This window comes from Cetorhinus maximus, unplaced genomic scaffold, assembly GCF_964194155.1.
Source record: "Cetorhinus maximus unplaced genomic scaffold, sCetMax3.hap1.1 HAP1_SCAFFOLD_125, whole genome shotgun sequence".
Classification (NCBI taxonomy): Eukaryota; Metazoa; Chordata; class Chondrichthyes; order Lamniformes; family Cetorhinidae; genus Cetorhinus; species Cetorhinus maximus.
Window position 1 is genome coordinate 693726 of NW_027596127.1, and position 67482 is coordinate 761207.

The following is a 67482-nucleotide window of genomic DNA, read 5'->3' on the forward strand; positions in this document are numbered from 1 at the left end:
GGGTGTGGTTTTACAGTGTGTGTGTGTGAGGGTGTGGTTTTACAGTGTGTGTGAGTGAGGGTGTGGTTTTACAGTGTGTGTGTGTGAGGGTGTGGTTTTACAGCGTGTGTGAGTGAGGGTGTGGTTCTACAGTGTGTGAGTAAGGGTGTGGTTTTACAGTGTGTGAGTGTGGGTGTGGTTTTACAGTGTGTGTGAGTGAGGGTGTGGTTTTACAGTGTGTGAGTGTGAGGGTGTGGTTTTACAGTGTGTGAGTGAGGGTGTGCTTTACAGTGTGTGTGAGGGTGTGGTTTTACAGTGTGTGTGAGTGAGGGTGTGGTTTTACAGTGTGTGTGTGAGGGTGTGGTTTTACAGTATGTGTGTGAGGGTGTGGTTTTACAGTGTGTGTGTGTGGGTGTGGTTTTACAGTGTGTGAGTGAGGGTGTGGTTTTACAGTGTGTGAGTGAGGGTGTGGTTTTACAGTGTGTGTGAGTGAGGGTGTGGTTTTACAGTGTGTGTGAGTGAGGGTGTGGTTTTACAGTGTGTGTGTGTGAGGGTGTGGTTTTACAGTGTGTTTGAGTGAGGGTGCGGTTTTACAGTGTGTGTGTGAGTGTGTGGTTTTACATTGTGTGAGTGAGGGTGTGGTTTTACAGTGTGTGAGTGAGCGTGTGGTTTTACAGTGTGTGTTAGTGAGGGTGTGGTTGCACAGTGTTTGAGTGAGGGTGTGGTTTTACAGTCTGTGTGTGAGGGTGTGGTTTTACAGTGTGTGTGTGAGGGTGTGGTTTTACAGTGTGTGAGAGTGAGGATGTGGTTTTACAGTGTGTGTGAGTGAGGATGTGGTTTTACAGTGTGTGTGAGTGAGGATGTGGTTTTACAGTGTCTGTGTGAGGGTGTGGTTTTACAGTGTCTGTGTGAAGGTGTGGTTTTACAGTGTGTGAGTGAGAGTGTGGTTTTGCAGTGTGTGTGAGTGAGGGTGTGGTTTTACAGTGTGTGTGAGGGTGTGGTTTTACATTGTGTGAGTGAGGATGTGGTTTTAATGTGTCTGTGTGAGGGTGTGGTTTTACAGTGTGAGTGAGGGTGTGGTTTTACAGTGTGTGAGTGATGATGTGGTTTTACAGTGTGTGTGAGTGAGGGTGTGGTTTTACAGTGAGTGAGTGAGGGTGTGGTTTTACAGTGTGTGAGTGAGGATGTGGTTTTACAGTGTGTGAGTGAGGGTGTGGTTTTACAGTGTGTGAGTGAGGGTGTGGTTTTACAGTGTGTGAGTGAGGGTGTGTTTTTACAGTGTGTGAGTGAGGGTGTGGTTTTACAGTGTGTGAGTGAGGATGTGGTTTTACAGTGTGTGTGAGGGTGTGGTTTTACAATGTTTGAGTGAGGGTGTGGTTTTACAGTGTGTGTGAGGGTGTGGTTTTACAGTGTGTGTGTGAGGGTGTGGTTTTACAGTGTGTGAGTGAGGGTGTGGTTTTACAGTGTGTGTGAGGGTGTGGTTTTACAATGTGTGAGTGAGGCTGTAGTTTTGCAGTGTTTGTGTGTGAGGGTTTGGTTTTACAGTGTGTGCGTGAGGGCGTGGTATTACAGTGTGTGTGTGATGGTGTGGTTTTACAGTGTGTGTGTGTGAGGGTGTGGTTTTACAGTGTGTGTGAGGGTGTGGTTTTACAGTGTGTGTGTGAGTCTGTGGTTTTACAGTGTTTGAGTGAGGGTGTGGTTTTACAGTGTGTGTGAGGGTGTGGTTTTTCCAGTGTGGGAGTGAGGGTGTTGTTTTACAGTGTGTGTCAGGGTGTGGTTTTACAGTGTGTGTGAGGGTGTGGTTTTACAGTGTGTGTGAGTGAAGGTGTGGTTTTACAGTGTGTGTGTGTGAAGGTGTGGTTTTACAGTGTGTGTGTGAGGGTGTGGTTTTACAGTGTGAGTGTGAGGATGAGGTTTTACAGTGTGTGTGTGAGGGTGTGGTTTTACAGTGTGTGTGTGTGAGGGTGCGGTTTTACAGTATGTGAGTGAGGATGTGGTTTTACAGTGTGTGTGTGAGGGTGTGGTTTTACAATGTGTGTGTGTGAGGGTGTTGTTTTACAGTGTGTGAGTGAGGGTGTGGTTTTACAGTGTTTGTGAATGAGGGTGTGGTTTTACAATGTGTGAGGGTGTGATTTTACAGTGTGTGTGAGTGAGGGTGTGGTTTTACAGTGTGTGTGTGAGGGTGTGGTTTTACAGTGTGTGTGAATGAGGGTGTGGTTTTACAGTGTGTGAGGGTGTTGGTGTGATTATACAGTGTGTGTGTGTGAGGGTGTGGTTTTACAGTGTGTGTGAGTGAGGGTGTGGTTTTACAGTGTGTGTGAGTGAGGGTGTGGTTTTACAGTTTGTGATTGAGGGTGTGGTTTTGCAGTGTGTGAGGGTGACCGTGTGGTTTTACAGTGTGTGAGTGAGGGTGTGGTTTTACAGTGTGTGTGAGTGAGGGTGTGGTTTTACAGTGTGTGAGTGAGGGTGTGGTTTTCCAGTGTGTGTGAGTGAGGGTGTGGTTTTACAGTGTCTGAGTGAGGGTGTGGAATTACAGTGTGTGTGTGTGAGGGTGTGGTTTTACAGTGTGTGAGTGAGGGTGTGGTTTTACAGTGTGTGTGTGTGATGGTGTGGTTTTACAGTGTGTGAGTGAGGGTGTGGTTTTACAGTGCGTGTGAGTGAGGGTGTGGTTTTACAGTGTGTGTGTGAGGGTGTGGTTTTACAGTGTGTGTGAGGGTGTGGTTTTACAGTGTGTGTGATGGTGTGGTTTTACAGTGTGTGAGAGTGAGGGTGTGGTTTTACAGTGTGTGAGTGAGAGTGTGGTTTTACAGTGTGTGTGAGTGAGGGTGTGGTTTTACAGTGTGTGTGAGTGAGGGTGTGGTTTTACAGTGTGTGTGTGTGAGGGTGTGGTTTTACAGTGTGTTTGAGTGAGGGTGCGGTTTTACAGTGTGTGTGTGAGAGTGTGGTTTTACAGTGTGTGAGTGAGGGTGTGGTTTTACAGTGTATGAGTGAGGGTGTGGTTTTACAGTGTGTGTTAGTGAGGGTGTGGTTGCGCAGTGTTTGAGTGAGGGTGTGGTTTTACTGTCTGTGTGTGAGGGTGTGGTTTTACAGTGTGTGAGAGTGAGGATGTGGTTTTACAGTCTGTGTGAGTGAGGATGTGGTTTTACAGTGTGTGTGAGTGAGGATGTGGTTTTACAGTGTCTGTGTGAGGGTGTGGTTTTACAGTGTCTGTGTGAAGGTGTGGTTTTACAGTGTGTGAGTGAGAGTGTGGTTTTGCAGTGTGTGTGAGTGAGGGTGTGGTTTTACAGTGTGTGAGTGAGGATGTGGTTTTAATGTGTCTGTGTGAGGATGTGGTTTTACAGTGTGAGTGAGGGTGTGGTTTTACAGTGTGTGAGTGAAGATGTGGTTTTACAGTGTGTGTGAGTGAGGGTGTGGTTTTACAGTGTGTGAGTGAGGATGTGGTTTTACAGTGTGTGAGTGAGGGTGTGGTTTTACAGTGTGTGTGTGAGGGTGTGATTTTACAGTTTGTGTGTGTGGGTGTGGTTTTACAGTGTTTGTGTGAAGGTGTGGTTTTACAGTGTGTGTGAGGGTGTGGTTTTACAGTGTGTGTCTGAGGGTGTGGTTTTACAGTGTGTGTGTGAGGGTGTGGTTTTACAGTGTGTGTGTGAGGGTGTGGTTTTACAGTGTGTGAGTGAGGGTGTGGTTTTACAGTGTGTGTGAGTGAGGGTGTGGTTTTACAGTGTGTGAGTGAGGATGTGGTTTTACAGTGTGTGTGTGAGGGTGTGGTTTTACAGTGTATGTGAGGGTGTGGTTTTACAGTGTGTGTGTGAGGGTGTGGTTTTACAGTGTGTGTGAGTGAGGGTGTGGTTTTACAGTGTGTGTGAGTGAGGGTGTGGTTTTACAGTGTGTGTGAGGGTGTGGTTTTACAGTGTGTTGAGGGTGTGGTTTTACAGTGTGTGTGTCTGAAGTTGTGGTTTTACAGTGTGTGTGTGAGGGTGAGGGTGTGGTTTTACAGTGTGTGTGTCTGAAGTTGTGGTTTTACAGTGTGTGTGTGTGTGTGAGGGTGAGGGTGTGGTTTTACAGTGTGTGTATGAGGATGTGGTTTTACAGTGTGTGTGAGTAAGGGTGTGGTTTTACAGTGTGTGAGTGAGGGTGTGGTTTTACAGTGTGTGTGATGGTGTGGTTTTACAGTGTGTGTGAGTGAGGGTGTGGTTTTACAGTGTGTGAGGGTGTGGTTTTACAGTGTGTGTGTGTGAGGGTGTGGTTTTACAGTGTGTGTGAGTGAGGGTGTGGTTTTACAGTGTGTGTGTGTGAGGGTGTGGTTTTACAGTGTGTTTGAGTGAGGGTGCGGTTTTACAGTGTGTGTGTGAGAGTGTGGTTTTACAGTGTGTGAGTGAGGGTGTGGTTTTACAGTGTGTGAGTGAGGGTGTGGTTTTACAGTGTGTGTTAGTGAGGGTGTGGTTGCGCAGTGTTTGAGTGAGGGTGTGGTTTTACTGTCTGTGTGTGAGGGTGTGGTTTTACAGTGTGTGTGTGGGGGTGTGGTTTTACAGTGTGTGAGAGTGAGGATGTGGTTTTACAGTCTGTGTGAGTGAGGATGTGGTTTTACAGTGTGTGTGAGTGAGGATGTGGTTTTACAGTGTCTGTGTGAGGGTGTGGTTTTACAGTGTCTGTGTGAAGGTGTGGTTTTACAGTGTGTGAGTGAGAGTGTGGTTTTGCAGTGTGTGTGAGTGAGGGTGTGGTTTTACAGTGTGTGAGTGAGGATGTGGTTTTAATGTGTCTGTGTGAGGATGTGGTTTTACAGTGTGAGTGAGGGTGTGGTTTTACAGTGTGTGAGTGAAGATGTGGTTTTACAGTGTGTGTGAGTGAGGGTGTGGTTTTACAGTGTGTGAGTGAGGATGTGGTTTTACAGTGTGTGAGTGAGGGTGTGGTTTTACAGTGTGTGTGTGAGGGTGTGATTTTACAGTTTGTGTGTGTGGGTGTGGTTTTACAGTGTTTGTGTGAAGGTGTGGTTTTACAGTGTGTGTGAGGGTGTGGTTTTACAGTGTGTGTCTGAGGGTGTGGTTTTACAGTGTGTGTGTGAGGGTGTGGTTTTACAGTGTGTGTGTGAGGGTGTGGTTTTACAGTGTGTGAGTGAGGGTGTGGTTTTACAGTGTGTGTGTGAGGGTGTGGTTTTACAGTGTGTGAGTGAGGATGTGGTTTTACAGTGTGTGTGTGAGGGTGTGGTTTTACAGTGTATGTGAGGGTGTGGTTTTACAGTGTGTGTGTGAGGGTGTGGTTTTACAGTGTGTGAGTGAGGATGTGGTTTTACAGTGTGTGAGTGAGGGTGTGGTTTTACAGTGTGTGTGAGTGAGGGTGTGGTTTTACAGTGTGTGTGAGGGTGTGGTTTTACAGTGTGTGTGAGGGTGTGGTTTTACAGTGTGTGTGTCTGAAGTTGTGGTTTTACAGTGTGTGTGTGAGGGTGAGGGTGTGGTTTTACAGTGTGTGTGTCTGAAGTAGTGGTTTTACAGTGTGTGTGTGTGTGTGAGGGTGAGGGTGTGGTTTTACAGTGTGTGTATGAGGATGTGGTTTTACAGTGTGTGTGAGTAAGGGTGTGGTTTTACAGTGTGTGAGTGAGGGTGTGGTTTTACAGTGTGTGTGATGGTGTGGTTTTACAGTGTGTGTGAGTGAGGGTGTGGTTTTACAGTGTGTGAGGGTGTGGTTTTACAGTGTGTGTGTGTGAGGGTGTGGTTTTACAGTGTGTGTGAGTGAGGGTGTGGTTTTACAGTGTGTGTGTGTGAGGGTGTGGTTTTACAGCGTGTATGAGTGAGGGTGTGGTTCTACAGTGTGTGAGTAAGGGTGTGGTTTTACAGTGTGTGAGTGCGGGTGTGGTTTTACAGTGTGTGTGAGTGAGGGTGTGGTTTTACAGTGTGTGAGTGTGAGGGTGTGGTTTTACAGTGTGTGAGTGAGGGTGTGCTTTACAGTGTGTGTGAGGGTGTGGTTTTACAGTGTGTGTGAGTGAGGGTGTGGTTTTACAGTGTGTGTGAGGGTGTGGTTTTACAGTATGTGTGTGAGGGTGTGGTTTTACAGTGTGTGTGTGTGGGTGTGGTTTTACAGTGTGTGAGTGAGGGTGTGGTTTTACAGTGTGTGAGTGAGGGTGTGGTTTTACAGTGTGTGTGAGTGAGGGTGTGGTTTTACAGTGTGTGTGAGTGAGGGTGTGGTTTTACAGTGTGTGTGTGTGAGGGTGTGGTTTTACAGTGTGTTTGAGTGAGGGTGCGGTTTTACAGTGTGTGTGTGAGTGTGTGGTTTTACATTGTGTGAGTGAGGGTGTGGTTTTACAGTGTGTGAGTGAGCGTGTGGTTTTACAGTGTGTGTTAGTGAGGGTGTGGTTGCACAGTGTTTGAGTGAGGGTGTGGTTTTACAGTCTGTGTGTGAGGGTGTGGTTTTACAGTGTGTGTGTGAGGGTGTGGTTTTACAGTGTGTGAGAGTGAGGATGTGGTTTTACAGTGTGTGTGAGTGAGGATGTGGTTTTACAGTGTGTGTGAGTGAGGATGTAGTTTTACAGTGTCTGTGTGAGGGTGTGGTTTTACAGTGTCTGTGTGAAGGTGTGGTTTTACAGTGTGTGAGTGAGAGTGTGGTTTTGCAGTGTGTGTGAGTGAGGGTGTGGTTTTACAGTGTGTGTGAGGGTGTGGTTTTACATTGTGTGAGTGAGGATGTGGTTTTAATGTGTCTGTGTGAGGGTGTGGTTTTACAGTGTGAGTGAGGGTGTGGTTTTACAGTGTGTGAGTGATGATGTGGTTTTACAGTGTGTGTGAGTGAGGGTGTGGTTTTACAGTGTGTGAGTGAGGGTGTGGTTTTACAGTGTGTGAGTGAGGATGTGGTTTTACAGTGTGTGAGTGAGGGTGTGGTTTTACAGTGTGTGAGTGAGGGTGTGGTTTTACAGTGTGTGAGTGAGGGTGTGTTTTTACAGTGTGTGAGTGAGGGTGTGGTTTTACAGTGTGTGAGTGAGGATGTGGTTTTACAGTGTGTGTGAGGGTGTGGTTTTACAATGTTTGAGTGAGGGTGTGGTTTTACAGTGTGTGTGAGGGTGTGTTTTTACAGTGTGTGTGTGAGGGTGTGGTTTTACAGTGTGTGAGTGAGGGTGTGGTTTTACAGTGTGTGTGAGGGTGTGGTTTTACAATGTGTGAGTGAGGCTGTAGTTTTGCAGTGTGTGTGTGTGAGGGTTTGGTTTTACAGTGTGTGCGTGAGGGCGTGGTATTACAGTGTGTGTGTGATGGTGTGGTTTTACAGTGTGTGTGTGTGAGGGTGTGGTTTTACAGTGTGTGTGAGGGTGTGGTTTTACAGTGTGTGTGTGAGTCTGTGGTTTTACAGTGTTTGAGTGAGGGTGTGGTTTTACAGTGTGTGTGAGGGTGTGGTTTTTCCAGTGTGGGAGTGAGGGTGTTGTTTTACAGTGTGTGTCAGGGTGTGGTTTTACAGTGTGTGTGAGGATGTGGTTTTACAGTGTGTGTGAGTGAAGGTGTGGTTTTACAGTGTGTGTGTGTGAAGGTGTGGTTTTACAGTGTGTGTGTGAGGGTGTGGTTTTACAGTGTGAGTGTGAGGATGAGGTTTTACAGTGTGTGTGTGAGGGTGTGGTTTTACAGTGTGTGTGTGTGAGGGTGCGGTTTTACAGTATGTGAGTGAGGATGTGGTTTTACAGTGTGTGTGTGAGGGTGTGGTTTTACAATGTGTGTGTGTGAGGGTGTTGTTTTACAGTGTGTGAGTGAGGGTGTGGTTTTACAGTGTTTGTAAATGAGGGTGTGGTTTTACAATGTGTGAGGGTGTGATTTTACAGTGTGTGTGAGTGAGGGTGTGGTTTTACAGTGTGTGTGTGAGGGTGTGGTTTTACAGTGTGTGTGAATGAGGGTGTGGTTTTACAGTGTGTGAGGGTGTTGGTGTGATTATACAGTGTGTGTGTGTGAGGGTGTGGTTTTACAGTGTGTGTGAGTGAGGGTGTGGTTTTACAGTGTGTGTGAGTGAGGGTGTGGTTTTACAGTTTGTGAATGAGGGTGTGGTTTTGCAGTGTGTGAGGGTGACCGTGTGGTTTTACAGTGTGTGAGTGAGGGTGTGGTTTTACAGTGTGTGTGAGTGAGGGTGTGGTTTTACAGTGTGTGAGTGAGGGTGTGGTTTTACAGTGTGTGTGAGTGAAGGTGTGGTTTTACAGTGTCTGAGTGAGGGTGTGGAATTACAGTGTGTGTGTGTGAGGGTGTGGTTTTACAGTGTGTGAGTGAGGGTGTGGTTTTACAGTGTGTGTGTGTGATGGTGTGGTTTTACAGTGTGTGAGTGAGGGTGTGGTTTTACAGTGCGTGTGAGTGAGGGTGTGGTTTTACAGTGTGTGTGTGAGGGTGTGGTTTTACAGTGTGTGTGAGGGTGTGGTTTTACAGTGTGTGTGATGGTGTGGTTTTACAGTGTGTGAGAGTGAGGGTGTGGTTTTACAGTGTGTGAGTGAGGGTGTGGTTTTACAGTGTGTGTGAGTGAGGGTGTGGTTTTACAGTGTGTGTGAGTGAGGGTGTGGTTTTACAGTGTGTGTGTGTGAGGGTGTGGTTTTACAGTGTGTTTGAGTGAGGGTGAGGTTTTACAGTGTGTGTGTGAGAGTGTGGTTTTACAGTGTGTGAGTGAGGGTGTGGTTTTACAGTGTGTGAGTGAGGGTGTGGTTTTACAGTGTGTGTTAGTGAGGGTGTGGTTGCGCAGTGTTTGAGTGAGGGTGTGGTTTTACTGTCTGTGTGTGAGGGTGTGGTTTACAGTGTGTGAGAGTGAGGATGTGGTTTTACAGTCTGTGTGAGTGAGGATGTGGTTTTACAGTGTGTGTGAGTGAGGATGTGGTTTTACAGTGTCTGTGTGAGGGTGTGGTTTTACAGTGTCTGTGTGAAGGTGTGGTTTTACAGTGTGTGAGTGAGAGTGTGGTTTTGCAGTGTGTGTGAGGGAGGGTGTGGTTTTACAGTGTGTGAGTGAGGATGTGGTTTTAATGTGTTTGTGTGAGGATGTGGTTTTACAGTGTGAGTGAGGGTGTGGTTTTACAGTGTGTGAGTGAAGATGTGGTTTTACAGTGTGTGTGAGTGAGGGTGTGGTTTTACAGTGTGTGAGTGAGGATGTGGTTTTACAGTGTGTGAGTGAGGGTGTGGTTTTACAGTGTGTGTGTGAGGGTGTGATTTTACAGTTTGTGTGTGTGGGTGTGGTTTTACAGTGTTTGTGTGAAGGTGTGGTTTTACAGTGTGTGTGAGGGTGTGGTTTTACAGTGTGTGTCTGAGGGTGTGGTTTTACAGTGTGTGTGTGAGGGTGTGGTTTTACAGTGTGTGTGTGAGGGTGTGGTTTTACAGTGTGTGAGTGAGGGTGTGGTTTTACAGTGTGTGTGTGAGGGTGTGGTTTTACAGTGTGTGAGTGAGGATGTGGTTTTACAGTGTGTGTGTGAGGGTGTGGTTTTACAGTGTATGTGAGGGTGTGGTTTTACAGTGTGTGTGTGAGGGTGTGGTTTTACAGTGTGTGTGAGTGAGGGTGTGGTTTTACAGTGTGTGTGAGTGAGGGTGTGGTTTTACAGTGTGTGTGAGGGTGTGGTTTTACAGTGTGTGTGAGGGTGTGGTTTTACAGTGTGTGTGTCTGAAGTTGTGGTTTTACAGTGTGTGTGTGAGGGTGAGGGTGTGGTTTTACAGTGTGTGTGTCTGAAGTAGTGGTTTTACAGTGTGTGTGTGTGTGTGAGGGTGAGGGTGTGGTTTTACAGTGTGTGTATGAGGATGTGGTTTTACAGTGTGTGTGAGTAAGGGTGTGGTTTTACAGTGTGTGAGTGAGGGTGTGGTTTTACAGTGTGTGTGATGGTGTGGTTTTACAGTGTGTGTGAGTGAGGGTGTGGTTTTACAGTGTGTGAGGGTGTGGTTTTACAGTGTGTGTGTGTGAGGGTGTGGTTTTACAGTGTGTGTGAGTGAGGGTGTGGTTTTACAGTGTGTGTGTGTGAGGGTGTGGTTTTACAGCGTGTGTGAGTGAGGGTGTGGTTCTACAGTGGGTGAGTAAGGGTGTGGTTTTACAGTGAGTGAGTGCGGGTGTGGTTTTACAGTGTGTGTGAGTGAGGGTGTGGTTTTACAGTGTGTGAGTGTGAGGGTGTGGTTTTACAGTGTGTGTGATGGTGTGGTTTTACAGTGTGTGTGAGTGAGGGTGTGGTTTTACAGTGTGTGAGGGTGTGGTTTTACAGTGTGTGTGTGTGAGGGTGTGGTTTTACAGTGTGTGTGAGTGAGGGTGTGGTTTTACAGTGTGTGTGTGTGAGGGTGTGGTTTTACAGCGTGTATGAGTGAGGGTGTGGTTCTACAGTGTGTGAGTAAGGGTGTGGTTTTACAGTGTGTGAGTGCGGGTGTGGTTTTACAGTGTGTGTGAGTGAGGGTGTGGTTTTACAGTGTGTGAGTGTGAGGGTGTGGTTTTACAGTGTGTGAGTGAGGGTGTGCTTTACAGTGTGTGTGAGGGTGTGGTTTTACAGTGTGTGTGAGTGAGGGTGTGGTTTTACAGTGTGTGTGTGAGGGTGTGGTTTTACAGTATGTGTGTGAGGGTGTGGTTTTACAGTGTGTGTGTGTGGGTGTGGTTTTACAGTGTGTGAGTGAGGGTGTGGTTTTACAGTGTGTGAGTGAGGGTGTGGTTTTACAGTGTGTGTGAGTGAGGGTGTGGTTTTACAGTGTGTGTGAGTGAGGGTGTGGTTTTACAGTGTGTGTGTGTGAGGGTGTGGTTTTACAGTGTGTTTGAGTGAGGGTGCGGTTTTACAGTGTGTGTGTGAGTGTGTGGTTTTACATTGTGTGAGTGAGGGTGTGGTTTTACAGTGTGTGAGTGAGCGTGTGGTTTTACAGTGTGTGTTAGTGAGGGTGTGGTTGCACAGTGTTTGAGTGAGGGTGTGGTTTTACAGTCTGTGTGTGAGGGTGTGGTTTTACAGTGTGTGTGTGAGGGTGTGGTTTTACAGTGTGTGAGAGTGAGGATGTGGTTTTACAGTGTGTGTGAGTGAGGATGTGGTTTTACAGTGTGTGTGAGTGAGGATGTAGTTTTACAGTGTCTGTGTGAGGGTGTGGTTTTACAGTGTCTGTGTGAAGGTGTGGTTTTACAGTGTGTGAGTGAGAGTGTGGTTTTGCAGTGTGTGTGAGTGAGGGTGTGGTTTTACAGTGTGTGTGAGGGTGTGGTTTTACATTGTGTGAGTGAGGATGTGGTTTTAATGTGTCTGTGTGAGGGTGTGGTTTTACAGTGTGAGTGAGGGTGTGGTTTTACAGTGTGTGAGTGATGATGTGGTTTTACAGTGTGTGTGAGTGAGGGTGTGGTTTTACAGTGTGTGAGTGAGGGTGTGGTTTTACAGTGTGTGAGTGAGGATGTGGTTTTACAGTGTGTGAGTGAGGGTGTGGTTTTACAGTGTGTGAGTGAGGGTGTGGTTTTACAGTGTGTGAGTGAGGGTGTGTTTTTACAGTGTGTGAGTGAGGGTGTGGTTTTACAGTGTGTGAGTGAGGATGTGGTTTTACAGTGTGTGTGAGGGTGTGGTTTTACAATGTTTGAGTGAGGGTGTGGTTTTACAGTGTGTGTGAGGGTGTGTTTTTACAGTGTGTGTGTGAGGGTGTGGTTTTACAGTGTGTGAGTGAGGGTGTGGTTTTACAGTGTGTGTGAGGGTGTGGTTTTACAATGTGTGAGTGAGGCTGTAGTTTTGCAGTGTGTGTGTGTGAGGGTTTGGTTTTACAGTGTGTGCGTGAGGGCGTGGTATTACAGTGTGTGTGTGATGGTGTGGTTTTACAGTGTGTGTGTGTGAGGGTGTGGTTTTACAGTGTGTGTGAGGGTGTGGTTTTACAGTGTGTGTGTGAGTCTGTGGTTTTACAGTGTTTGAGTGAGGGTGTGGTTTTACAGTGTGTGTGAGGGTGTGGTTTTTCCAGTGTGGGAGTGAGGGTGTTGTTTTACAGTGTGTGTCAGGGTGTGGTTTTACAGTGTGTGTGAGGATGTGGTTTTACAGTGTGTGTGAGTGAAGGTGTGGTTTTACAGTGTGTGTGTGTGAAGGTGTGGTTTTACAGTGTGTGTGTGAGGGTGTGGTTTTACAGTGTGAGTGTGAGGATGAGGTTTTACAGTGTGTGTGTGAGGGTGTGGTTTTACAGTGTGTGTGTGTGAGGGTGCGGTTTTACAGTATGTGAGTGAGGATGTGGTTTTACAGTGTGTGTGTGAGGGTGTGGTTTTACAATGTGTGTGTGTGAGGGTGTTGTTTTACAGTGTGTGAGTGAGGGTGTGGTTTTACAGTGTTTGTGAATGAGGGTGTGGTTTTACAATGTGTGAGGGTGTGATTTTACAGTGTGTGTGAGTGAGGGTGTGGTTTTACAGTGTGTGTGTGAGGGTGTGGTTTTACAGTGTGTGTGAATGAGGGTGTGGTTTTACAGTGTGTGAGGGTGTTGGTGTGATTATACAGTGTGTGTGTGTGAGGGTGTGGTTTTACAGTGTGTGTGAGTGAGGGTGTGGTTTTACAGTGTGTGTGAGTGAGGGTGTGGTTTTACAGTTTGTGAATGAGGGTGTGGTTTTGCAGTGTGTGAGGGTGACCGTGTGGTTTTACAGTGTGTGAGTGAGGGTGTGGTTTTACAGTGTGTGTGAGTGAGGGTGTGGTTTTACAGTGTGTGAGTGAGGGTGTGGTTTTACAGTGTGTGTGAGTGAGGGTGTGGTTTTACAGTGTCTGAGTGAGGGTGTGGAATTACAGTGTGTGTGTGTGAGGGTGTGGTTTTACAGTGTGTGAGTGAGGGTGTGGTTTTACAGTGTGTGTGTGTGATGGTGTGGTTTTACAGTGTGTGAGTGAGGGTGTGGTTTTACAGTGCGTGTGAGTGAGGGTGTGGTTTTACAGTGTGTGTGTGAGGGTGTGGTTTTACAGTGTGTGTGAGGGTGTGGTTTTACAGTGTGTGTGATGGTGTGGTTTTACAGTGTGTGAGAGTGAGGGTGTGGTTTTACAGTGTGTGAGTGAGGGTGTGGTTTTACAGTGTGTGTGAGTGAGGGTGTGGTTTTACAGTGTGTGTGAGTGAGGGTGTGGTTTTACAGTGTGTGTGTGTGAGGGTGTGGTTTTACAGTGTGTTTGAGTGAGGGTGCGGTTTTACAGTGTGTGTGTGAGAGTGTGGTTTTACAGTGTGTGAGTGAGGGTGTGGTTTTACAGTGTGTGAGTGAGGGTGTGGTTTTACAGTGTGTGTTAGTGAGGGTGTGGTTGCGCAGTGTTTGAGTGAGGGTGTGGTTTTACTGTCTGTGTGTGAGGGTGTGGTTTACAGTGTGTGAGAGTGAGGATGTGGTTTTACAGTCTGTGTGAGTGAGGATGTGGTTTTACAGTGTGTGTGAGTGAGGATGTGGTTTTACAGTGTCTGTGTGAGGGTGTGGTTTTACAGTGTCTGTGTGAAGGTGTGGTTTTACAGTGTGTGAGTGAGAGTGTGGTTTTGCAGTGTGTGTGAGGGAGGGTGTGGTTTTACAGTGTGTGAGTGAGGATGTGGTTTTAATGTGTCTGTGTGAGGATGTGGTTTTACAGTGTGAGTGAGGGTGTGGTTTTACAGTGTGTGAGTGAAGATGTGGTTTTACAGTGTGTGTGAGTGAGGGTGTGGTTTTACAGTGTGTGAGTGAGGATGTGGTTTTACAGTGTGTGAGTGAGGGTGTGGTTTTACAGTGTGTGTGTGAGGGTGTGATTTTACAGTTTGTGTGTGTGGGTGTGGTTTTACAGTGTTTGTGTGAAGGTGTGGTTTTACAGTGTGTGTGAGGGTGTGGTTTTACAGTGTGTGTCTGAGGGTGTGGTTTTACAGTGTGTGTGTGAGGGTGTGGTTTTACAGTGTGTGTGTGAGGGTGTGGTTTTACAGTGTGTGAGTGAGGGTGTGGTTTTACAGTGTGTGTGTGAGGGTGTGGTTTTACAGTGTGTGAGTGAGGATGTGGTTTTACAGTGTGTGTGTGAGGGTGTGGTTTTACAGTGTATGTGAGGGTGTGGTTTTACAGTGTGTGTGTGAGGGTGTGGTTTTACAGTGTGTGTGAGTGAGGGTGTGGTTTTACAGTGTGTGTGAGTGAGGGTGTGGTTTTACAGTGTGTGTGAGGGTGTGGTTTTACAGTGTGTGTGAGGGTGTGGTTTTACAGTGTGTGTGTCTGAAGTTGTGGTTTTACAGTGTGTGTGTGAGGGTGAGGGTGTGGTTTTACAGTGTGTGTGTCTGAAGTAGTGGTTTTACAGTGTGTGTGTGTGTGTGAGGGTGAGGGTGTGGTTTTACAGTGTGTGTATGAGGATGTGGTTTTACAGTGTGTGTGAGTAAGGGTGTGGTTTTACAGTGTGTGAGTGAGGGTGTGGTTTTACAGTGTGTGTGATGGTGTGGTTTTACAGTGTGTGTGAGTGAGGGTGTGGTTTTACAGTGTGTGAGGGTGTGGTTTTACAGTGTGTGTGTGTGAGGGTGTGGTTTTACAGTGTGTGTGAGTGAGGGTGTGGTTTTACAGTGTGTGTGTGTGAGGGTGTGGTTTTACAGCGTGTGTGAGTGAGGGTGTGGTTCTACAGTGGGTGAGTAAGGGTGTGGTTTTACAGTGAGTGAGTGCGGGTGTGGTTTTACAGTGTGTGTGAGTGAGGGTGTGGTTTTACAGTGTGTGAGTGTGAGGGTGTGGTTTTACAGTGTGTGAGTGAGGGTGTGCTTTACAGTGTGTGTGAGGGTGTGGTTTTACAGTGTGTGTGAGTGAGGGTGTGGTTTTACAGTGTGTGTGTGAGGGTGTGGTTTTACAGTATGTGTGTGAGGGTGTGGTTTTACAGTGTGTGTGAGGGTGTGGTTTTACAGTGTGTATGAGGATGTGGTTTTACAGTGTGTGTGAGTAAGGGTGTGGTTTAACAGTGTGTGAGTGAGGGTGTGGTTTACAGTGCGTGTGATGGTGTGGTTTTACAGTGTGTGAAGTGAGTGTGTGGTTTTACATTGTGTGATTGAGGGTGTGGTTTTACAGTGTGTGTGAGTGAGGGTGTGGTTTTACAGTGTGTGTGAGTGAGGGTGTGGTTTTACAGTGTGTGTGTGTGTGAGGGTGTGGTTTTACAGTGTGTGTGAGTGAGGGTGCGGTTTTACAGTGTGTTTGTGAGAGTGTGGTTTTACAGTGTGTGAGTGAGGGTGTGTTTTTACAGTGTGTGAGTGAGGGTGTGGTTTTACAGTGTGTGTGAGTGAGGGTGTGGTTGCACAGTGTGTGTGAGTGAGGGTGTGGTTGCACAGTGTGTGAGTGAGGGTGTGGTTTTACAGTGTGTGTGTGAGGGTGTGGTTTTACAGTGTGTGTGAGTGAGGATGTCGTTTTACAGTGTGTGTGAGTGAGGGTGTGCTTTTACAGTGTGTGTGTGAGGGTGTGGTTTTCCAGTCTGTGTGTGAGGGTGTGGTTTCACAGTGTGTGGGTGAGGGTGTGGTTTTACAGTGTGTGTGATGGTGTGGTTTTACAGTGTGTGAGAGTGAGGGTGTGGTTTTACAGTGTGTGTGAGGGTGTGGTTTTACAGTGTGTGTGAGTAAGGGTGTGGATTTACAGTGTGTGAGTGAGGGTGTGGTTTTACAGTGTGTGAGTGAGGGTGTGGTTTTACAGTGTGTGTGAGTGAGGGTGTGGTTTTACAGTGTGTGTGAGGGTGTGGTTTTACAGTGTGTGAGTGAAGGTGTGGTTTTACAGTGTGTGTGTGTGAGGGTTTGGTTTTACAGTGTGTGAGTGAGGATGTGGTTTTACAGTGTGTGAGTGAGGGTGTGGTTTTACAGTGTGTGTGAGTGAGGGTGTGGTTTTACAGTGTGTGTGTGAGGGTGTGGTTTTATAGTGTGTGTATGAGGATGTGGTTTTACAGTGTGTGTGAGTAAGGGTGCGGTTTTACAGTGTGTGAGTGAGGGTGTGGTTTTACACTGTGTGTGATGGTTTGGTTTTACAGTGTGTGAGAGTGAGGTTGTGGTTTTACAGTGTGTGTGAGGGTGTGGTTTTACAGTGTGTGTGAGTAAGTGTGTGGTTTTACAGTGTGTGAGTGAGGATGTAGTTTTACAGTGTCTGTGTGATGGTGTGGTTTTACAGTGTCTGTGTGAAGGTGTGGTTTTACAGTGTGTGAGTGAGAGTGTGGTTTTACAGTGTGTGTGAGTGAGGGTGTGGTTTTACAGTGTGTGAGTGAGGATGTGGTTTTACTGTGTGTGTGAGGGGGTGTGGTTTTACAGTGTGTGTGAGGGTGTGGTTTTACAGTGTGTGAGTGAAGATGTGGTTTTACAGTGTGTGTGAGTGAGGGTGTGGTTTTACAGTGAGTGAGTGAGGATGTGGTTTTACAGTGTGTGAGTGAGGGTGTGGTTTTACAGTGTGTGTGTGAGGGTGTGGTTTTACAGTGTGTGTGTGAGGGTGTGGTTTTACAGTGTGTGTGAGTGTGCGGTTTTACAGTGTGTGAGTGAGGATGTGGTTTTACAGTTTCTGAGTGAGGGTGTGGTTTTACAGTGTGTGTGTGAGGGTGTGGTTTTACAATGTGTGTGTGAGGGTGTGGTTTTACAGTGTATGTGTGTGAGGGTGTGGTTTTACAGTGTGTGAGTGAGGGTGTGGTTTTACAGTGTGTGTGTGAGGGTGTGTTTTTACAGTGTGTGTGTGAGGGTGTGGTTTTACAGTGTGTGAGTGAGGGTGTGGTTTTACAGTGTGTGAGTGAGGATGTGGTTTTACAGTGTGTGAGTGAGGGTGTGGTTTTACAGTGTGTGTGTGAGGGTGTGGTTTTACAGTGTGTGTGTGAGGGTGTGGTTTTACAGTGTGTGTGTGTGAGGGTGTGGTTTTACAGTGTGTGAGTGAGGGTGTGGTTTTACAGTGTGCGTGTGAGGGTGTGTTTTTACAGTGTGTGTGTGAGGGTGTGGTTTTACAGTGTGTGTGAGGGTGTGGTTTTACAATGTGTGTGTGAGGGTGTGGTTTTACAGTGTGTGTAAGGCTGTGGTTTTACAGTTTGTGTGAGTGAAGGTTTGGTTTTACAGTGTGTGTCTGAAGGTGCGGTTTTACAGTGTGTGAGTGAGGGTGTGGTTTTACAGTGTGTGAGTGAGGGTGTGGTTTTACAGTGTGTGTGAGTGAGGATGTGATTTTACAGTGTGTGTGTGAGGGTGTGGTTTTACAGGGTGTTTGTGTGACGGTGTGGTTTTACAGTGTGTGAGTGAGGGTGTGGTTTTACAGTGTGTGTGAGTGAAGGTGTGGTTTTACAGTGTGTGCTTGAGGGTGTGGTTTTACAGTGTGTGTGAGTGAGGGTGTGGTTTTACAGTTTGTGTGAGGGTGTGGTTTTACAGTGTGTGAGTGTGAAGGTGTGGTTTTACAGTTTGTGAGTGAGGGTGTGCTTTACAGTTTGTGTGAGGGTGTGGTTTTACAGTGTGTGTGAGTGAGGGTGTGCTTTTACAGTGTGTGTGGGTGAGTGTGTGGTTTTACAGTGTGTGTGAGTGAGGGTGTGGTTTTACAGTGTGTGTGTGAGGGTGTGGTTTTACAGTGTGTGTGATGGTGTGGTTTTACAGTGTGTGTGAGTGAGGGTGTGGTTTTACAGTGTGTGTGTGAGGGTGTGGTTTTACAGTGTTTGTGTGAGGGTGTGGTTTTACAGTGTGTGTTAGTGAGGGTGTCGTTTTACAGTGTGAGTGACGTTGTGCTTTTACAGTGTGTGTGAGTGAGGGTGTGGTTTTACAGTGTGCGTGAGGGTGTGTTTTTACAGTGTGTGTGAGTGAGGATGTGGTTTTACAGTGTGTGTGAGTGAGGATGTGGTTTTACAGTGTCTGTGATTGAGGGTGTTGTTTTACAGTGTGTGTGTGAGGTTGTGGTTTTACAGTGTGTGAGTGAGGATGTGGTTTTACAGTGTGTGTGAGTGAGGGTGTGGTTTTACAGTGTGTGTGTGAGGGTGTGGTTTTACAGTGTGTGAGGGTGTGGTTTTACAGAGTGTATGAGTGAGGGTGTTGTTGTACAGTGTGTGTGAGTGAGGGTGTGGTTTTACAGTGTGTGTGTGAGGGTGTGGTTTTACAGTGTGTGTGTGAGGGTGTGGTTTTACAGTGTGTGTGAGTGTGTGGTTTTACAGTGTGTGAGTGAGGATGTGGTTTTACAGTGTGTGAGTGAGGGTGTGGTTTTACAGTGTGTGTGTGAGGGTGTGGTTTTACAGTGTGTGTGTGAGGGTGTGGTTTTACAGTGTGTGTGTGTGAGGGTGTGGTTTTACAGTGTGTGAGTGAGGGTGTGGTTTTACAGTGTGCGTGTGAGGGTGTGTTTTTACAGTGTGTGTGTGAGGGTGTGGTTTTACAGTGTGTGTGAGGGTGTGGTTTTACAATGTGTGTGTGAGGGTGTGGTTTTACAGTGTGTGTAAGGCTGTGGTTCTACAGTTTGTGTGAGTGAAGGTTTGGTTTTACAGTGTGTGTCTGAAGGTGCGGTTTTACAGTGTGTGAGTGAGGGTGTGGTTTTACAGTGTGTGAGTGAGGGTGTGGTTTTACAGTGTGTGTGAGTGAGGATGTGATTTTACAGTGTGTGTGTGAGGGTGTGGTTTTACAGGGTGTTTGTGTGACGGTGTGGTTTTACAGTGTGTGAGTGAGGGTGTGGTTTTACAGTGTGTGTGAGGGTGTGGTTTTACAGTGTGTGTGAGTAAGGGTGTGGTTTTACAGTGTGTGTGAGGGTGTGGTTTTACAGTGTGTGTGAGTAAGGGTGTGGTTTTACAGTGTGTGTGAGGGTGTGGTTTTACAGTGTGTGTGAGTAAGGGTGTGGTTTTACATTGTGTGAGTGAGGATGTGGTTTTACAGTGTGTGAGTGAGGGTGTGGTTTTACAGTGTGTGTGAGTGAGGGTGTGGTTTTATAGTGTGTGTGAGGGTGTGGTTTTACAGTGTGTAAGTGAAGGTGTGGTTTTACAGTGTGTGTGAGTGAGGATGTGGTTTTACAGTGTCTGTGATTGAGGGTGTGGTTTTACAGTGTGTGTGTGAGGTTGTGGTTTTACAGTGTGTGAGTGAGGATGTGGTTTTACAGTATGTGTGAGTGAGGGTGTGGTTTTACAGTGTGTGTGTGAGGGTGTGGTTTTACAGTGTGTGAGGGTGTGGTTTTACAGAGTGTATGAGTGAGGGTGTGGTTTTACAGTGTGTGTGTGAGGGTGTGGTTTTACAGTGTGTGTGTGAGGGTGTGGTTTTACAGTGTGTGTGTGAGGGTGTGGTTTTACAGTGTGTGTGAGTGTGTGGTTTTACAGTGTGTGAGTGAGGATGTGGTTTTACAGTGTGTGAGTGAGGGTGTGGTTTTACTGTGTGTGTGTGAGGGTGTGGTTTTACAGTGTGTGTGTGAGGGTGTGGTTTTACACTGTGTGTGTGTGAGGGTGTGGTTTTACAGTGTGTGAGTGAGGGTGTGGTTTTACAGTGTGCGTGTGAGGGTGTGTTTTTACAGTGTGTGAGTGAGGGTGTGGTTTTACAGTGTGTGAGTGAGGGTGACGTTTTACAGTGTGTGTGTGACTTTGTGGTTTTACAGTGCGTGAGTGAGGATGTGGTTTTACAATGTGTGTGAGTGAGGGTGTGGTTTTAAAGTGTGTGTGAGTGTGTGGTTTTACAGTGTGTGTGAGTGAGGATGTGGTTTTATAGTGCGTGTGAGTGAGGATGTGGTTTTACAGTGTCTGTGTGAGGGTGTGGTTTTACAGTGTGTCTAGGTGTGGTTTTACAGTGTGTGAGTGAGAGTGTGGTTTTACAGTGTGTATGAATGAGGATGTGGTATTACAGTGTGTGAGTGAGGAAGTGGTTTTACAGTGTGTGAGTGAGGATGTGGTTTTATAGTGTGAGCGAGGGTGTGGTTTTACAGTGTGTGTGTGAGGGTGTGGTTTTACAGTGTGTGAGTGTGGATGTGGTTTTACAATGTGTGAGAGAGGGTGTGGTTTTACAGTGTGTGTGTGTGAGGGTTTGGTTTTACAGTGTGTGAGTGAGGGAGTGATATTACAGTGTGTGTGTGAGGGTGTGGTTTTACAGTGTGTGTGAGTGAGGGTGTGCTTTTACAGTGTGTGTGTGAGGGTGTGGTTTTCCAGTCTGTGTGTGAGGGTGTGGTTTCACAGTGTGTGGGTGAGGGTGTGGTTTTACAGTGTGTGTGATGGTGTGGTTTTACAGTGTGTGAGAGTGAGGGTGTGGTTTTACAGTGTGTGTGAGGGTGTGGTTTTACAGTGTGTGTGAGTAAGGGTGTGGTTTTACAGTGTGTGAGTGAGGGTGTGGTTTTACAGTGTGTGAGTGAGGGTGTGGTTTTACAGTGTGTGTGAGTGAGGGTGTGGTTTTACAGTGTGTGTGTGAGGGTGTGGTTTTACAGTGTGTGTGTGAGGGTGTGGTTTTACAGTGTGTGTGAGTGTGCGGTTTTACAGTGTGTGAGTGAGGATGTGGTTTTACAGTTTCTGAGTGAGGGTGTGGTTTTACAGTGTGTGTGTGAGGGTGTGGTTTTACAGTGTGTGTGTGAGGGTGTGGTTTTACAGTGTATGTGTGTGAGGGTGTGGTTTTACAGTGTGTGAGTGAGGGTGTGGTTTTACAGTGTGTGTGTGAGGGTGTGTTTTTACAGTGTGTGTGTGAGGGTATGGTTTTACAGTGTGTGAGTGAGGGTGTGGTTTTACAGTGTGTGAGTGAGGATGTGGTTTTACAGTGTGTGTGAGTAAGGGTGTGGTTTTACAGTGTGTGTGTGAGGGTGTGGTTTTACAGTGTGTGTGTGAGGATGTGGTTTTACAGTGTGTGTGTGCGAGGGTGTGGTTTTGCAGTGTGTGTGAGCGAGGATGTGATTTTACAGTGTGTGTGAGGGTGTGGTTTTACAGGGTGTGTGTGTGAGGGTGTGGTTTTACAGTGTGTGTGAGTGAGGGTGTGGTTTTACAGTGTGTTTGAGTTAAGGTGTGGTTTTACAGTGTGTGTGTGAGGGTGTGGTTTTACAGTGTGTGTGAGTGAGGGTGTGGTTTTACAGTGTGTGTGAGGGTGTGGTTTTACAGTGTGTGAGTGTGAGGGTGTGGTTTTACAGTTTGTGAGTGAGGGTGTGCTTTACAGTGTGTGTGAGGGTGTGATTTTACAGTGTGTGTGAGTGAGGGTGTGCTTTTACAGTGTGTGTGTGAGGGTGTGGTTTTCCAGTGTGTGTGTGAGGGTGTGGTTTCACAGTGTGTGTGTGAGGGTGTGGTTTTACATTTTTTTTGTGTGAGGGTGTGGTTTTACAGTGTGTGTGTGAGGGTGTGGGTTTACAGTGTGTGTATGAGGATGTGGTTTTACAGTGTGTGTGAGTAAGGGTGTGGTTTTACAGTGTGTGAGGGTGTGGTTTTACAGTGTGTGTGATGGTGTGGTTTTACAGTGTATGAGAGTGAGGGTGTGGTTTTACAGTGTGTGTGAGGGTGTGGTTTTACAGTGTGTGTGAGTAAGGGTGTGGTTTTACAGTGTGTGAGTGAGGGTGTGGTTTTACAATGTGTGAGTGAGGGTGTGGTTTTACAGTGTGTGTGAGTGAGGGTGTGGTTTTATAGTGTGTGTGAGGGTGTGGTTTAACACTGTGTGTGAGAGTGTGGTTTTACAGTTTGTGTAAGGGTGTGGTTTTACAGTGTGTGTGAGGGTGTGGTTTTACATTGTGTGTGAGGGTGTGGTTTTGCAGTGTGTGTGAGTGAGGGTGTGGTTTTACAGTGTGTGAGTGAGGGTGTGGTATTACAGTGTGTGAGTGAGGGTGTGGTTTTACAGTGTGTGAGTGAGGATGTGGTTTTACAGTGTGTGAGTGAGGGTGTGTTTTTACAGTTTGTGAGTGAGGGTGTGGTTTTACAGTGTGTGAGTGAGGGTGTGTTTTTACAGTGTTTGTGTGAGGGTGTGGTTTTACAGTGTGTGTGTGAGGGTGTCGTTTTACAGTGTGTGTGTGTGAGGGTGTGGTTATACAGTGTGTGTGTGTGAGGGTGTGGTTTTACAGTGTGTGTGTGTGAGGGTGTGGTTTTACAGTTTGTGAGTGAGGGTGTGGTTTTACAGTGTGTGTGTGAGGGTGTGGTTTTACAGTGTATGTGTGAGGGTGTGGTTTTACAGTGTGTGTGAGTGAGGGTGTCGTTTTACAGTGTGAGTGACGTTGTGCTTTTACAGTGTGTGTGAGTGAGGGTGTGGTTTTACAGTGTGCGTGAGGGTGTGTTTTTACATTGTGTGTGAGTGAGGATGTGGTTTTACAGTGTGTGTGAGTGAGGATGTGGTTTTACAGTGTCTGTGATTGAGGGTGTGGTTTTACAGTGTGTGTGTGAGGTTGTGATTTTACAGTGTGTGAGTGAGGATGTGGTTTTACAGTGTGTGTGAGTGAGGGTGTGGTTTTACAGTGTGTGTGTGAGGGTGTGGTTTTACAGTGTGTGAGGGTGTGGTTTTACAGAGTGTATGAGTGAGGGTGTTGTTGTACAGTGTGTGTGAGTGAGGGTGTGGTTTTACAGTGTGTGTGTGAGGGTGTGGTTTTACAGTGTGTGTGAGTGTGTGGTTTTACAGTGTGTGAGTGAGGATGTGGTTTTACAGTGTGTGAGTGAGGGTGTGGTTTTACAGTGTGTGTGTGAGGGTGTGGTTTTACAGTGTGTGAGTGAGGGTGTGTTTTTACAGTTTGTGAGTGAGGGTGTGGTTTTACAGTGTGTGAGTGAGGGTGTGTTTTTACAGTGTTTGTGTGAGGGTGTGGTTTTACAGTGTGTGTGTGAGGGTGTCGTTTTACAGTGTGTGTGTGTGAGGGTGTGGTTATACAGTGTGTGTGTGTGAGGGTGTGGTTTTACAGTGTGTGTGTGTGAGGGTGTGGTTTTACAGTTTGTGAGTGAGGGTGTGGTTTTACAGTGTGTGTGTGAGGGTGTGGTTTTACAGTGTATGTGTGAGGGTGTGGTTTTACAGTGTGTGTGAGTGAGGGTGTCGTTTTACAGTGTGAGTGACGTTGTGCTTTTACAGTGTGTGTGAGTGAGGGTGTGGTTTTACAGTGTGCGTGAGGGTGTGTTTTTACATTGTGTGTGAGTGAGGATGTGGTTTTACAGTGTGTGTGAGTGAGGATGTGGTTTTACAGTGTCTGTGATTGAGGGTGTGGTTTTACAGTGTGTGAGTGAGGATGTGGTTTTACAGTGTGTGAGTGAGGGTGTGGTTTTACAGTGTGTGTGAGTGAGTGTGTGGTTTTATAGTGTGTGTGAGGGTGTGGTTTTACAGTGTGTAAGTGAAGGTGTGGTTTTACAGTGTGTGTGAGTGAGGATGTGGTTTTACAGTGTCTGTGATTGAGGGTGTGGTTTTACAGTGTGTGTGTGAGGTTGTGGTTTTACAGTGTGTGAGTGAGGATGTGGTTTTACAGTGTGTGTGAGTGAGGGTGTGGTTTTACAGTGTGTGTGTGAGGGTGTGGTTTTACAGTGTGTGAGGGTGTGGTTTTACAGAGTGTATGAGTGAGGGTGTTGTTGTACAGTGTGTGTGAGTGAGGGTGTGGTTTTACAGTGTGTGTGTGAGGGTGTGGTTTTACAGTGTGTGTGTGAGGGTGTGGTTTTACAGTGTGTGTGAGTGTGTGGTTTTACAGTGTGTGAGTGAGGATGTGGTTTTACAGTGTGTGAGTGAGGGTGTGGTTTTACAGTGTGTGTGTGAGGGTGTGGTTTTACAGTGTGTGTGTGAGGGTGTGGTTTTACAGTGTGTGTGTGTGAGGGTGTGGTTTTACAGTGTGTGAGTGAGGGTGTGGTTTTACAGTGTGCGTGTGAGGGTGTGTTTTTACAGTGTGTGTGTGAGGGTGTGGTTTTACAGTGTGTGTGAGGGTGTGGTTTTACAATGTGTGTGTGAGGGTGTGGTTTTACAGTGTGTGTAAGGCTGTGGTTTTACAGTTTGTGTGAGTGAAGGTTTGGTTTTACAGTGTGTGTCTGAAGGTGCGGTTTTACAGTGTGTGAGTGAGGGTGTGGTTTTACAGTGTGTGAGTGAGGGTGTGGTTTTACAGTGTGTGTGAGTGAGTTTGTGGTTTTACAGTGTGTGTGAGTGAGGATGTGGTTTTACAGTGTCTGTGATTGAGGGTGTTGTTTTACAGTGTGTGTGTGAGGTTGTGGTTTTACAGTGTGTGAGTGAGGATGTGGTTTTACAGTGTGTGTGAGTGAGGGTGTGGTTTTACAGTGTGTGTGTGAGGGTGTGGTTTTACAGTGTGTGAGGGTGTGGTTTTACAGAGTGTATGAGTGAGGGTGTTGTTGTACAGTGTGTGTGAGTGAGGGTGTGGTTTTACAGTGTGTGTGTGAGGGTGTGGTTTTACAGTGTGTGTGTGAGGGTGTGGTTTTACAGTGTGTGTGAGTGTGTGGTTTTACAGTGTGTGAGTGAGGATGTGGTTTTACAGTGTGTGAGTGAGGGTGTGGTTTTACAGTGTGTGTGTGAGGGTGTGGTTTTACAGTGTGTGTGTGAGGGTGTGGTTTTACAGTGTGTGTGTGTGAGGGTGTGGTTTTACAGTGTGTGAGTGAGGGTGTGGTTTTACAGTGTGCGTGTGAGGGTGTGTTTTTACAGTGTGTGTGTGAGGGTGTGGTTTTACAGTGTGTGTGAGGGTGTGGTTTTACAATGTGTGTGTGAGGGTGTGGTTTTACAGTGTGTGTAAGGCTGTGGTTCTACAGTTTGTGTGAGTGAAGGTTTGGTTTTACAGTGTGTGTCTGAAGGTGCGGTTTTACAGTGTGTGAGTGAGGGTGTGGTTTTACAGTGTGTGAGTGAGGGTGTGGTTTTACAGTGTGTGTGAGTGAGGATGTGATTTTACAGTGTGTGTGTGAGGGTGTGGTTTTACAGGGTGTTTGTGTGACGGTGTGGTTTTACAGTGTGTGAGTGAGGGTGTGGTTTTACAGTGTGTGTGAGGGTGTGGTTTTACAGTGTGTGTGAGTAAGGGTGTGGTTTTACAGTGTGTGTGAGGGTGTGGTTTTACAGTGTGTGTGAGTAAGGGTGTGGTTTTACAGTGTGTGTGAGGGTGTGGTTTTACAGTGTGTGTGAGTAAGGGTGTGGTTTTACAGTGTGTGAGTGAGGATGTGGTTTTACAGTGTGTGAGTGAGGGTGTGGTTTTACAGTGTGTGTGAGTGAGGGTGTGGTTTTATAGTGTGTGTGAGGGTGTGGTTTTACAGTGTGTAAGTGAAGGTGTGGTTTTACAGTGTGTGTGAGTGAGGATGTGGTTTTACAGTGTCTGTGATTGAGGGTGTGGTTTTACAGTGTGTGTGTGAGGTTGTGGTTTTACAGTGTGTGAGTGAGGATGTGGTTTTACAGTGTGTGTGAGTGAGGGTGTGGTTTTACAGTGTGTGTGTGAGGGTGTGGTTTTACAGTGTGTGAGGGTGTGGTTTTACAGAGTGTATGAGTGAGGGTGTTGTTGTACAGTGTGTGTGAGTGAGGGTGTGGTTTTACAGTGTGTGTGTGAGGGTGTGGTTTTACAGTGTGTGTGTGAGGGTGTGGTTTTACAGTGTGTGTGAGTGTGTGGTTTTACAGTGTGTGAGTGAGGATGTGGTTTTACAGTGTGTGAGTGAGGGTGTGGTTTTACTGTGTGTGTGTGAGGGTGTGGTTTTACAGTGTGTGTGTGAGGGTGTGGTTTTACACTGTGTGTGTGTGAGGGTGTGGTTTTACAGTGTGTGAGTGAGGGTGTGGTTTTACAGTGTGCGTGTGAGGGTGTGTTTTTACAGTGTGTGAGTGAGGGTGTGGTTTTACAGTGTGTGAGTGAGGGTGACGTTTTACAGTGTGTGTGTGACTTTGTGGTTTTACAGTGCGTGAGTGAGGATGTGGTTTTACAATGTGTGTGAGTGAGGGTGTGGTTTTAAAGTGTGTGTGAGTGTGTGGTTTTACAGTGTGTGTGAGTGAGGATGTGGTTTTATAGTGCGTGTGAGTGAGGATGTGGTTTTACAGTGTCTGTGTGAGGGTGTGGTTTTACAGTGTGTCTAGGTGTGGTTTTACAGTGTGTGAGTGAGAGTGTGGTTTTACAGTGTGTATGAATGAGGATGTGGTATTACAGTGTGTGAGTGAGGAAGTGGTTTTACAGTGTGTGAGTGAGGATGTGGTTTTATAGTGTGAGCGAGGGTGTGGTTTTACAGTGTGTGTGTGAGGGTGTGGTTTTACAGTGTGTGAGTGTGGATGTGGTTTTACAATGTGTGAGAGAGGGTGTGGTTATACAGTGTGTGTGTGTGAGGGTTTGGTTTTACAGTGTGTGAGTGAGGGAGTGATATTACAGTGTGTGTGTGAGGGTGTGGTTTTACAGTGTGTGTGAGTGAGGGTGTGCTTTTACAGTGTGTGTGTGAGGGTGTGGTTTTCCAGTCTGTGTGTGAGGGTGTGGTTTCACAGTGTGTGGGTGAGGGTGTGGTTTTACAGTGTGTGTGATGGTGTGGTTTTACAGTGTGTGAGAGTGAGGGTGTGGTTTTACAGTGTGTGTGAGGGTGTGGTTTTACAGTGTGTGTGAGTAAGGGTGTGGTTTTACAGTGTGTGAGTGAGGGTGTGGTTTTACAGTGTGTGAGTGAGGGTGTGGTTTTACAGTGTGTGTGAGTGAGGGTGTGGTTTTACAGTGCGTGTGTGAGGGTGTGGTTTTACAGTGTGTGTGTGAGGGTGTGGTTTTACAGTGTGTGTGAGTGTGCGGTTTTACAGTGTGTGAGTGAGGATGTGGTTTTACAGTTTCTGAGTGAGGGTGTGGTTTTACAGTGTGTGTGTGAGGGTGTGGTTTTACAATGTGTGTGTGAGGGTGTGGTTTTACAGTGTATGTGTGTGAGGGTGTGGTTTTACAGTGTGTGAGTGAGGGTGTGGTTTTACAGTGTGTGTGTGAGGGTGTGTTTTTACAGTGTGTGTGTGAGGGTATGGTTTTACAGTGTGTGAGTGAGGGTGTGGTTTTACAGTGTGTGAGTGAGGATGTGGTTTTACAGTGTGTGTGAGTAAGGGTGTGGTTTTACAGTGTGTGTGTGAGGGTGTGGTTTTACAGTGTGTGTGTGAGGATGTGGTTTTACAGTGTGTGTGTGCGAGGGTGTGGTTTTGCAGTGTGTGTGAGCGAGGATGTGATTTTACAGTGTGTGTGAGGGTGTGGTTTTACAGGGTGTGTGTGTGAGGGTGTGGTTTTACAGTGTGTGTGAGTGAGGGTGTGGTTTTACAGTGTGTTTGAGTTAAGGTGTGGTTTTACAGTGTGTGTGTGAGGGTGTGGTTTTACAGTGTGTGTGAGTGAGGGTGTGGTTTTACAGTGTGTGTGAGGGTGTGGTTTTACAGTGTGTGAGTGTGAGGGTGTGGTTTTACAGTTTGTGAGTGAGGGTGTGCTTTACAGTGTGTGTGAGGGTGTGATTTTACAGTGTGTGTGAGTGAGGGTGTGCTTTTACAGTGTGTGTGTGAGGGTGTGGTTTTCCAGTGTGTGTGTGAGGGTGTGGTTTCACAGTGTGTGTGTGAGGGTGTGGTTTTACATTTTTTTTGTGTGAGGGTGTGGTTTTACAGTGTGTGTGTGAGGGTGTTGGTTTACAGTGTGTGTATGAGGATGTGGTTTTACAGTGTGTGTGAGTAAGGGTGTGGTTTTACAGTGTGTGAGGGTGTGGTTTTACAGTGTGTGTGATGGTGTGGTTTTACAGTGTATGAGAGTGAGGGTGTGGTTTTACAGTGTGTGTGAGGGTGTGGTTTTACAGTGTGTGTGAGTAAGGGTGTGGTTTTACAGTGTGTGAGTGAGGGTGTGGTTTTACAATGTGTGAGTGAGGGTGTGGTTTTACAGTGTGTGTGAGTGAGGGTGTGGTTTTATAGTGTGTGTGAGGGTGTGGTTTAACACTGTGTGTGAGAGTGTGGTTTTACAGTTTGTGTAAGGGTGTGGTTTTACAGTGTGTGTGAGGGTGTGGTTTTACATTGTGTGTGAGGGTGTGGTTTTGCAGTGTGTGTGAGTGAGGGTGTGGTTTTACAGTGTGTGAGTGAGGGTGTGGTATTACAGTGTGTGAGTGAGGGTGTGGTTTTACAGTGTGTGAGTGAGGATGTGGTTTTACAGTGTGTGAGTGAGGGTGTGTTTTTACAGTTTGTGAGTGAGGGTGTGGTTTTACAGTGTGTGAGTGAGGGTGTGTTTTTACAGTGTTTGTGTGAGGGTGTGGTTTTACAGTGTGTGTGTGAGGGTGTCGTTTTACAGTGTGTGTGTGTGAGGGTGTGGTTATACAGTGTGTGTGTGTGAGGGTGTGGTTTTACAGTGTGTGAGGGTGTGGTTTTACAGTTTGTGAGTGAGGGTGTGGTTTTACAGTGTGTGTGTGAGGGTGTGGTTTTACAGTGTATGTGTGAGGGTGTGGTTTTACAGTGTGTGTGAGTGAGGGTGTCGTTTTACAGTGTGAGTGACGTTGTGCTTTTACAGTGTGTGTGAGTGAGGGTGTGGTTTTACAGTGTGCGTGAGGGTGTGTTTTTACATTGTGTGTGAGTGAGGATGTGGTTTTACAGTGTGTGTGAGTGAGGATGTGGTTTTACAGTGTCTGTGATTGAGGGTGTGGTTTTACAGTGTGTGTGTGAGGTTGTGGTTTTACAGTGTGTGAGTGAGGATGTGGTTTTACAGTGTGTGTGAGTGAGGGTGTGGTTTTACAGTGTGTGTGTGAGGGTGTGGTTTTACAGTGTGTGAGGGTGTGGTTTTACAGAGTGTATGAGTGAGGGTGTTGTTGTACAGTGTGTGTGAGTGAGGGTGTGGTTTTACAGTGTGTGTGTGAGGGTGTGGTTTTACAGTGTGTGTGAGTGTGTGGTTTTACAGTGTGTGAGTGAGGATGTGGTTTTACAGTGTGTGAGTGAGGGTGTGGTTTTACAGTGTGTGTGTGAGGGTGTGGTTTTACAGTGTGTGAGTGAGGGTGTGTTTTTACAGTTTGTGAGTGAGGGTGTGGTTTTACAGTGTGTGAGTGAGGGTGTGTTTTTACAGTGTTTGTGTGAGGGTGTGGTTTTACAGTGTGTGTGTGAGGGTGTCGTTTTACAGTGTGTGTGTGTGAGGGTGTGGTTATACAGTGTGTGTGTGTGAGGGTGTGGTTTTACAGTGTGTGTGTGTGAGGGTGTGGTTTTACAGTTTGTGAGTGAGGGTGTGGTTTTACAGTGTGTGTGTGAGGGTGTGGTTTTACAGTGTATGTGTGAGGGTGTGGTTTTACAGTGTGTGTGAGTGAGGGTGTCGTTTTACAGTGTGAGTGACGTTGTGCTTTTACAGTGTGTGTGAGTGAGGGTGTGGTTTTACAGTGTGCGTGAGGGTGTGTTTTTACATTGTGTGTGAGTGAGGATGTGGTTTTACAGTGTGTGTGAGTGAGGATGTGGTTTTACAGTGTCTGTGATTGAGGGTGTGGTTTTACAGTGTGTGAGTGAGGATGTGGTTTTACAGTGTGTGAGTGAGGGTGTGGTTTTACAGTGTGTGTGAGTGAGTGTGTGGTTTTATAGTGTGTGTGAGGGTGTGGTTTTACAGTGTGTAAGTGAAGGTGTGGTTTTACAGTGTGTGTGAGTGAGGATGTGGTTTTACAGTGTCTGTGATTGAGGGTGTGGTTTTACAGTGTGTGTGTGAGGTTGTGGTTTTACAGTGTGTGAGTGAGGATGTGGTTTTACAGTGTGTGTGAGTGAGGGTGTGGTTTTACAGTGTGTGTGTGAGGGTGTGGTTTTACAGTGTGTGAGGGTGTGGTTTTACAGAGTGTATGAGTGAGGGTGTTGTTGTACAGTGTGTGTGAGTGAGGGTGTGGTTTTACAGTGTGTGTGTGAGGGTGTGGTTTTACAGTGTGTGTGTGAGGGTGTGGTTTTACAGTGTGTGTGAGTGTGTGGTTTTACAGTGTGTGAGTGAGGATGTGGTTTTACAGTGTGTGAGTGAGGGTGTGGTTTTACAGTGTGTGTGTGAGGGTGTGGTTTTACAGTGTGTGTGAGGGTGTGTTTTTACATTGTGTGTGAGTGAGGATGTGGTTTTACAGTGTGTGTGAGTGAGGATGTGGTTTTACAGTGTCTGTGATTGAGGGTGTGGTTTTACAGTGTGTGTGTGAGGTTGTGGTTTTACAGTGTGTGAGTGAGGATGTGGTTTTACAGTGTGTGTGAGTGAGGGTGTGGTTTTACAGTGTGTGTGTGAGGGTGTGGTTTTACAGTGTGTGAGGGTGTGGTTTTACAGAGTGTATGAGTGAGGGTGTTGTTGTACAGTGTGTGTGAGTGAGGGTGTGGTTTTACAGTGTGTGTGTGAGGGTGTGGTTTTACAGTGTGTGTGAGTGTGTGGTTTTACAGTGTGTGAGTGAGGATGTGGTTTTACAGTGTGTGAGTGAGGGTGTGGTTTTACAGTGTGTGTGTGAGGGTGTGGTTTTACAGTGTGTGAGTGAGGGTGTGTTTTTACAGTTTGTGAGTGAGGGTTTGGTTTTACAGTGTGTGAGTGAGGGTGTGTTTTTACAGTGTTCGTGTGAGGGTGTGGTTTTACAGTGTGTGTGTGAGGGTGTCGTTTTACACTGTGTGTGTGTGAGGGTGTGGTTATACAGTGTGTGTGTGTGAGGGTGTGGTTTTACAGTGTGTGTGTGTGAGGGTGTGGTTTTACAGTTTGTGAGTGAGGGTGTGGTTTTACAGTGTGTGTGTGAGGGTGTGGTTTTACAGTGTATGTGTGAGGGTGTGGTTTTACAGTGTGTGTGAGTGAGGGTGTCGTTTTACAGTGTGAGTGACGTTGTGCTTTTACAGTGTGTGTGAGTGAGGGTGTGGTTTTACAGTGTGCGTGAGGGTGTGTTTTTACATTGTGTGTGAGTGAGGATGTGGTTTTACAGTGTGTGTGAGTGAGGATGTGGTTTTACAGTGTCTGTGATTGAGGGTGTGGTTTTACAGTGTGTGAGTGAGGATGTGGTTTTACAGTGTGTGAGTGAGGGTGTGGTTTTACAGTGTGTGTGAGTGAGTGTGTGGTTTTATAGTGTGTGTGAGGGTGTGGTTTTACAGTGTGTAAGTGAAGGTGTGGTTTTACAGTGTGTGTGAGTGAGGATGTGGTTTTACAGTGTCTGTGATTGAGGGTGTGGTTTTACAGTGTGTGTGTGAGGTTGTGGTTTTACAGTGTGTGAGTGAGGATGTGGTTTTACAGTGTGTGTGAGTGAGGGTGTGGTTTTACAGTGTGTGTGTGAGGGTGTGGTTTTACAGTGTGTGAGGGTGTGGTTTTACAGAGTGTATGAGTGAGGGTGTTGTTGTACAGTGTGTGTGAGTGAGGGTGTGGTTTTACAGTGTGTGTGTGAGGGTGTGGTTTTACAGTGTGTGTGTGAGGGTGTGGTTTTACAGTGTGTGTGAGTGTGTGGTTTTACAGTGTGTGAGTGAGGATGTGGTTTTACAGTGTGTGAGTGAGGGTGTGGTTTTACAGTGTGTGTGTGAGGGTGTGGTTTTACAGTGTGTGTGTGAGGGTGTGGTTTTACAGTGTGTGTGTGTGAGGGTGTGGTTTTACAGTGTGTGAGTGAGGGTGTGGTTTTACAGTGTGCGTGTGAGGGTGTGTTTTTACAGTGTGTGTGTGAGGGTGTGGTTTTACAGTGTGTGTGAGGGTGTGGTTTTACAATGTGTGTGTGAGGGTGTGGTTTTACAGTGTGTGTAAGGCTGTGGTTTTACAGTTTGTGTGAGTGAAGGTTTGGTTTTACAGTGTGTGTCTGAAGGTGCGGTTTTACAGTGTGTGAGTGAGGGTGTGGTTTTACAGTGTGTGAGTGAGGGTGTGGTTTTACAGTGTGTGTGAGTGAGGATGTGATTTTACAGTGTGTGTGTGAGGGTGTGGTTTTACAGGGTGTTTGTGTGACGGTGTGGTTTTACAGTGTGTGAGTGAGGGTGTGGTTTTACAGTGTGTGTGAGTGAAGGTGTGGTTTTACAGTGTGTGCTTGAGGGTGTGGTTTTACAGTGTGTGTGAGTGAGGGTGTGGTTTTACAGTTTGTGTGAGGGTGTGGTTTTACAGTGTGTGAGTGTGAAGGTGTGGTTTTACAGTTTGTGAGTGAGGGTGTGCTTTACAGTTTGTGTGAGGGTGTGGTTTTACAGTGTGTGTGAGTGAGGGTGTGCTTTTACAGTGTGTGTGGGTGAGTGTGTGGTTTTACAGTGTGTGTGAGTGAGGGTGTGGTTTTACAGTGTGTGTGTGAGGGTGTGGTTTTACAGTGTGTGTGATGGTGTGGTTTTACAGTGTGTGTGAGTGAGGGTGTGGTTTTACAGTGTGTGTGTGAGGGTGTGGTTTTACAGTGTTTGTGTGAGGGTGTGGTTTTACAGTGTGTGTTAGTGAGGGTGTCGTTTTACAGTGTGAGTGACGTTGTGCTTTTACAGTGTGTGTGAGTGAGGGTGTGGTTTTACAGTGTGCGTGAGGGTGTGTTTTTACAGTGTGTGTGAGTGAGGATGTGGTTTTACAGTGTGTGTGAGTGAGGATGTGGTTTTACAGTGTCTGTGATTGAGGGTGTTGTTTTACAGTGTGTGTGTGAGGTTGTGGTTTTACAGTGTGTGAGTGAGGATGTGGTTTTACAGTGTGTGTGAGTGAGGGTGTGGTTTTACAGTGTGTGTGTGAGGGTGTGGTTTTACAGTGTGTGAGGGTGTGGTTTTACAGAGTGTATGAGTGAGGGTGTTGTTGTACAGTGTGTGTGAGTGAGGGTGTGGTTTTACAGTGTGTGTGTGAGGGTGTGGTTTTACAGTGTGTGTGTGAGGGTGTGGTTTTACAGTGTGTGTGAGTGTGTGGTTTTACAGTGTGTGAGTGAGGATGTGGTTTTACAGTGTGTGAGTGAGGGTGTGGTTTTACAGTGTGTGTGTGAGGGTGTGGTTTTACAGTGTGTGTGTGAGGGTGTGGTTTTACAGTGTGTGTGTGTGAGGGTGTGGTTTTACAGTGTGTGAGTGAGGGTGTGGTTTTACAGTGTGCGTGTGAGGGTGTGTTTTTACAGTGTGTGTGTGAGGGTGTGGTTTTACAGTGTGTGTGAGGGTGTGGTTTTACAATGTGTGTGTGAGGGTGTGGTTTTACAGTGTGTGTAAGGCTGTGGTTCTACAGTTTGTGTGAGTGAAGGTTTGGTTTTACAGTGTGTGTCTGAAGGTGCGGTTTTACAGTGTGTGAGTGAGGGTGTGGTTTTACAGTGTGTGAGTGAGGGTGTGGTTTTACAGTGTGTGTGAGTGAGGATGTGATTTTACAGTGTGTGTGTGAGGGTGTGGTTTTACAGGGTGTTTGTGTGACGGTGTGGTTTTACAGTGTGTGAGTGAGGGTGTGGTTTTACAGTGTGTGTGAGGGTGTGGTTTTACAGTGTGTGTGAGTAAGGGTGTGGTTTTACAGTGTGTGTGAGGGTGTGGTTTTACAGTGTGTGTGAGTAAGGGTGTGGTTTTACAGTGTGTGTGAGGGTGTGGTTTTACAGTGTGTGTGAGTAAGGGTGTGGTTTTACAGTGTGTGAGTGAGGATGTGGTTTTACAGTGTGTGAGTGAGGGTGTGGTTTTACAGTGTGTGTGAGTGAGGGTGTGGTTTTATAGTGTGTGTGAGGGTGTGGTTTTACAGTGTGTAAGTGAAGGTGTGGTTTTACAGTGTGTGTGAGTGAGGATGTGGTTTTATAGTGTCTGTGATTGAGGGTGTGGTTTTACAGTGTGTGTGTGAGGTTGTGGTTTTACAGTGTGTGAGTGAGGATGTGGTTTTACAGTGTGTGTGAGTGAGGGTGTGGTTTTACAGTGTGTGTGTGAGGGTGTGGTTTTACAGTGTGTGAGGGTGTGGTTTTACAGAGTGTATGAGTGAGGGTGTTGTTGTACAGTGTGTGTGAGTGAGGGTGTGGTTTTACAGTGTGTGTGTGAGGGTGTGGTTTTACAGTGTGTGTGTGAGGGTGTGGTTTTACAGTGTGTGTGAGTGTGTGGTTTTACAGTGTGTGAGTGAGGATGTGGTTTTACAGTGTGTGAGTGAGGGTGTGGTTTTACTGTGTGTGTGTGAGGGTGTGGTTTTACAGTGTGTGTGTGAGGGTGTGGTTTTACACTGTGTGTGTGTGAGGGTGTGGTTTTACAGTGTGTGAGTGAGGGTGTGGTTTTACAGTGTGCGTGTGAGGGTGTGTTTTTACAGTGTGTGAGTGAGGGTGTGGTTTTACAGTGTGTGAGTGAGGGTGACGTTTTACAGTGTGTGTGTGACTTTGTGGTTTTACAGTGCGTGAGTGAGGATGTGGTTTTACAATGTGTGTGAGTGAGGGTGTGGTTTTAAAGTGTGTGTGAGTGTGTGGTTTTACAGTGTGTGTGAGTGAGGATGTGGTTTTATAGTGCGTGTGAGTGAGGATGTGGTTTTACAGTGTCTGTGTGAGGGTGTGGTTTTACAGTGTGTCTAGGTGTGGTTTTACAGTGTGTGAGTGAGAGTGTGGTTTTACAGTGTGTATGAATGAGGATGTGGTATTACAGTGTGTGAGTGAGGAAGTGGTTTTACAGTGTGTGAGTGAGGATGTGGTTTTATAGTGTGAGCGAGGGTGTGGTTTTACAGTGTGTGTGTGAGGGTGTGGTTTTACAGTGTGTGAGTGTGGATGTGGTTTTACAATGTGTGAGAGAGGGTGTGGTTTTACAGTGTGTGTGTGTGAGGGTTTGGTTTTACAGTGTGTGAGTGAGGGAGTGATATTACAGTGTGTGTGTGAGGGTGTGGTTTTACAGTGTGTGTGAGTGAGGGTGTGCTTTTACAGTGTGTGTGTGAGGGTGTGGTTTTCCAGTCTGTGTGTGAGGGTGTGGTTTCACAGTGTGTGGGTGAGGGTGTGGTTTTACAGTGTGTGTGATGGTGTGGTTTTACAGTGTGTGAGAGTGAGGGTGTGGTTTTACAGTGTGTGTGAGGGTGTGGTTTTACAGTGTGTGTGAGTAAGGGTGTGGTTTTACAGTGTGTGAGTGAGGGTGTGGTTTTACAGTGTGTGAGTGAGGGTGTGGTTTTACAGTGTGTGTGAGTGAGGGTGTGGTTTTACAGTGTGTGTGTGAGGGTGTGGTTTTACAGTGTGTGTGTGAGGGTGTGGTTTTACAGTGTGTGTGAGTGTGCGGTTTTACAGTGTGTGAGTGAGGATGTGGTTTTACAGTTTCTGAGTGAGGGTGTGGTTTTACAGTGTGTGTGTGAGGGTGTGGTTTTACAATGTGTGTGTGAGGGTGTGGTTTTACAGTGTATGTGTGTGAGGGTGTGGTTTTACAGTGTGTGAGTGAGGGTGTGGTTTTACAGTGTGTGTGTGAGGGTGTGTTTTTACAGTGTGTGTGTGAGGGTATGGTTTTACAGTGTGTGAGTGAGGGTGTGGTTTTACAGTGTGTGAGTGAGGATGTGGTTTTACAGTGTGTGTGAGTAAGGGTGTGGTTTTACAGTGTGTGTGTGAGGGTGTGGTTTTACAGTGTGTGTGTGAGGATGTGGTTTTACAGTGTGTGTGTGCGAGGGTGTGGTTTTGCAGTGTGTGTGAGCGAGGATGTGATTTTACAGTGTGTGTGAGGGTGTGGTTTTACAGGGTGTGTGTGTGAGGGTGTGGTTTTACAGTGTGTGTGAGTGAGGGTGTGGTTTTACAGTGTGTTTGAGTTAAGGTGTGGTTTTACAGTGTGTGTGTGAGGGTGTGGTTTTACAGTGTGTGTGAGTGAGGGTGTGGTTTTACAGTGTGTGTGAGGGTGTGGTTTTACAGTGTGTGAGTGTGAGGGTGTGGTTTTACAGTTTGTGAGTGAGGGTGTGCTTTACAGTGTGTGTGAGGGTGTGATTTTACAGTGTGTGTGAGTGAGGGTGTGCTTTTACAGTGTGTGTGTGAGGGTGTGGTTTTCCAGTGTGTGTGTGAGGGTGTGGTTTCACAGTGTGTGTGTGAGGGTGTGGTTTTACATTTTTTTTGTGTGAGGGTGTGGTTTTACAGTGTGTGTGTGAGGGTGTGGGTTTACAGTGTGTGTATGAGGATGTGGTTTTACAGTGTGTGTGAGTAAGGGTGTGGTTTTACAGTGTGTGAGGGTGTGGTTTTACAGTGTGTGTGATGGTGTGGTTTTACAGTGTATGAGAGTGAGGGTGTGGTTTTACAGTGTGTGTGAGGGTGTGGTTTTACACTGTGTGTGAGTAAGGGTGTGGTTTTACAGTGTGTGAGTGAGGGTGTGGTTTTACAATGTGTGAGTGAGGGTGTGGTTTTACAGTGTGTGTGAGTGAGGGTGTGGTTTTATAGTGTGTGTGAGGGTGTGGTTTAACACTGTGTGTGAGAGTGTGGTTTTACAGTTTGTGTAAGGGTGTGGTTTTACAGTGTGTGTGAGGGTGTGGTTTTACATTGTGTGTGAGGGTGTGGTTTTGCAGTGTGTGTGAGTGAGGGTGTGGTTTTACAGTGTGTGAGTGAGGGTGTGGTATTACAGTGTGTGAGTGAGGGTGTGGTTTTACAGTGTGTGAGTGAGGATGTGGTTTTACAGTGTGTGAGTGAGGGTGTGTTTTTACAGTTTGTGAGTGAGGGTGTGGTTTTACAGTGTGTGAGTGAGGGTGTGTTTTTACAGTGTTTGTGTGAGGGTGTGGTTTTACAGTGTGTGTGTGAGGGTGTCGTTTTACAGTGTGTGTGTGTGAGGGTGTGGTTATACAGTGTGTGTGTGTGAGGGTGTGGTTTTACAGTGTGTGTGTGTGAGGGTGTGGTTTTACAGTTTGTGAGTGAGGGTGTGGTTTTACAGTGTGTGTGTGAGGGTGTGGTTTTACAGTGTATGTGTGAGGGTGTGGTTTTACAGTGTGTGTGAGTGAGGGTGTCGTTTTACAGTGTGAGTGACGTTGTGCTTTTACAGTGTGTGTGAGTGAGGGTGTGGTTTTACAGTGTGCGTGAGGGTGTGTTTTTACATTGTGTGTGAGTGAGGATGTGGTTTTACAGTGTGTGTGAGTGAGGATGTGGTTTTACAGTGTCTGTGATTGAGGGTGTGGTTTTACAGTGTGTGTGTGAGGTTGTGGTTTTACAGTGTGTGAGTGAGGATGTGGTTTTACAGTGTGTGTGAGTGAGGGTGTGGTTTTACAGTGTGTGTGTGAGGGTGTGGTTTTACAGTGTGTGAGGGTGTGGTTTTACAGAGTGTATGAGTGAGGGTGTTGTTGTACAGTGTGTGTGAGTGAGGGTGTGGTTTTACAGTGTGTGTGTGAGGGTGTGGTTTTACAGTGTGTGTGAGTGTGTGGTTTTACAGTGTGTGAGTGAGGATGTGGTTTTACAGTGTGTGAGTGAGGGTGTGGTTTTACAGTGTGTGTGTGAGGGTGTGGTTTTACAGTGTGTGAGTGAGGGTGTGTTTTTACAGTTTGTGAGTGAGGGTGTGGTTTTACAGTGTGTGAGTGAGGGTGTGTTTTTACAGTGTTTGTGTGAGGGTGTGGTTTTACAGTGTGTGTGTGAGGGTGTCGTTTTACAGTGTGTGTGTGTGAGGGTGTGGTTATACAGTGTGTGTGTGTGAGGGTGTGGTTTTACAGTGTGTGTGTGTGAGGGTGTGGTTTTACAGTTTGTGAGTGAGGGTGTGGTTTTACAGTGTGTGTGTGAGGGTGTGGTTTTACAGTGTATGTGTGAGGGTGTGGTTTTACAGTGTGTGTGAGTGAGGGTGTCGTTTTACAGTGTGAGTGACGTTGTGCTTTTACAGTGTGTGTGAGTGAGGGTGTGGTTTTACAGTGTGCGTGAGGGTGTGTTTTTACATTGTGTGTGAGTGAGGATGTGGTTTTACAGTGTGTGTGAGTGAGGATGTGGTTTTACAGTGTCTGTGATTGAGGGTGTGGTTTTACAGTGTGTGAGTGAGGATGTGGTTTTACAGTGTGTGAGTGAGGGTGTGGTTTTACAGTGTGTGTGAGTGAGTGTGTGGTTTTATAGTGTGTGTGAGGGTGTGGTTTTACAGTGTGTAAGTGAAGGTGTGGTTTTACAGTGTGTGTGAGTGAGGATGTGGTTTTACAGTGTCTGTGATTTAGGGTGTGGTTTTACAGTGTGTGTGTGAGGTTGTGGTTTTACAGTGTGTGAGTGAGGATGTGGTTTTACAGTGTGTGTGAGTGAGGGTGTGGTTTTACAGTGTGTGTGTGAGGGTGTGGTTTTACAGTGTGTGAGGGTGTGGTTTTACAGAGTGTATGAGTGAGGGTGTTGTTGTACAGTGTGTGTGAGTGAGGGTGTGGTTTTACAGTGTGTGTGTGAGGGTGTGGTTTTACAGTGTGTGTGTGAGGGTGTGGTTTTACAGTGTGTGTGAGTGTGTGGTTTTACAGTGTGTGAGTGAGGATGTGGTTTTACAGTGTGTGAGTGAGGGTGTGGTTTTACAGTGTGTGTGTGAGGGTGTGGTTTTACAGTGTGTGTGTGAGGGTGTGGTTTTACAGTGTGTGTGTGTGAGGGTGTGGTTTTACAGTGTGTGAGTGAGGGTGTGGTTTTACAGTGTGCGTGTGAGGGTGTGTTTTTACAGTGTGTGTGTGAGGGTGTGGTTTTACAGTGTGTGTGAGGGTGTGGTTTTACAATGTGTGTGTGAGGGTGTGGTTTTACAGTGTGTGTAAGGCTGTGGTTTTACAGTTTGTGTGAGTGAAGGTTTGGTTTTACAGTGTGTGTCTGAAGGTGCGGTTTTACAGTGTGTGAGTGAGGGTGTGGTTTTACAGTGTGTGAGTGAGGGTGTGGTTTTACAGTGTGTGTGAGTGAGGATGTGATTTTACAGTGTGTGTGTGAGGGTGTGGTTTTACAGGGTGTTTGTGTGACGGTGTGGTTTTACAGTGTGTGAGTGAGGGTGTGGTTTTACAGTGTGTGTGAGTGAAGGTGTGGTTTTACAGTGTGTGCTTGAGGGTGTGGTTTTACAGTGTGTGTGAGTGAGGGTGTGGTTTTACAGTTTGTGTGAGGGTGTGGTTTTACAGTGTGTGAGTGTGAAGGTGTGGTTTTACAGTTTGTGAGTGAGGGTGTGCTTTACAGTTTGTGTGAGGGTGTGGTTTTACAGTGTGTGTGAGTGAGGGTGTGCTTTTACAGTTTGTGTGGGTGAGTGTGTGGTTTTACAGTGTGTGTGAGTGAGGGTGTGGTTTTACAGTGTGTGTGTGAGGGTGTGGTTTTACAGTGTGTGTGATGGTGTGGTTTTACAGTGTGTGTGAGTGAGGGTGTGGTTTTACAGTGTGTGTGTGAGGGTGTGGGTTTACAGTGTGTGTATGAGGATGTGGTTTTACAGTGTGTGTGAGTAAGGGTGTGGTTTTACAGTGTGTGAGTGAGGGTGTGGTTTTACAGTGTGTGTGATGGTGTGGTTTTACAGTGTGTGAGAGTGAGGGTGTGGTTTTACAGTGTGTGTGAGGGTGTGGTTTTACAGTGTGTGTGAGTAAGGGTGTGGTTTTACAGTGTGTGAGTGAGGATGTGGTTTTACAGTGTGTGAGTGAGGGTGCGGTTTTACAGTGTGTGTGAGTGAGGGTGTGGTTTTATAGTGTGTGTGAGGGTGTGGTTTTACAGTGTGTAAGTGAAGGTGTGGTTTTACAGTGTGTGTGAGTGAGGGTGTGGTTTTACAGTGTGTGAGTGAGCATGTGGGTTTACAGTGTGTGAGTGAGGGTGTGGTTTTACAGTGTGTGAGTGAGGGTGTGGTTTTACAGTGTGTGTGTGAGGGTGTGGTTTTATAGTGTACGTGAGGGTGTGGTTTAACACTGTGTGTGAGTGTGTGGTTTTACAGTGTGCGTAAGGGTGTGGTTTTACAGTGTGTGTGAGGGTGTGGTTTTACAGTGTGTGTGAGGGTGTGGTTTTACAGTGTGTGTGAGTGAGGGTGTGGTTTTACAGTGTGTGAGTGAGGGTGTGGTTTTACAGTGTGTGAGTGAGGATGTGGTTTTACAGTGTGCGAGTGAGGGTGTGTTTTTACAGTTTGTGAGTGAGGGTGTGGTTTTACAGTGTGTGATTGAGGGTTTGGTTTTACAGTGTTTGTGTGAGGGTGTGGTTTTACAGTGTGTGTGTGAGGGTGTGGTTTTACAGTGTGTGTGTGTGAGCGTGTGGTTTTACAGTGTGTGTGTGTGAGGGTGTGGTTTTACAGTTTGTGAGTGAGGGTGTGGTTTTACAGTGTGTGTGTGAGGGTGTGGTTTTACAGTGTTTGTGTGAGGGTGTAGTTTTACAGTGTGTGTGAGTGAGGGTGTGGTTTTACAGTGTGAGTGACGTTGTGGTTTTACAGTGTGTGTGTGAGGGTGTGGTTTTACAGTGTGTGTGAGGGTGTGTTTTTACAGTGTGTGTGAGTGAGGATGTGGTTTTACAGTGTGTGTGAGTGATGATGTGGTTTTACAGTGTCTGTGTGAGGGTGTGATTTTACAGTGTGTGTGTGAAGGTGTGGTTTTACAGTGTGTGAGTGAGAGGGTGGTTTTACAGTGTGTGTGATTGAGGGTGTGGTTTTACAGTGTGTGTGTGAGTGTGTGGTTTTACAGTGTGTGAGTGAGGATGTGGTTTTACAGTGTGTGTGAGTGAGGGTGTGGTTTTACAGTGTGTGTGTGAGGGTGTGGTTTTACAGTGTTTGAGGGTGTGGTTTTACAGAGTGTATGAGTGAGGGTGTGGTTGTACAGTGTGTGTGAGTGAGGGTGTGGTTTTACAGTGTGTGAGTGAGGGTGACGTTTTACAGTGTGTGTGTGACTTTGTGGTTTTACAGTGCGTGAGTGAGGATGTGGTTTTACAATGTGTGTGAGTGAGGGTGTGGTTTTAAAGTGTGTGTGAGTGTGTGGTTTTACAGTGTGTGTGAGTGGGGATGTGGTTTTATAGTGCGTGTGAGTGAGGATGTGGTTTTACAGTGTCTGTGTGAGGGTGTGGTTTTACAGTGTGTCTAGGTGTGGTTTTACAGTGTGTGAGTGAGAGTGTGGTTTTACAGTGTGTATGAATGAGGATGTGGTATTACAGTGTGTGAGTGAGGAAGTGGTTTTACAGTGTGTGAGTGAGGATGTGGTTTTATAGTGTGAGCGAGGGTGTGGTTTTACAGTGTGTGTGTGAGGGTGTGGTTTTACAGTGTGTGAGTGTGGATGTGGTTTTACAATGTGTGAGAGAGGGTGTGGTTTTACAGTGTGTGTGTGTGAGGGATTGGTTTTACAGTGTGTGAGTGAGGGAGTGATATTACAGTGTGTGTGTGAGGGTGTGGTTTTACAGTGTGTGTGAGTGAGGGTGTGCTTTTACAGTGTGTGTGTGAGGGTGTGGTTTTCCAGTCTGTGTGTGAGGGTGTGGTTTCACAGTGTGTGGGTGAGGGTGTGGTTTTACAGTGTGTGTGATGGTGTGGTTTTACAGTGTGTGAGAGTGAGGGTGTGGTTTTACAGTGTGTGTGAGGGTGTGGTTTTACAGTGTGTGTGAGTAAGGGTGTGGTTTTACAGTGTGTGAGTGAGGGTGTGGTTTTACAGTGTGTGAGTGAGGGTGTGGTTTTACAGTGTGTGTGAGTGAGGGTGTGGTTTTACAGTGTGTGTGAGGGTGTGGTTTTACATTGTGTGAGTGAAGGTGTGGTTTTACAGTGTGTGTGTGTGAGGGTTTGGTTTTACAGTGTGTGAGTGAGGATGTGGTTTTACAGTGTGTGAGTGAGGGTGTGGTTTTACAGTGTGTGTGAGTGAGGGTGTGGTTTTACAGTGTGTGTGTGAGGGTGTGGTTTTATAGTGTGTGTATAAGGATGTGGTTTTACAGTGTGTGTGAGTGAGGGTGTGGTTTTACAGTGTATGTGTGAGGGTGTGGTTTTACAGTGTGTGTGAGTGAGGGTGTCGTTTTACAGTGTGAGTGACGTTGTGCTTTTACAGTGTGTGTGAGTGAGGGTGTGGTTTTACAGTGTGCGTGAGGGTGTGTTTTTACATTGTGTGTGAGTGAGGATGTGGTTTTACAGTGTGTGTGAGTGAGGATGTGGTTTTACAGTGTCTGTGATTGAGGGTGTGGTTTTACAGTGTGTGAGTGAGGATGTGGTTTTACAGTGTGTGAGTGAGGGTGTGGTTTTACAGTGTGTGTGAGTGAGTGTGTGGTTTTATAGTGTGTGTGAGGGTGTGGTTTTACAGTGTGTAAGTGAAGGTGTGGTTTTACAGTGTGTGTGAGTGAGGATGTGGTTTTACAGTGTCTGTGATTTAGGGTGTGGTTTTACAGTGTGTGTGTGAGGTTGTGGTTTTACAGTGTGTGAGTGAGGATGTGGTTTTACAGTGTGTGTGAGTGAGGGTGTGGTTTTACAGTGTGTGTGTGAGGGTGTGGTTTTACAGTGTGTGAGGGTGTGGTTTTACAGAGTGTATGAGTGAGGGTGTTGTTGTACAGTGTGTGTGAGTGAGGGTGTGGTTTTACAGTGTGTGTGTGAGGGTGTGGTTTTACAGTGTGTGTGTGAGGGTGTGGTTTTACAGTGTGTGTGAGTGTGTGGTTTTACAGTGTGTGAGTGAGGATGTGGTTTTACAGTGTGTGAGTGAGGGTGTGGTTTTACAGTGTGTGTGTGAGGGTGTGGTTTTACAGTGTGTGTGTGAGGGTGTGGTTTTACAGTGTGTGTGTGTGAGGGTGTGGTTTTACAGTGTGTGAGTGAGGGTGTGGTTTTACAGTGTGCGTGTGAGGGTGTGTTTTTACAGTGTGTGTGTGAGGGTGTGGTTTTACAGTGTGTGTGAGGGTGTGGTTTTACAATGTGTGTGTGAGGGTGTGGTTTTACAGTGTGTGTAAGGCTGTGGTTTTACAGTTTGTGTGAGTGAAGGTTTGGTTTTACAGTGTGTGTCTGAAGGTGCGGTTTTACAGTGTGTGAGTGAGGGTGTGGTTTTACAGTGTGTGAGTGAGGGTGTGGTTTTACAGTGTGTGTGAGTGAGGATGTGATTTTACAGTGTGTGTGTGAGGGTGTGGTTTTACAGGGTGTTTGTGTGACGGTGTGGTTTTACAGTGTGTGAGTGAGGGTGTGGTTTTACAGTGTGTGTGAGTGAAGGTGTGGTTTTACAGTGTGTGCTTGAGGGTGTGGTTTTACAGTGTGTGTGAGTGAGGGTGTGGTTTTACAGTTTGTGTGAGGGTGTGGTTTTACAGTGTGTGAGTGTGAAGGTGTGGTTTTACAGTTTGTGAGTGAGGGTGTGCTTTACAGTTTGTGTGAGGGTGTGGTTTTACAGTGTGTGTGAGTGAGGGTGTGCTTTTACAGTTTGTGTGGGTGAGTGTGTGGTTTTACAGTGTGTGTGAGTGAGGGTGTGGTTTTACAGTGTGTGTGTGAGGGTGTGGTTTTACAGTGTGTGTGATGGTGTGGTTTTACAGTGTGTGTGAGTGAGGGTGTGGTTTTACAGTGTGTGTGTGAGGGTGTGGGTTTACAGTGTGTGTATGAGGATGTGGTTTTACAGTGTGTGTGAGTAAGGGTGTGGTTTTACAGTGTGTGAGTGAGGGTGTGGTTTTACAGTGTGTGTGATGGTGTGGTTTTACAGTGTGTGAGAGTGAGGGTGTGGTTTTACAGTGTGTGTGAGGGTGTGGTTTTACAGTGTGTGTGAGTAAGGGTGTGGTTTTACAGTGTGTGAGTGAGGATGTGGTTTTACAGTGTGTGAGTGAGGGTGCGGTTTTACAGTGTGTGTGAGTGAGGGTGTGGTTTTATAGTGTGTGTGAGGGTGTGGTTTTACAGTGTGTAAGTGAAGGTGTGGTTTTACAGTGTGTGTGAGTGAGGGTGTGGTTTTACAGTGTGTGAGTGAGCATGTGGGTTTACAGTGTGTGAGTGAGGGTGTGGTTTTACAGTGTGTGAGTGAGGGTGTGGTTTTACAGTGTGTGTGTGAGGGTGTGGTTTTATAGTGTACGTGAGGGTGTGGTTTAACACTGTGTGTGAGTGTGTGGTTTTACAGTGTGCGTAAGGGTGTGGTTTTACAGTGTGTGTGAGGGTGTGGTTTTACAGTGTGTGTGAGGGTGTGGTTTTACAGTGTGTGTGAGTGAGGGTGTGGTTTTACAGTGTGTGAGTGAGGGTGTGGTTTTACAGTGTGTGAGTGAGGATGTGGTTTTACAGTGTGCGAGTGAGGGTGTGTTTTTACAGTTTGTGAGTGAGGGTGTGGTTTTACAGTGTGTGATTGAGGGTTTGGTTTTACAGTGTTTGTGTGAGGGTGTGGTTTTACAGTGTGTGTGTGAGGGTGTGGTTTTACAGTGTGTGTGTGTGAGCGTGTGGTTTTACAGTGTGTGTGTGTGAGGGTGTGGTTTTACAGTTTGTGAGTGAGGGTGTGGTTTTACAGTGTGTGTGTGAGGGTGTGGTTTTACAGTGTTTGTGTGAGGGTGTAGTTTTACAGTGTGTGTGAGTGAGGGTGTGGTTTTACAGTGTGAGTGACGTTGTGGTTTTACAGTGTGTGTGTGAGGGTGTGGTTTTACAGTGTGTGTGAGGGTGTGTTTTTACAGTGTGTGTGAGTGAGGATGTGGTTTTACAGTGTGTGTGAGTGATGATGTGGTTTTACAGTGTCTGTGTGAGGGTGTGATTTTACAGTGTGTGTGTGAAGGTGTGGTTTTACAGTGTGTGAGTGAGAGGGTGGTTTTACAGTGTGTGTGATTGAGGGTGTGGTTTTACAGTGTGTGTGTGAGTGTGTGGTTTTACAGTGTGTGAGTGAGGATGTGGTTTTACAGTGTGTGTGAGTGAGGGTGTGGTTTTACAGTGTGTGTGTGAGGGTGTGGTTTTACAGTGTTTGAGGGTGTGGTTTTACAGAGTGTATGAGTGAGGGTGTGGTTGTACAGTGTGTGTGAGTGAGGGTGTGGTTTTACAGTGTGTGAGTGAGGGTGACGTTTTACAGTGTGTGTGTGACTTTGTGGTTTTACAGTGCGTGAGTGAGGATGTGGTTTTACAATGTGTGTGAGTGAGGGTGTGGTTTTAAAGTGTGTGTGAGTGTGTGGTTTTACAGTGTGTGTGAGTGGGGATGTGGTTTTATAGTGCGTGTGAGTGAGGATGTGGTTTTACAGTGTCTGTGTGAGGGTGTGGTTTTACAGTGTGTCTAGGTGTGGTTTTACAGTGTGTGAGTGAGAGTGTGGTTTTACAGTGTGTATGAATGAGGATGTGGTATTACAGTGTGTGAGTGAGGAAGTGGTTTTACAGTGTGTGAGTGAGGATGTGGTTTTATAGTGTGAGCGAGGGTGTGGTTTTACAGTGTGTGTGTGAGGGTGTGGTTTTACAGTGTGTGAGTGTGGATGTGGTTTTACAATGTGTGAGAGAGGGTGTGGTTTTACAGTGTGTGTGTGTGAGGGATTGGTTTTACAGTGTGTGAGTGAGGGAGTGATATTACAGTGTGTGTGTGAGGGTGTGGTTTTACAGTGTGTGTGAGTGAGGGTGTGCTTTTACAGTGTGTGTGTGAGGGTGTGGTTTTCCAGTCTGTGTGTGAGGGTGTGGTTTCACAGTGTGTGGGTGAGGGTGTGGTTTTACAGTGTGTGTGATGGTGTGGTTTTACAGTGTGTGAGAGTGAGGGTGTGGTTTTACAGTGTGTGTGAGGGTGTGGTTTTACAGTGTGTGTGAGTAAGGGTGTGGTTTTACAGTGTGTGAGTGAGGGTGTGGTTTTACAGTGTGTGAGTGAGGGTGTGGTTTTACAGTGTGTGTGAGTGAGGGTGTGGTTTTACAGTGTGTGTGAGGGTGTGGTTTTACATTGTGTGAGTGAAGGTGTGGTTTTACAGTGTGTGTGTGTGAGGGTTTGGTTTTACAGTGTGTGAGTGAGGATGTGGTTTTACAGTGTGTGAGTGAGGGTGTGGTTTTACAGTGTGTGTGAGTGAGGGTGTGGTTTTACAGTGTGTGTGTGAGGGTGTGGTTTTATAGTGTGTGTATAAGGATGTGGTTTTACAGTGTGTGTGAGTAAGGGTGCGTTTTTACAGTGTGTGAGTGAGGGTGTGGTTTTACAGTGTGTGTGATGGTGTGGTTTTACAGTGTGTGAGAGTGAGGTTGTGGTTTTACAGTGTGTGTGAGGGTGTGGTTTTACAGTGTGTGTGAGTAAGTGTGTGGTTTTACAGTGTGTGAGTGAGGATGTAGTTTTACAGTGTCTGTGTGATGGTGTGGTTTTACAGTGTCTGTGTGAAGGTGTGGTTTTACAGTGTGTGAGTGAGAGTGTGGTTTTACAGTGTGTGTGAGTGAGGGTGTGGTTTTACAGTGTGTGAGTGAGGATGTGGTTTTACTGTGTGTGTGAGGGGGTGTGGTTTTACAGTGTGTGTGAGGGTGTGGTTTTACAGTGTGTGAGTGAAGATGTGGTTTTACAGTGTGTGTGAGTGAGGGTGTGGTTTTACAGTGTGTGTGTGAGGTTGTGGTTTTACAGTGTGTGAGTGAGGATGTGGTTTTACAGTGTGTGTGAGTGAGGGTGTGGTTTTACAGTGTGTGTGTGAGGGTGTGGTTTTACAGTGTGTGAGGGTGTGGTTTTACAGAGTGTATGAGTGAGGGTGTTGTTGTACAGTGTGTGTGAGTGAGGGTGTGGTTTTACAGTGTGTGTGTGAGGGTGTGGTTTTACAGTGTGTGTGTGAGGGTGTGGTTTTACAGTGTGTGTGAGTGTGTGGTTTTACAGTGTGTGAGTGAGGATGTGGTTTTACAGTGTGTGAGTAAGGGTGTGGTTTTACAGTGTGTGTGTGAGGGTGTGGTTTTACAGTGTGTGTGTGAGGGTGTGGTTTTACAGTGTGTGTGTGTGAGGGTGTGGTTTTACAGTGTGTGAGTGAGGGTGTGGTTTTACAGTGTGCGTGTGAGGGTGTGTTTTTACAGTGTGTGTGTGAGGGTGTGGTTTTACAGTGTGTGTGAGGGTGTGGTTTTACAATGTGTGTGTGAGGGTGTGGTTTTACAGTGTGTGTAAGGCTGTGGTTTTACAGTTTGTGTGAGTGAAGGTTTGGTTTTACAGTGTGTGTCTGAAGGTGCGGTTTTACAGTGTGTGAGTGAGGGTGTGGTTTTACAGTGTGTGAGTGAGGGTGTGGTTTTACAGTGTGTGTGAGTGAGGATGTGATTTTACAGTGTGTGTGTGAGGGTGTGGTTTTACAGGGTGTTTGTGTGACGGTGTGGTTTTACAGTGTGTGAGTGAGGGTGTGGTTTTACAGTGTGTGTGAGTGAAGGTGTGGTTTTACAGTGTGTGCTTGAGGGTGTGGTTTTACAGTGTGTGTGAGTGAGGGTGTGGTTTTACAGTTTGTGTGAGGGTGTGGTTTTACAGTGTGTGAGTGTGAAGGTGTGGTTTTACAGTTTGTGAGTGAGGGTGTGCTTTACAGTTTGTGTGAGGGTGTGGTTTTACAGTGTGTGTGAGTGAGGGTGTGCTTTTACAGTGTGTGTGGGTGAGTGTGTGGTTTTACAGTGTGTGTGAGTGAGGGTGTGGTTTTACAGTGTGTGTGTGAGGGTGTGGTTTTACAGTGTGTGTGATGGTGTGGTTTTACAGTGTGTGTGAGTGAGGGTGTGGTTTTACAGTGTGTGTGTGAGGGTGTGGGTTTACAGTGTGTGTATGAGGATGTGGTTTTACAGTGTGTGTGAGTAAGGGTGTGGTTTTACAGTGTGTGAGTGAGGGTGTGGTTTTACAGTGTGTGTGATGGTGTGGTTTTACAGTGTGTGAGAGTGAGGGTGTGGTTTTACAGTGTGTGTGAGGGTGTGGTTTTACAGTGTGTGTGAGTAAGGGTGTGGTTTTACAGTGTGTGAGTGAGGATGTGGTTTTACAGTGTGTGAGTGAGGGTGTGGTTTTACAGTGTGTGTGAGTGAGGGTGTGGTTTTATAGTGTGTGTGAGGGTGTGGTTTTACAGTGTGTAAGTGAAGGTGTGGTTTTACAGTGTGTGTGAGTGAGGGTGTGGTTTTACAGTGTGTGAGTGAGCATGTGGGTTTACAGTGTGTGAGTGAGGGTGTGGTTTTACAGTGTGTGAGTGAGGGTGTGGTTTTACAGTGTGTGTGTGAGGGTGTGGTTTTATAGTGTACGTGAGGGTGTGGTTTAACACTGTGTGTGAGTGTGTGGTTTTACAGTGTGCGTAAGGGTGTGGTTTTACAGTGTGTGTGAGGGTGTGGTTTTACAGTGTGTGTGAGGGTGTGGTTTTACAGTGTGTGTGAGTGAGGGTGTGGTTTTACAGTGTGTGAGTGAGGGTGTGGTTTTACAGTGTGTGAGTGAGGATGTGGTTTTACAGTGTGCGAGTGAGGGTGTGTTTTTACAGTTTGTGAGTGAGGGTGTGGTTTTACAGTGTGTGAGTGAGGGTTTGGTTTTACAGTGTTTGTGTGAGGGTGTGGTTTTACAGTGTGTGTGTGAGGGTGTGGTTTTACAGTGTGTGTGTGTGAGCGTGTGGTTTTACAGTGTGTGTGTATGAGGGTGTGGTTTTACAGTTTGTGAGTGAGGGTGTGGTTTTACAGTGTGTGTGTGAGGGTGTGGTTTTACAGTGTTTGTGTGAGGGTGTAGTTTTACAGTGTGTGTGAGTGAGGGTGTGGTTTTACAGTGTGAGTGACGTTGTGGTTTTACAGTGTGTGTGTGAGGGTGTGGTTTTACACTGTGTGTGAGGGTGTGTTTTTACAGTGTGTGTGAGTGAGGATGTGGTTTTACAGTGTGTGTGAGTGATGATGTGGTTTTACAGTGTCTGTGTGAGGGTGTGATTTTACAGTGTGTGTGTGAAGGTGTGGTTTTACAGTGTGTGAGTGAGAGGGTGGTTTTACAGTGTGTGTGATTGAGGGTGTGGTTTTACAGTGTGTGTGTGAGTGTGTGGTTTTACAGTGTGTGAGTGAGGATGTGGTTTTACAGTGTGTGTGAGTGAGGGTGTGGTTTTACAGTGTGTGTGTGAGGGTGTGGTTTTACAGTGTTTGAGGGTGTGGTTTTACAGAGTGTATGAGTGAGGGTGTGGTTGTACAGTGTGTGTGAGTGAGGGTGTGGATTTACAGTGTGTGAGTGAGGGTGACGTTTTACAGTGTGTGTGTGACTTTGTGGTTTTACAGTGTGTGTGAGTGAGGGTGTGGTTTTAAAGTGTGTGTGAGTGTGTGGTTTTACAGTGTGTGTGAGTGGGGATGTGGTTTTATAGTGTGTGTGAGTGAGGATGTGGTTTTACAGTGTCTGTGTGAGGGTGTGGTTTTACAGTGTGTCTAGGTGTGGTTTTACAGTGTGTGAGTGAGAGTGTGGTTTTACAGTGTGTATGAATGAGGATGTGGTAATACAGTGTGTGAGTGAGGAAGTGGTTTTACAGTGTGTGAGTGAGGATGTGGTTTTATAGTGTGAGCGAGGGTGTGGTTTTACAGTGTGTGTGTGAGGGTGTGGTTTTACAGTGTGTGAGTGTGGATGTGGTTTTACAATGTGTGAGAGAGGGTGTGGTTTTACAGTGTGTGTGTGTGAGGGATTGGTTTTACAGTGTGTGAGTGAGGGAGTGATATTACAGTGTGTGTGTGAGGGTGTGGTTTTACAGTGTGTGTGAGTGAGGGTGTGCTTTTACAGTGTGTGTGTGAGGGTGTGGTTTTCCAGTCTGTGTGTGAGGGTGTGGTTTCACAGTGTGTGGGTGAGGGTGTGGTTTTACAGTGTGTGTGATGGTGTGGTTTTACAGTGTGTGAGAGTGAGGGTGTGGTTTTACAGTGTGTGTGAGGGTGTGGTTTTACAGTGTGTGTGAGTAAGGGTGTGGTTTTACAGTGTGTGAGTGAGGGTGTGGTTTTACAGTGTGTGAGTGAGGGTGTGGTTTTACAGTGTGTGTGAGTGAGGGTGTGGTTTTACAGTGTGTGTGAGGGTGTGGTTTTACAGTGTGTGAGTGAAGGTGTGGTTTTACAGTGTGTGTGTGTGAGGGTTTGGTTTTACAGTGTGTGAGTGAGGATGTGGTTTTACAGTGTGTGAGTGAGGGTGTGGTTTTACAGTGTGTGTGAGTGAGGGTGTGGTTTTACAGTGTGTGTGTGAGGGTGTGGTTTTATAGTGTGTGTATAAGGATGTGGTTTTACAGTGTGTGTGAGTAAGGGTGCGGTTTTACAGTGTGTGAGTGAGGGTGTGGTTTTACAGTGTGTGTGATGGTGTGGTTTTACAGTGTGTGAGAGTGAGGTTGTGGTTTTACAGTGTGTGTGAGGGTGTGGTTTTACAGTGTGTGTGAGTAAGTGTGTGGTTTTACAGTGTGTGAGTGAGGATGTAGTTTTACAGTGTCTGTGTGATGGTGTGGTTTTACAGTGTCTGTGTGAAGGTGTGGCTTTACAGTGTGTGAGTGAGAGTGTGGTTTTACAGTGTGTGTGAGTGAGGGTGTGGTTTTACAGTGTGTGAGTGAGGATGTGGTTTTACTGTGTGTGTGAGGGGGTGTGGTTTTACAGTGTGTGTGAGGGTGTGGTTTTACAGTGTGTGAGTGAAGATGTGGTTTTACAGTGTGTGTGAGTGAGGGTGTGGTTTTACAGTGAGTGAGTGAGGATGTGGTTTTACAGTGTGTGAGTGAGGGTGTGGTTTTACAGTGTGTGTGTGAGGGTGTGGTTTTACAGTGTGTGTGTGAGGGTGTGGTTTTACAGTGTGTGTGAGTGTGCGGTTTTACAGTGTGTGAGTGAGGATGTGGTTTTACAATTTCTGAGTGAGGGTGTGGTTTTACAGTGTGTGAGTGAGGGTGTGGTTTTACAATGTGTGTGTGAGGGTGTGGTTTTACAGTGTATGTGTGTGAGGGTGTGGTTTTACAGTGTGTGAGTGAGGGTGTGGTTTTACAGTGTGTGTGTGAGGGTGTGTTTTTACAGTGTGTGTGTGAGGGTGCGGTTTTACAGTGTGTGAGTGAGGGTGTGGTTTTACAGTGTGTGAGTGAGGATGTGGTTTTACAGTGTGTGTGAGTAAGGGTGTGGTTTTACAGTGTGTGAGTGAGGGTGTGGTTTTACAGTGTGTGTGTGAGGATGTGGTTTTACAGTGTGTGTGTGCGAGGGTGTGGTTTTACAGTGTGTGTGAGCGAGGATGTGATTTTACAGTGTGTGTGTGAGGGTGTGGTTTTACAGGGTGTGTGTGTGAGGGTGTGGTTTTACAGTGTGTGTGAGTGAGGGTGTGGTTTTACAGTGTGTTTGAGTTAAGGTGTGGTTTTACAGTGTGTGTGTGAGGGTGTGGTTTTACAGTGTGTGTGAGTGAGGGTGTGGTTTTACAGCGTGTGTGAGGGTGTGGTTTTACAGTGTGTGTGTGTGAGGGTGTGGTTTTACAGTTTGTGAGTGAGGGTGTGCTTTACAGTGTGTGTGAGGGTGTGATTTTACAGTGTGTGTGAGTGAGGGTGTGCTTTTACAGTGTGTGTGTGAGGGTGTGGTTTTCCAGTGTGTGTGTGAGGGTGTGGTTTCACAGTGTGTGGGTGAGGGTGTGGTTTTACAGTGTGTGTGAGTGAGGGTGTGGTTTTACAGTGTGTGTGTGAGGGTGTGGGTTTACAGTGTGTGTATGAGGATGTGGTTTTACAGTGTGTGTGAGTAAGGGTGTGGTTTTACAGTGTGTGAGGGTGTGGTTTTACAGTGTGTGTGATGGTGTGGTTTTACAGTGTGTGAGAGTGAGGGTGTGGTTTTACAGTGTGTGTGAGGGTGTGGTTTTACAGTGTCTGTGAGTAAGGGTGTGGTTTTACAGTGTGTGAGTGAGGGTGTGGTTTTACAATGTGTGAGTGAGGGTGTGGTTTTACAGTGTGTGTGAGTGAGGGTGTGGTTTTATAGTGTGTGTGAGGGTGTGGTTTAACACTGTGTGTGAGAGTGTGGTTTTACAGTTTGTGTAAGGGTGTGGTTTTACAGTGTGTGTGAGGGTGTTGTTTTACAGTGTGTGTGAGGGTGTGGTTTTGCAGTGTGTGTGAGTGAGGGTGTGGTTTTACAGTGTGTGAGTGAGGGTGTGGTATTACAGTGTGTGAGTGAGGGTGTGGTTTTACAGTGTGTGAGTGAGGATGTGGTTTTACAGTGTGTGAGTGAGGGTGTGTTTTTACAGTTTGTGAGTGAGGGTGTGGTTTTACAGTGTGTGAGTGAGGGTGTGTTTTTACAGTGTTTGTGTGAGGGTGTGGTTTTACAGTGTGTGTGTGAGGGTGTGGTTTTACAGTGTGTGTGTGTGAGGGTGTGGTTATACAGTGTGTGTGTGTGAGGGTGTGGTTTTACAGTGTGTGTGTGTGAGGGTGTGGTTTTACAGTTTGTGAGTGAGGGTGTGGTTTTACAGTGTGTGTGTGAGGGTGTGGTTTTACAGTGTTTGTGTGAGGGTGTGGTTTTACAGTGTGTGTGAGTGAGGGTGTCGTTTTACAGTGTGAGTGACGTTGTGCTTTTACAGTGTGTGTGAGTGAGGGTGTGGTTTTACAGTGTGCGTGAGGGTGTGTTTTTACAGTGTGTGTGAGTGAGGATGTGGTTTTACAGTGTGTGTGAGTGAGGATGTGGTTTTACAGTGTCTGTGATTGACGGTGTGGTTTTACAGTGTGTGTGTGAGGTTGTGGTTTTACAGTGTGTGAGTGAGGATGTGGTTTTACAGTGTGTGGGAGTGAGGGTGTGGTTTTACAGTGTGTGTGAGGGTGTGGTTTTACAGTGTGTGAGGGTGTGGTTTTACAGAGTGAATGAGTGTGGGTGTTGTTGTACAGTGTGTGTGAGTGAGGGTGTGGTTTTACAGTGTGTGTGTGAGGGTGTGGTTTTACAGTGTGTGTGTGAGGGTGTGGTTTTACAGTGTGTGTGAGTGTGTGGTTTTACAGTGTGTGAGTGAGGATGTGGTTTTACAGTGTGTGAGTGAGGGTGTGGTTTTACAGTGTGTGTGTGAGGGTGTGGTTTTACAGTGTGTGTGTGAGGGTGTGGTTTTACAGTGTGTGTGTGTGAGGGTGTGGTTTTACAGTGTGTGAGTGAGGGTGTGGTTTTACAGTGTGCGTGTGAGGGTGTGTTTTTACAGTGTGTGTGTGAGGGTGTGGTTTTACAGTGTGTGTGAGGGTGTGGTTTTACAATGTGTGTGTGAGGGTGTGGTTTTACAGTGTGTGTAAGGCTGTGGTTTTACAGTTTGTGTGAGTGAAGGTTTGGTTTTACAGTGTGTGTCTGAAGGTGCGGTTTTACAGTGTGTGAGTGAGGGTGTGGTTTTACAGTGTGTGAGTGAGGGTGTGGTTTTACAGTGTGTGTGAGTGAGGATGTGATTTTACAGTGTGTGTGTGAGGGTGTGGTTTTACAGGGTGTTTGTGTGACGGTGTGGTTTTACAGTGTGTGAGTGAGGGTGTGGTTTTACAGTGTGTGTGAGTGAAGGTGTGGTTTTACAGTGTGTGCTTGAGGGTGTGGTTTTACAGTGTGTGTGAGTGAGGGTGTGGTTTTACAGTTTGTGTGAGGGTGTGGTTTTACAGTGTGTGAGTGTGAAGGTGTGGTTTTACAGTTTATGAGTGAGGGTGTGCTTTACAGTGTGTGTGAGGGTGTGGTTTTACAGTGTGTGTGAGTGAGGGTGTGCTTTTACAGTGTGTGTGGGTGAGTGTGTGGTTTTACAGTGTGTGTGAGTGAGGGTGTGGTTTTACAGTGTGTGTGTGAGGGTGTGGTTTTACAGTGTGTGTGATGGTGTGGTTTTACAGTGTGTGTGAGTGAGGGTGTGGTTTTACAGTGTGTGTGTGAGGGTGTGGGTTTACAGTGTGTGTATGAGGATGTGGTTTTACAGTGTGTGTGAGTAAGGGTGTGTTTTTACAGTGTGTGAGTGAGGGTGTGGTTTTACAGTGTGTGTGATGGTGTGGTTTTACAGTGTGTGAGAGTGAGGGTGTGGTTTTACAGTGTGTGTGAGGGTGTGGTTTTACAGTGTGTGTGAGTAAGGGTGTGGTTTTACAGTGTGTGAGTGAGGATGTGGTTTTACAGTGTGTGAGTGAGGGTGTGGTTTTACAGTGTGTGTGAGTGAGGGTGTGGTTTTATAGTGTGTGTGAGGGTGTGGTTTTACAGTGTGTAAGTGAAGGTGTGGTTTTACAGTGTGTGTGAGTGAGGGTGTGGTTTTACAGTGTGTGAGTGAGCATGTGGGTTATCAGTGTGTGAGTGAGGGTGTGGTTTTACACTGTGTGAGTGAGGGTGTGGTTTTACAGTGTGTGTGTGAGGGTGTGGTTTTATAGTGTACGTGAGGGTGTGGTTTAACACTGTGTGTGAGTGTGTGGTTTTACAGTGTGCGTAAGGGTGTGGTTTTACAGTGTGTGTGAGGGTGTGGTTTTACAGTGTGTGTGAGGGTGTGGTTTTACAGTGTGTGTGAGTGAGGGTGTGGTTTTACAGTGTGTGAGTGAGGGTGTGGTTTTACAGTGTGTGAGTGAGGATGTGGTTTTACAGTGTGCGAGTGAGGGTGTGTTTTTACAGTTTGTGAGTGAGGGTGTGGTTTTACAGTGTGTGAGTGAGGGTTTGGTTTTACAGTGTTTGTGTGAGGGTGTGGTTTTACAGTGTGTGTGTGAGGGTGTGGTTTTACAGTGTGTGTGTGTGAGCGTGTGGTTTTACAGTGTGTGTGTGTGAGGGTGTGGTTTTACAGTTTGTGAGTGAGGGTGTGGTTTTACAGTGTGTGTGTGAGGGTGTGGTTTTACAGTGTTTGTGTGAGGGTGTAGTTTTACAGTGTGTGTGAGTGAGGGTGTGGTTTTACAGTGTGAGTGACGTTGTGGTTTTACAGTGTGTGTGTGAGGGTGTGGTTTTACAGTGTGTGTGAGGGTGTGTTTTTACAGTGTGTGTGAGTGAGGATGTGGTTTTACAGTGTGTGTGAGTGATGATGTGGTTTTACAGTGTCTGTGTGAGGGTGTGATTTTACAGTGTGTGTGTGAAGGTGTGGTTTTACAGTGTGTGAGTGAGAGGGTGGTTTTACAGTGTGTGTGATTGAGGGTGTAGTTTTACAGTGTGTGTGTGAGTGTGTGGTTTTACAGTGTGTGAGTGAGGATGTGGTTTTACAGTGTGTGTGAGTGAGGGTGTGGTTTTACAGTGTGTGTGTGAGGGTGTGGTTTTACAGTGTTTGAGGGTGTGGTTTTACAGAGTGTATGAGTGAGGGTGTGGTTGTACAGTGTGTGTGAGTGAGGGTGTGGTTTTACAGTGTGTGAGTGAGGGTGACGTTTTACAGTGTGTGTGTGACTTTGTGGTTTTACAGTGCGTGAGTGAGGATGTGGTTTTACAATGTGTGTGAGTGAGGGTGTGGTTTTAAAGTGTGTGTGAGTGTGTGGTTTTACAGTGTGTGTGAGTGAGGATGTGGTTTTATAGTGCGTGTGAGTGAGGCTGTGGTTTTACAGTGTCTGTGTGAGGGTGTGGTTTTACAGTGTGTCTAGGTGTGGTTTTACAGTGTGTGAGTGAGAGTGTGGTTTTACAGTGTGTATGAATGAGGATGTGGTATTACAGTGTGTGAGTGAGGAAGTGGTTTTACAGTGTGTGAGTGAGGATGTGGTTTTATAGTGTGATTGAGGGTGTGGTTTTACAGTGTGTGTGTGAGTGTGTGGTTTTACAGTGTGTGAGTGAGGATGTGGTTTTACAGTGTGTGTGAGTGAGGGTGTGGTTTTACAGTGTGTGTGTGAGGGTGTGGTTTTACAGTGTTTGAGGGTGTGGTTTTACAGAGTGTATGAGTGAGGGTGTGGTTGTACAGTGTGTGTGAGTGAGGGTGTGGTTTTACAGTGTGTGAGTGAGGGTGACGTTTTACAGTGTGTGTGTGACTTTGTGGTTTTACAGTGCGTGAGTGAGGATGTGGTTTTACAATGTGTGTGAGTGAGGGTGTGGTTTTAAAGTGTGTGTGAGTGTGTGGTTTTACAGTGTGTGTGAGAGAGGATGTGGTTTTATAGTGCGTGTGAGTGAGGATGTGGTTTTACAGTGTCTGTGTGAGGGTGTGGTTTTACAGTGTGTCTAGGTGTGGTTTTACAGTGTGTATGAATGAGGATGTGGTATTACAGTGTGTGAGTGAGGAAGTGGTTTTACAGTGTGTGAGTGAGGATGTGGTTTTATAGTGTGAGCGAGGGTGTGGTTTTACAGTGTGTGTGTGAGGGTGTGGTTTTACAGTGTGTGAGTGTGGATGTGGTTTTACAATGTGTGAGAGAGGGTGTGGTTTTACAGTGTGTGTGTGTGAGGGTTTGGTTTTACAGTGTGTGAGTGAGGGAGTGATATTACAGTGTGTGTGTGAGGGTGTGGTTTTACAGTGTGTGTGTGTGAGGGTGTGGTTTTACAGTGTGTGTGAGGGTGTGGTTTTACAGTGTGTGTGTAAGGGTGTGGTTTTACAGTGTTTGAGTGAGGATATGGTTTTACAGTGTGAGCGAGGGTGTGGTTTTACAGTGTGTGTGTGAGGATGTGGTTTCACAGTGTGTGTATGAGGGTGTGGTTTTACAGTGTGTGAGAGGGTGTGGTTTCACAGTGTGTGTGTGAGGGTGTGGTTTTACAGTGTGTGTGAGGGTGTGGTTTTACAGTGTGTATGAGGATGTGGTTTTACAGTGTGTGTGAGTAAGGGTGTGGTTTTACAGTGTGTGAGTGAGGCTGTGGTTTTACAGTATGTGTGATGGTGTGATTTTACAGTGTGTGAGAGTGAGGGTGTGGATTTACAGTGTGTGAGTGACGGTGTGGTTTTACAGTGTGTGTGTGAGGGTGTGGTTTTACAGTGTGTGTGAGTGAGGGTGTGGTTTTACAGTGTGTGTGTCTGAGGGTGTGGTTTTACAGTGTGTGTGAGTCAGGGTGCGGTTTTACAGTGTGTGTGTGTGAGAGTGTGGTTTTACAGTGTGTGAGTGAGGGTGTGGTTTTACAGTGTGTGAGTGAGGGTGTGGTTTTACAGTGTGTGTGAGTGAGGGTGTGGTTGTACAGTGTGTGAATGAGGGTGTGGTTTTACAGTGTGTGTGAGTGAGGGTGTGGTTTTCAGTGCGTGTGTGAGGGTGTAGTTTTATAGTGTGTGTGAGTGAGGATGTGGTTTTGCAGTGTGTGTGAGTGAGGATGTGGTTTTAGAGTGTGTGTGAGTGAGGATGTGGTTTTACAGTGTGTGTGTGAGGGTGTGGTTTTACAGTGTCTGTGTGAAGGTGTGGTTTTACAGTGTGTGAGTGAGAGTGTGGTTTTACAGTGTGTGTGAGTGAGGGTTTGGTTTTACAGTGTGTGAGTGAGGATGTGGTTTACTGTGTGTGTGTGAGGGTGTGGTTTTACAGTGTGTATGAGGGTGTGGTTTTACAGTGTGTGAGTGAAGATGTGGTTTTACAGTGTGTGTGAGTGAGGGTGTGGTTTTACAGTGTATGTGAGGGTGTGGTTTTACAGTGTGTGTGAGTGAAGATGTGGTTTTACAGTGTGTGTGAGTGAGGGTGTGGTTTTACAGTGTGTGAGTGAGGATGTGGTTTTACAGTGTGTGTGAGGGTGTGGTTTTAAATTGTATGTGAGTGTGTGGTTTTACAGTTTGTGTGTGAGGATGTGTTTTTACTGTGTGTGTGAGGGTGTGGTTTTACAGTGTGTGTGAGTGAAGGTTTGGTTTTACAGTGTGTGTGTGAGGATGTGGTTTTACAGTGTGTGAGTGAGGGTGTGGTTTTACAGTGTGTGTGTGAGGATGTGGTTTTACAGTGTGTGTGTGAGGGTGTGGTTTTACAGTGTGTGAGAGGGTGTGGTTTTACAGTGTGTGTGTGAGGATGTGGTTTTACAGTGTGTGTGAGGGTGTGCTTTTACAGTGTGTGTGAGTGTGGGTGTGGTTTTACAGTGTGTGTGTGAGGATGTGGTTTTACAGTGTGTGAGTGAGGGTGTGGTTTTACAGTGTGTGAGTGAGGGTGTGGTTTTACAGTGTGAGTGTGAGGGTGTGGTTTTACAGTGTGTGAGGGTGTGGTTTTACAGTTTGTGTGAGGGTGTGGTTTTTCAGTGTGTGAGTGAGGGTGTGGTTTTACACTGTGTGAGTGAGAGGGTCGTTTTACAGTGTATGTGAGTGAGGGTGTGGTTTTACAGTGTGTGTGTGAGGGTGTGGTTTTACAGTGTGTGAGTGAGGCTGTGGTTTTACAGTGTGTGAGTGAGGATGTGGTTTTACAGTGTGTGAGTGAGGATGTGGTTTTACAGTGTGTGTGAGTGAGGGTGTGGTTTTACAGTGTGTGTGTGAGGGTGTGGTTTTACAGTGTGTGTGTGAGGGTGTGGTTTTACAGTGTGTGTGAGTGTGTGGTTTTACAGTGTGTGAGTGAGGATGTGGCTTTACAGTGTGTGAGTGAGGATGTGGTTTTACAGTGTGTGAGTGAGGGTGTGGTTTTACAGTGTGTGTGTGAGGGTGTGGTTTTACAGTGTGTGTGTGAGGGTGTGGTTTTACAGTGTGTGTGTGTGAGGATGTGGTTTTACAGTGTGTGAGTGAGGGTGTGGTTTTACAGTGTGTGTGTGAGGGTGTGTTTTTACAGTGTGTGTGTGAGGGTGTGGTTTTACAGTGTGTGTGAGGGTGTGGTTTTACAGTGTATGTGTGTGAGGGTGTGGTTTTACAGTGTGTGTGAGGGTGTGGTTTTACAGTGTGTGTGTGAGGTTGTGATTTTTCCAGTGCTGGAGGGAGGGTGTGGTTTTACAGTGTGTGTAAGGCTGTGGTTTTACAGTTTGTGTGAGGGTGTGGTTTTACAGTGTGTGTGAGTGAAGGTTTGGTTTTACAGTGTGTGTGTCTGAAGGTGCGGTTTTACAGTGTGTGAGTGAGGGTGTGCTTTACAGTGTGTGTGAGGGTGTGGTTTTACAGTTTGTGAGTGAGGGTGTGGTTTTACAGTGTGTGAGGGAGGGTGTGGTTTTACAGTGTTTGTGTGAGGGTGTGGTTTTACAGTGTGTGTGTGAGGGTGTGGTTTTACAGTGTGTGTGTGTGAGGGTGTGGTTTTACAGTTTGTGAGTGAGGGTGTGGTTTTACAGTGTGTGTGTGAGGGTGTGGTTTTACAGTGTGTATGTGAGGGTGTGGTTTATCAGTGTGTGTGTGAGGGTTTGGTTTTACAGTGTGTGTGAGTGAGGATGTGGTTTTACAGAGTGTGTGAGTGAGGATGTGGTTTTAGAGTGTGTGTGAGTGAGGACGTGGTTTTACAGTGTGTGTGTGAGGGTGTGGTTTTACAGTGCCTGTGTGAACGTGTGGTTTTACAGTGTGTGAGTGAGAGTGTGGTTTTACAGTGTGTGTGAGTGAGGGTTTGGTTTTACAGCGTGTGAGTGAGGATGTGGTTTTACTGTGTGTGTGTGAGGGTGTGGTTTTACAGTGTGTGTGAGGGTGTGGTTTTACAGTGTGTGAGTGAAGACGTGGTTTTACAGTGTGTGTGAGTGAGGGTGTAGTTTTACAGTGTGTGAGTGAGGATGTGGTTTTACAGTGTGTGAGTGAGGGTGTCGTTTTACAGTGTGTGTGTGACGGTGTGGTTTTACAGTGTGTGTGTGAGGGTGTGGATTTACAGTGTGTGTGTGTGAGGGTGTGACTTTACAGTGTGTGAGTGAGGGTGTGGTTTTACAGTGTGTGTGTGAGGGTGTGGTTTTACAGTGTGTGTGTGAGGGTGTGGTTTTACAGTGTGTGTGAGGGTGTGGTTTTACAGTGTGTGTGTGTGAGGGTGTGGTTTTACAGTGTGTGAGTGAGGGTGTGGTTTTACAGTATGTGTGAGGGTGTGGTTTTACAGTGTGTGTGAGTGAAGGTTTGGTTTTACAGTGTGTGTGTCTGAAGGTGTGGTTTTAAAGAGTGTGAGTGAGGGTGTGGTTTTACAGTGTGTGTGTGAGGATGAGGCTTTACAGTGTGTGAGTGAGGGTGTGGTTTTACAGTGAGTGAGTGAGGGTGTGGTTTTACAGTTTGTGTGTGAGGGTGTGGTTTTACAGTGTGTGCGAGGGTGTGGTTTTACAGTGTGTGTGTGAGTGTGTGGTTTTAAAGTGTGTGAGTGAGGGTGTGGTTTTACCGTGTGTGTGTGTGAGGGTGTGGTTTTACAGTGTGTGTGTGAGGGTGTGGTTTTACAGTGTGTGAGTGAAGGTGTGTTTTTACAGTGTGTGTGTGAGGGTGTGGTTTTACAGTGTGTGTGAGTGAAGGTTTGGTTTTACAGTGTGTGTGTCTGAAGGTGTGGTTTTACAGTGTGTGAGTGAGGGTGTGGTTTTACAGTGTGTGTGTGAGGATGAGGTTTTACAGTGTGTGAGTGAGGGTGTGGTTTTACAGTGTGTGAGTGAGGGTGTGGTTTTACAGTGTGTGTGTGAGGATGTGGTTTTACAGTGTGTGTGTGCGAGGGTGTGGTTTTACAGTGTGTGTGAGTGAGGATGTGATTTTACAGTGTGTGTGTGAGGGTGTGGTTTTACAGGGTGTGTGTATGAGGGTTTGGTTTTACAGTGTGTGTGTGAGGGTTTGGTTTTACAGTGTATGTGAGTGAAGGTGTGGTTTTACAGTGTGTGTGTGAGGGTGTGGATTTACAGTGTGTGTATGAGGATGTGGTTTTACTGTGTGTTTGAGTAAGGGTGTGGTTTTACAGTGTTTGAGTGAGGGTGTGGTTTTACAGTGTGTGTGATGGTGTGGTTTTACAGTGTGTGAGAGTGAGGGTGTGGTTTTACAGTGTGTGTGAGGGTGTGGTTTTACAGTGTGTGTGAGTAAGGGTGTGGTTTTACAGTGTGTGAGTGAGGGTGTGGTTTTTCAGTGTGTGAGTGAGGGTGTTGTTTTACAGTGTGTGTGAGTGAGGGTGTGGTTTTATAGTGTGAGTGAGGGTGTGGTTTTACAGTGTGTGAGTGAAGGTGTGGTTTTACAGTGTGTGTGAGTGATGGTGTGGTTTTACAGTGTGTGAGTGAGCACGTGCTTTTACAGTGTGTTAGTGAGGGTGTGGTTTTACAGTGTGTGTGATGGTGTGGTTTTGCAGTGTGTGAGAGTGAGGGTGTGGTTTTACAGTGTGTGTGAGGGTGTGGTTTTACAGTGTGTGAGTGAGGGTGTGGTTTTACAGTGTGTGCGAGTGAGGGTGTGGTTTTACAGTGTGTGTGTGTGATGGTGTGGTTTTACAGTGTGTGAGTGAGGGTGTGGTTTTACAGTGTGTGCGAGTGAGGGTGTGGTTTTACAGTGTGTGAGTGAGGGTGTGGTTTTACAGTGTGTGAGTGAGGGTGTGGTTTTACAGTGTGTGTGAGGGAGGGTGTGGTTTTATAGTGTGTGTGAGGGTGTGGTTTTACAGTGTGGAAGTGAAGGTGTGGTTTTACAGTGTGTGTGAGTGAGGGTGTGCTTTTACAGTGTGTGAGTGAGGGTGTGGTTTTACAGTGTGTGTGTGAGGGTGTGGTTTTACAGTGTGTGTGTGTGAGGGTGTGGTTTTACAGTGTGTGTGTGTGAGGGTGTGGTTTTACAGTTTGTGAGTGAGGATGTGGTTTTACAGTGTGTGTGTGAGGGTGTGGTTTTACCGTGTTTGTGTGAGGGTGTGGTTTTACAGTGTGTGAGAGTGAAGGTGTGGTTTTACAGTGTGAGTGACGTTGTGGTTTTACAGTGTGTGTGAGTGAGGGTGTGGTTTTACAGTGTGCGTTAGGGTGTGTTTTTACAGTGTGTGTGAGTGAGGATGTGGTTTTACAGTGTGTGTGAGTGAGGATGTGGTTTTACAGTGTCTGTGTGAGGGTGTGGTTTTACAGTGTGTGTGTGAAGGTGTGGTTTTACACTGTGTGAGTGAGAGGGTCGTTTTACAGTGTGTGTGATTGAGGGAGTGGTTTTACAGTGTGTGTGTGAGGGTGTGGTTTTACAGTGTGTGAGTGAGGATGTGGTTTTACAGTGTGTGTGAGTGAGGGTGTGGTTTTACAGTGTGTGCATGAGGGTGTGGTTTTATAGTGTGTGAGGGTGTTGTTTTACAGAGTGTATGAGTGAGGGTGTGGTTGTACAGTGTGCGTGAGTGAGGGTGTGGTTTTACAGTGTGTGTGTGAGGGTGTGGTTTTACAGTGTGTGTGTGAAGGTGTGGTTTTACAGTGTGTGTGAGTGTGTGGTATTACAGTGTGTGAGTGAGGATGTGGTTTTACAGTGTCTGAGTGAGGGTGTGGTTTTACAGTGTGTGTGTGAGGGTGTGGTTTTACAGTGTGTGTGTGAGGGTGTGGTTTTACAGTGTGTGTGTGTGAGGGTGTGGTTTTACAGTGTTTGAGTGAGGGTGTGATTTTACAGTGTGTGTGTGAGGGTGTGTTTTTACAGTGTGTGTGTGAGGGTGTGGTTTTACAGTGTGTGTGAGGGTGTGGTTTTACAGTGTGTGTGTGTGAGGGTGTGGTTTTACAGTGTGCGTGTGAGGGTGTGGTTTTACAGTGTCTGTGTGAAGGTGTGGTTTTACAGTGTGTGAGTGAGAGTGTGGTTTTACAGTGTGTGTGAGTGAGGGTTTGGTTTTACAGTGTGTGTGAGTGAGGATGTGGTTTTACTGTGTGTGTGTGAGGGTGTGGTTTTACAGGGTGTGTGAGGGTGTGGTTTTACAGTGTGTGAGTGAAAATGTGGTTTTACAGTGTGTGTGAGTGAGGGTGTGGTTTTACAGTCTGTGAGTGAGGATGTGGTTTTACAGTGTGTGAGTGAGGGTGTCGTTTTACAGTGTGTGTGTGAGAGTGTGGTTTTACTGTGTGTGTGTGAGGGTGTGGTTTTACAGTGTGTGTGTGTGAGGGTGTGGTTTTACAGTGTGTGAGTGAGGGTGTGGTTTTACAGTGTGTGTGTGAGGGTGTGGTTTTACAGTGTGTGTGTGAGGGTGTGGTTTTACAGTGTGTGTGAGGGTCTGGTTTTACAGTGTGTGTGTGTGAGAGTGTGGTTTTACAGTGTGTGAGAGTGAGGGTGTGGTTTTACAGTGTGTGTGTGAGGGTGTGGTTTTACAGTGTGTGTGAGGGTGTGGTTTTACAGTGTGTGTGTGTGAGAGTGTGGTTTTACAGTGTGTGAGTGATGGTGTGGTTTTACAGTGTGTGTGAGGGTGTGGTTTTACAGTTTGTGTGAGGGTGTGGTTTTACAGTGTGTGTGAGTGATGGTTTGGTTTTACAGTGTGTGTGTCTGAAGGTGTGGTTTTAAAGAGTGTGTGTGAGGGTGTGGTTTTACAGTGTTTGTGTGAGGATGAGGTTTTACAGTGTGTGAGTGAGGGTGTGGTTTTACAGTGTGTGAGTGAGGGTGTGGTTTTACAGTGTGTGTGTGAGGATGTGGTTTTACAGTGTGTGTGTGAGGGTGTGGTTTTACAGTGTATGTGAGGGTGTGGTTTTACAGTGTGTGTGATGGTGTGGTTTTACAGTTTGTGTGAGGGTGTGGTTTTACAGTGTGTGTGAGTGAAGGTTTGGTTTTGCAGTGTGTGTGTCTGAAGGTGTGGTTTTACAGTGTGTGAGTGAGGGTGTGGTTTTACAGTGTGTGAGTGAGGGTGTGGTTTTACAGTGTGTGTGAGGGTGTGGTTTTACAGTGTGTGTGTGTGAGGGTGTGGTTTTACAGTGTGTGTAAGGGTGTGGTTTTACAATTTGTGTGAGTGAAGGTTTGGTTTTACAGTGTGTGTGTCTGAAGGTGTGGTTTTACAGTGTTTGAGTGAGGGTGTGCTTTTACAGTGTGTGTGTGAGGATGAGGTTTTACAGTGTGTGAGTGAGGGTGTGGTTTTACAGTGTGTGAGTGAGGGTGTGGTTTTACAGTGTGTGTGTGAGGGTGTGGTTTACAGTGTCTGTGTGAAGGTGTGGTTTTACAGTGTGTGAGTGAGAGTGTGGTTTTACAGTGTGTGTGAGTGAGGGTTTGGTTTTACAGTGTGTGTGAGTGAGGATGTGGTTTTACTGTGTGTGTGTGAGGGTGTGGTTTTACAGTGTGTGTGAGGGTGTGGTTTTACAGTGTGTGAGTGAAAATGTGGTTTTACAGTGTGTGTGAGTGAGGGTGTGGTTTTACAGTCTGTGAGTGAGGATGTGGTTTTACAGTGTGTGAGTGAGGGTGTCGTTTTACAGTGTGTGTGTGAGGGTGTGGTTTTACTGTGTGTGTGTGAGGGTGTGGTTTTACAGTGTGTGTGTGTGAGGGTGTGGTTTTACAGTGTGTGAGTGAGGGTGTGGTTTTACAGTGTGTGTGTGAGGGTTTGGTTTTACAGTGTGTGTGTGAGGGTGTGGTTTTACAGTGTGTGTGAGGGTCTGGTTTTACAGTGTGTGTGTGTGAGAGTGTGGTTTTACAGTGTGTGAGAGTGAGGGTGTGGTTTTACAGTGTGTGTGTGAGGGTGTGGTTTTACAGTGTGTGTGAGGGTGTGGTTTTACAGTGTGTGAGTGAGGGTGTGGTTTTACAGTGTGTGCGAGTGAGGGTGTGGTTTTACAGTGTGTGTGTGTGATGGTGTGGTTTTACAGTGTGTGAGTGAGGGTGTGGTTTTACAGTGTGTGCGAGTGAGGGTGTGGTTTTACAGTGTGTGAGTGAGGGTGTGGTTTTACAGTGTGTGAGTGAGGGTGTGGTTTTACAGTGTGTGTGAGGGAGGGTGTGGTTTTATAGTGTGTGTGAGGGTGTGGTTTTACAGTGTGGAAGTGAAGGTGTGGTTTTACAGTGTGTGTGAGTGAGGGTGTGCTTTTACAGTGTGTGAGTGAGGGTGTGGTTTTACAGTGTGTGTGTGAGGGTGTGGTTTTACAGTGTGTGTGTGTGAGGGTGTGGTATTACAGTGTGTGTGTGTGAGGGTGTGGTTTTACAGTTTGTGAGTGAGGATGTGGTTTTACAGTGTGTGTGTGAGGGTGTGGTTTTACCGTGTTTGTGTGAGGGTGTGGTTTTACAGTGTGTGAGAGTGAGGGTGTGGTTTTACAGTGTGAGTGACGTTGTGGTTTTACAGTGTGTGTGAGTGAGGGTGTGGTTTTACAGTGTGCGTTAGGGTGTGTTTTTACAGTGTGTGTGAGTGAGGATGTGGTTTTACAGTGTGTGTGAGTGAGGATGTGGTTTTACAGTGTCTGTGTGAGGGTGTGGTTTTACAGTGTGTGTGTGAAGGTGTGGTTTTACACTGTGTGAGTGAGAGGGTCGTTTTACAGTGTGTGTGATTGAGGGAGTGGTTTTACAGTGTGTGTGTGAGGGTGTGGTTTTACAGTGTGTGAGTGAGGATGTGGTTTTACAGTGTGTGTGAGTGAGGGTGTGGTTTTACAGTGTGTGCGTGAGGGTGTGGTTTTATAGTGTGTGAGGGTGTTGTTTTACAGAGTGTATGAGTGAGGGTGTGGTTGTACAGTGTGCGTGAGTGAGGGTGTGGTTTTACAGTGTGTGTGTGAGGGTGTGGTTTTACAGTGTGTGTGTGATGGTGTGGTTTTACAGTGTGTTTGAGTGTGTGGTATTACAGTGTGTGAGTGAGGATGTGGTTTTACAGTGTCTGAGTGAGGGTGTGGTTTTACAGTGTGTGTGTGAGGGTGTGGTTTTACAGTGTGTGTGTGAGGGTGTGGTTTTACAGTGTGTGTGTGTGAGGGTGTGGTTTTACAGTGTTTGAGTGAGGGTGTGATTTTACAGTGTGTGTGTGAGGGTGTGTTTTTACAGTGTGTGTGTGAGGGTGTGGTTTTACAGTGTGTGTGAGGGTGTGGTTTTACAGTGTGTGTGTGTGAGGGTGTGGTTTTACAGTGTGCGTGTGAGGGTGTGGTTTTACAGTGTCTGTGTGAAGGTGTGGTTTTACAGTGTGTGAGTGAGAGTGTGGTTTTACAGTGTGTGTGAGTGAGGGTTTGGTTTTACAGTGTGTGTGAGTGAGGATGTGGTTTTACTGTGTGTGTGTGAGGGTGTGGTTTTACAGTGTGTGTGAGGGTGTGGTTTTACAGTGTGTGAGTGAAAATGTGGTTTTACAGTGTGTGTGAGTGAGGGTGTGGTTTTACAGTCTGTGAGTGAGGATGTGGTTTTACAGTGTGTGAGTGAGGGTGTCGTTTTACAGTGTGTGTGTGAGGGTGTGGTTTTATAGTGTGTGTGAGGGTGTGGTTTAACACTGTGTGTGAGAGTGTGGTTTTACAGTTTGTGTAAGGGTGTGGTTTTACAGTGTGTGTGAGGGTGTGGTTTTACAGTGTGTGTGAGGGTGTGGTTTTGCAGTGTGTGTGAGTGAGGGTGTGGTTTTACAGTGTGTGAGTGAGGGTGTCGTATTACAGTGTGTGAGTGAGGGTGTGGTTTTACAGTGTGTGAGTGAGGATGTGGTTTTACAGTGTGTGAGTGAGGGTGTGTTTTTACAGTTTGTGAGTGAGCGTGTGGTTTTACAGTGTGTGAGTGAGGGTGTGTTTTTACAGTGTTTGTGTGAGGGTGTGGTTTTACAGTGTGTGTGTGAGGGTGTGGTTTTACAGTGTGTGTGTGTGAGGGTGTGGTTATACAGTGTGTGTGTGTGAGGGTGTGGTTTTACAGTGTGTGTGTGTGAGGGTGTGGTTTTACAGTTTGTGAGTGAGGGTGTGGTTTTACAGTGTGTGTGTGAGGGTGTGGTTTTACAGTGTTTGTGTGAGGGTGTGGTTTTACAGTGTGTGAGTGAGGGTGTCGTTTTACAGTGTGAGTGACGTTGTGCTTTTACAGTGTGTGTGAGTGAGGGTGTGGTTTTACAGTGTGCGTGAGGGTGTGTTTTTACATTGTGTGTGAGTGAGGATGTGGTTTTACAGTGTGTGTGAGTGAGGATGTGGTTTTACAGTGTCTGTGATTGAGGGTGTGGTTTTACAGTGTGTGTGTGAGGTTGTGGTTTTACAGTGTGTGAGTGAGGATGTGGTTTTACAGTGTGTGTGAGTGAGGGTGTGGTTTTACAGTGTGTGTGTGAGGGTGTGGTTTTACAGTGTGTGAGGGTGTGGTTTTACAGAGTGTATGAGTGAGGGTGTTGTTGTACAGTGTGTGTGAGTGAGGGTGTGGTTTTACAGTGTGTGTGTGAGGGTGTGGTTTTACAGTGTGTGTGAGTGTGTGGTTTTACAGTGTGTGAGTGAGGATGTGGTTTTACAGTGTGTGAGTGAGGGTGTGGTTTTACAGTGTGTGTGTGAGGGTGTGGTTTTACAGTGTGTGTGTGAGGGTGTGGTTTTACAGTGTGTGTGTGTGAGGGTGTGGTTTTACAGTGTGTGAGTGAGGGTGTGGTTTTACAGTGTGCGTGTGAGGGTGTGGTTTTACAGTGTGTGTGAGGGTGTGGTTTTACAATGTGTGTGTGAGGGTGTGGTTTTACAGTGTGTGTAAGGCTGTGGTTTTACAGTTTGTGTGAGTGAAGGTTTGGTTTTACAGTGTGTGTCTGAAGGTGCGGTTTTACAGTGTGTGAGTGAGGGTGTGGTTTTACAGTGTGTGAGTGAGGGTGTGGTTTTACAGTGTGTGTGAGTGAGGATGTGATTTTACAGTGTGTGTGTGAGGGTGTGGTTTTACAGGGTGTTTGTGTGACGGTGTGGTTTTACAGTGTGTGAGTGAGGGTGTGGTTTTACAGTGTGTGTGAGGGTGTGGTTTTACAGTGTGTGTGAGTAAGGGTGTGGTTTTACAGTGTGTGTGAGGGTGTGGTTTTACAGTGTGTGTGAGTAAGGGTGTGGTTTTACAGTGTGTGTGAGGGTGTGGTTTTACAGTGTGTGTGAGTAAGGGTGTGGTTTTACAGTGTGTGAGTGAGGATGTGGTTTTACAGTGTGTGAGTGAGGGTGTGGTTTTACAGTGTGTGTGAGTGAGTGTGTGGTTTTATAGTGTGTGTGAGGGTGTGGTTTTACAGTGTGTAAGTGAAGGTGTGGTTTTACAGTGTGTGTGAGTGAGGATGTGGTTTTACAGTGTCTGTGATTGAGGGTGTGGTTTTACAGTGTGTGTGTGAGGTTGTGGTTTTACAGTGTGTGAGTGAGGATGTGGTTTTACAGTGTGTGTGAGTGAGGGTGTGGTTTTACAGTGTGTGTGTGAGGGTGTGGTTTTACAGTGTGTGAGGGTGTGGTTTTACAGAGTGTATGAGTGAGGGTGTTGTTGTACAGTGTGTGTGAGTGAGGGTGTGGTTTTACAGTGTGTGTGTGAGGGTGTGGTTTTACAGTGTGTGTGTGAGGGTGTGGTTTTACAGTGTGTGTGAGTGTGTGGTTTTACAGTGTGTGAGTGAGGATGTGGTTTTACAGTGTGTGAGTGAGGGTGTGGTTTTACAGTGTGTGTGTGAGGGTGTGGTTTTACAGTGTGTGTGTGAGGGTGTGGTTTTACAGTGTGTGTGTGTGAGGGTGTGGTTTTACAGTGTGTGAGTGAGGGTGTGGTTTTACAGTGTGCGTGTGAGGGTGTGTTTTTACAGTGTGTGTGTGAGGGTGTGGTTTTACAGTGTGTGTGAGGGTGTGGTTTTACAATGTGTGTGTGAGGGTGTGGTTTTACAGTGTGTGTAAGGCTGTGGTTTTACAGTTTGTGTGAGTGAAGGTTTGGTTTTACAGTGTGTGTCTGAAGGTGCGGTTTTACAGTGTGTGAGTG